The sequence below is a fragment of the Nansenia antarctica genome, assembly GCF_963989245.1.
Source record: "Nansenia antarctica genome assembly, contig: SCAFFOLD_182, whole genome shotgun sequence".
NCBI lineage: Eukaryota > Metazoa > Chordata > Actinopteri > Argentiniformes > Microstomatidae > Nansenia > Nansenia antarctica.
The window spans coordinates 18,963-91,051 of NW_027663421.1; the positions used below are offsets into that span (position 1 = coordinate 18,963).

General features: G+C 46.2%; 1 protein-coding gene across 4 annotated transcripts; it reads right to left on the reverse strand.

Moving 5' to 3' along the window:
• Nucleotides 1–21,521: 21,521 nt before the first annotated feature.
• LOC308175094 (uncharacterized protein) lies at nucleotides 21,522–28,251 on the reverse strand. Of its 4 annotated transcripts, XM_080550812.1 has the most exons (8): nucleotides 28,050–28,251; nucleotides 27,947–28,016; nucleotides 27,240–27,302; nucleotides 26,977–27,081; nucleotides 26,791–26,874; nucleotides 26,560–26,622; nucleotides 26,266–26,388; nucleotides 21,522–21,875 (listed from the first exon to the last, which is right to left on the reverse strand). In XM_080550812.1, the coding sequence occupies exons 1-8, from the start codon at nucleotides 28,200–28,202 to the stop codon at nucleotides 21,682–21,684; spliced, it is 855 nt and encodes a 284-aa protein (XP_080406938.1). In that variant the 5' UTR covers nucleotides 28,203–28,251; the 3' UTR covers nucleotides 21,522–21,681. The 4 variants fall into 4 exon arrangements, with proteins under 4 accessions (XP_080406938.1, XP_080406939.1, XP_080406940.1 ...); XM_080550813.1 differs by lacking the exon at nucleotides 27,240–27,302; XM_080550814.1 differs by lacking the exon at nucleotides 28,050–28,251 and having other exon boundaries at nucleotides 27,947–28,025.
• Nucleotides 28,252–72,089: the final 43,838 nt, after the last annotated feature.

Here is a 72,089-nt window from a genome sequence, read left to right on the forward strand (position 1 = left end):
ACTTTTAAACTGCACCAGATGAATGTAACTTATCTTGCCTATCATTTTATTTCCACTCTTGTTTTAATCAGGGCCGCCTTCTGTTTGTGTGCTAATATTCTGTATTGTCTGTTGCTCTTTGTTGCCCAATACAAATTTCCCAGTGATGGGACAATAAAGTGACTCTTGACTTTTGACTTGACTTTGACAACACTCTGTCTGTCAGGTTTTTTTCAAGTCTTCTCTGAGTGAGGAACCACTCTGATGCTCAACCACACAATGGACTAACCCTAACCCTGAATGTCACAAGTGACATGTGACATCCTGTCACTTCCTATGGGGCTGTTGTACAATCAACACTGACAGAGAGAGAGGGAGAAGAGGCTGTCTTTAACACACTCTTCTATCTTCACCTCAAAACAGGAAGTCAAAACAGGAAGTCAATTTCCCTGATCTAAAGTCCTATTTCCATGCAACTCAAATAGATACAATAATGAAATGGATGAATAACTCGGTTCAAACCAAATGGAAAGACATAGAAAAACAAGTAATATCAATATCAATAGGAACACTACCTTTTCTGAGTCTAAAGGATATTCAAAAATATAGTGGAAATAACAGATGCATAGAAAATACCCTCATAAATTGGAAAACTATTCGTAAAATGTATAAATGTGATGACAAATGTATTTATTTGAGAGAGATAGCCAGTGATCCAGACTTTTTACCTAATAAAACAGACAAAAAAGAATGGGCTAGGAAGGGACTACAGGTGTACTCACAGATGGTTACAAATGACATGATAGACTCATTTGAAACCTTAGTTAATACATTTAATATAAGTAATAGCCATTTCTTTAAGTACTTACAAATTAGAAGCTACCTTATAACACAGCAGAGGAGACAGGAACAAAGATCACATATACTGATGGAATATCTGATCAAAAATAGAAACAGCGAAAAGACAAACATCTCAAAACTTTACAAAATCATGCAAGAAATCAAGATACAAGAAGATAACACTAAAGAAAAATGGGAAAAATGAATTAGCAATAACAATTACGGATAAAGATTGGAAAGAAGCATGCAAAAGAATATTTAAGACAACACAATCAAAATTCTGGAAAGAATTTGCTTGGAAAATAAATATGAAGACCTTCCTAACACCGAAAATGTTGTCAAAATATAGGCCAACAGGCAATGCAGAATGCTGGAGGAAATGTACGGAACGAGAAGCCAATCACACACACATTTTTAATACATGCCCTAAATTGAAAAGGTTTTGGGAGGCAGTTCAAGTAAAAATAAAAAATACATTTAACTTACAAAATCCTATACATCCAGTCAATATTATACTCGGTCTTATTCCATTAGATATATACAGAGAGGGAGATAAATATTTGTACACCATACTACGTATTGCGGCTTTAAAGCAAATTACACGTAAATGGTTGGACTTAAACCCACCATCTGTTAATAATTGGAAAAAAACAGTTGAAGAGATAAAAGAAATGGAAAGAATTACTTATAAAGTGGGAAACCGTGAAGAGCAATTCACTATGAACTGGAGTAAATGGACCGAATGAATGAGTAGGAAGAACCCCCCCCCCTCACCGATCCCACCCCTCCCACCACCCTCCTTTTATCTCTTACTTTTCTATCTCTACCCCTATAATTTCTCTCTTCTTTTTCTGTATTTTCTCTCTATTCTTTATTCTTTATTTTTTTTTTTTTTGTTCTCTTTAAAAAAAAATAAAAAAAAGATGCAGGATGAACTTAGACAAGTGAAGACAACTTGTAAAGTGTATGAAATGAACTTGAAATGTACAACCCTGCAATAAAGTATAATAAAAAAAAAGGAAGTCAACAGGAAGACAGACTTCAACCCAGAGCGCTGATGAGCGACCACCACAGTCTCTCTGTCTGTGGGGCCAACTCTGTCTGAAGCACCTCATAACGGTGTTAGCCTGTTGAGCTTAAGCCTGAACATGACCGAGGGGGAGGTATCAAAAGTGCTGAGGGTGGTGGTGGAGGAGGTGGGGGTGGAGGTGGAGGTGGTGGAGGTGGGGGTGGAGGTGGTGGAGGTGGAGCTAGAGGCTGGTCTATTCTGGGTGGAGGTGGAGGTGGAGGTGGAGGTGGAGCTAGAGGCTGGTCTATTCTGGGTGGAGGGGGAGGTGGAGGTGGAGGTGGGGGTGGGGGTGGAGCTAGAGGCTGGTCTATTCTGGGTGGAGGGGGAGGTGGAGGTGGAGGTGGGGGTGGGGGTGGAGCTAGAGGCTGGTCTATTCTGGGTGGAGGGGGAGGTGGAGGTGGAGGTGGGGGTGGAGGTGGGGGTGGAGGTGGAGGAGGTGGAGGTGGAGCTAGAGGCTGGTCTATTCTGGGTGGAGGTGGAGGTCTTTTTTAAGGCAGGATTTTTGTAAACGTTCACTTTTTTACTGTCTCATAAACAAAATGTCTTTACATATCGTGTATTACCGAGAGGAGAGCGAATTTCGTCGTCGTTATCCCTGCTACTCGCCATGACTTGACCTGCACAGTGTGCAGCGCACTTTGACTTTGTAGTTTGCCGCTGCTAGTCGCGCACTGCACGGAAATGGTGACAGTCACGCAGAATGTGCCATTTAAAAATAAAGGTGTATCTTTAACACTAGAGCAGCCGTGAGGTGTTAAACAGCACCAGTGAGTACAAAAAAAAATCTACCTTTGCACTCGATCAAATTTCAGGACCCTCCTTTCATGACTTTTCCTAGATATGTGCGTTCTACCACCCAGCATCTTTACATTTTCAAAATCGAGTTAGTATAAAGCGATTTTGCAGTATTTCTGTGTGTGTCTGTGTATTTGCCTTGGGATTCGGCTGCCATCTTTTTCTCCAAGGCTGCAATTCTCTTTTATATCAGCAGAGGTAGCAAGGGGACACACACTGTGCTCAACCTTCAGGCTTCAGTGCTGAATTAGATACAGTATAAGACTGATAAGTATGTAACATAATGTGTTTATATATAAGCTATATATAGCAATAGTGATACATAAGATATGTATATGTACAGACAGTTATGAAAATGATAAACTGTACAGTATGTCTCCCAATCCCTTCAGATTTGTTGGAGCTGAGGGTTTTTTTTCACCCAAGTTCCATGCAAAAGTGATAATGTAGGAGTTGGAGCGTACAAATGAAACGGAGACTTGGAGCCAGTATAAAGCCGACTGTGTCTGCGTTTATTTAACTGAAGACATAGCGCCCCTAGCAACACCCAACACTTCCTTATATGTTACCTGTAACCCCATACGTCACACCCCAGTGACCGGCGTTAAAGTGCCCGCACACAATTCCCCATAACCAAACACACAGGTGAATTATGTACATCATACATCATAGCATTGTCCGCTACAGACCTCCCCCCAGAATTCACCATAATTGAGAACAGTCACCATTGCGGGGCCCGGATCACCCGTCCAAAACGGCTCCGTAAAACCGGAGCAGGGACTGAAAGCTCAACAGGGGTCTGCTTATGAGGGACAGCAGGTGTTTTTTTAGAGGCTTTGCGGTGGCGTGGGGGCATAGCTGGAGGGCCGAGCCAACCCCACAGGCTGGTCCAGATCCACGTGAGCTGGCTTAAGTCTGTCCACTGAGATGTAATCTGGCTTACCCCCGATGTCCACCAGAAAAGCCTTGTCTCCAGCCTCCAGAACCCGAAACGGTCCGTCATAGGGCGGTTGAAATGGCCCTCGGTGGGCGTCATGGCGGATGAACACGTACTCTGCCGTTCGCAGGCAGGGTGGCATATATGACTGGGGTAGCCCATGCTGTGAGGTGGGTACAGGTGCGAAAGCCTTGGCCTTATCCAAAAACTCGGCTCGCTGTTTGAGCGCCGACCAAGGGACCGTGGCGTTGGGGACGAAATCCCCAGGAACCCGTAGCGGCTGTCCGTAGACCAGCTCGGCAGATGACGACCGAAGGTCTTCTTTAGGGGCGGTCCTAAGGCCCAACATGACCCACGGGAGCCTGTCGACCCAATCACTGTCCTTGAGGCTAGCCCGAAGTGCAGCTTTCATAGAACGATGAAACCGCTCACACAACCCGTTGGCCTGTGGGTGATATGCGGTAGTGCGGTGTAGCTTCATCCCCAGGCCTCCGGCAACCGCACTCCAGAGCTCAGACGTGAACTGTGGCCCCCGGTCAGAGGAGACGTCAGATGGAGCACCGAACCGGGCGACCCAAGTGCCAACGAACGCCCGAGCCACCTCAGCAGCCGTGGTAGATGATAGTGGAACGGCCTCCGGCCACCGTGTGGTTCTGTCGACCATTGTGAGGAGGTAGGTGAACCCATAAGAAGGTGGCAAAGGCCCCACCAGGTCCACATTGACATGATCAAACCTCCTTTCCGGCACTGAAAAATGTGCCAGAGGGGCCTTCGTATGTCGATGCACCTTAGAACGCTGGCACATGACACAGGCATCTGCCCACTTCTGAATGTCCTTTCTAAGCCCGTGCCAGACAAACTTAGCTGCCACCAGTTTTTGAGAAGCCTTCCTCCCTGGGTGGGACAGGCCATGAATAGCGTCGAAAACCTGTCGTCTCCACTCAAGGGGCACGACGGGCCGTGGCTGCCCAGTGGACATGTCACATAGGAGTGTGGTCCCGGTGTCGTCGAAGACCACGTCCTCCAACTTAAGCCCTGTGACAGCAGTCCTGAGGGCCTGAGCCTCTTGGTCAGAGGCCTGATCGCCTGCCATGCGGGCGTAGTCGATGCCCAGGTGCACCGCACCGGCGACCGCCCGTGAGAGGCAGTCAGCAACCTGGTTGTCCTTCCCTGCAACATGTTGGATGTCGGTCGTAAACTCAGAGATGAAGGACAGTTGGCGCTGCTGACGGGCAGACCATGGCTCTGAAACCTTCGCCATCGCGAATGTCAACGGCTTGTGGTCCACGAAAGCTGTGAATGGCCTGGCCTCCAACAGAAAACGGAAGTGCCGAACGGCGAGGTAGAGGCCCAGGAGCTCCCGATCGAAGGTGCTGTATTTACGTTCGTTAGGGCGGAGCTGCCGGCTGAAAAAAGCGAGTGGCTGCCAAGCTCCCTTCACCCACTGTTCATGCACCGCCCCGACTGCATAGTCAGAAGCATCCGTGGTTACGGCAATCGGTGCATTTGGCGAGGGATGTGCCAGCATAGTTGCCCTAGCCAAAGCTCTCTTAGTCCCAGTGAAAGCATCGTCCATCTCCACCGACCAGCCGATGATGTGCTTGGCGGTCTTGCCTTTAAGAGCCTCATACAAGGGCCGCATGAACCAGGCTGCTCGGGGAACAAAGCGGTGGTAAAAGTTCACCATGCCTAAAAATTCCTGCAGGGCCTTGATTGTGAGTGGACGTGGAAAATCCACGATAGCGTTCACTTTTGAGGGCAGGGGCACTGCCCCGTCGTTAGTGATGCGGTGTCCAAGGAAATCAATTGACGTCAGTCCGAACTGGCATTTGGCTGGATTGATGATCAGGCCATGCTGGTTAAGCCTTTCAAAGAGAGTTCTTAAATGCGACACATGCTCTGCCATGGAAGCGCTGGCGATAAGAATGTCGTCCAGATAAACGAACAGGAATGGCAGGTCCCTAAGCACGGTGTCCATCAGCCGCTGAAAAGCCTGTGCCGCGTTTTTAAGACCGAACGGCATACGGAGGAACTCAAAAAGGCCGAATGGGGTGATCACTGCTGTTTTCGGGACGTCCTGTGAATGGACAGGAACCTGGTGATAGCCACGAACTAGGTCCACCTTAGAGAACACCAACCTCCCCGCCAGTCGGGCAGAAAAATCCTGAATGTGTGGGATTGGGTAACGGTCAGGGGTCGTAATGTCATTGAGACGGCGGTAATCGCCACATGGACGCCACCCACCACCAGGTTTTGGGACGATATGTAGTGGAGAAGCCCAGGGGCTGTTTGACCGGCGAATAATGCCAAGCCGCTCCATGGTGTCGAACTCCGCCTTAGCAACGTCGAGCTTAGCTGGATCCAGGCGCCGGGCACGAGCATAGACTGGTGGTCCAGTAGTGGCGATGTAATGCTCAACCCCATGCTTAGTGGAGGCTGATGAGAAAGTGGGCTCCGTAAGACTCGGGAACTCAGCTAAGAGGCGGGAAAACACATCAGCAGCAGAAAGAGCACTAGACAGTCTTGTCGTGCCCGTACCACTGAGTGCACATGCGAGGGAACTAAAAGTTTCTGCGTTGATGAGTCGTCGGTTCTTGACGTCCACCAAAAGGCCATTAGCGCAGAGGAAGTCGGCGCCAAGAAGGGGAGTAGACACAGTAGCCGTAATAAACTCCCAGTTAAAACGCTGTCCTCCGAAGCACAGTGGTATTTTCCTCATCCCAAACGTGCGGATGGGGCTGCCATTGGCAGCTTCTAGAATGGGGCCATGTTTATCGCTCTGGATCTCTATCCGTGATGCAGGCAGGACGCTCAGCTGAGCCCCTGTGTCACAGAGGAACCGCCGTCCCGAAACTGTGTCAGTAATGAACAACAAGCTACCTGAACGGCCGACACTCATGGCAGCTATCGAGCGCCGGTCCTGGCGTTTCCCGATGCCTCAAAGTTGCACGGGGGGCGGCACCTCCTAGCTTTGGAGCCATATTGTGCATGGTAGTAACACAGGCCTGTGTCCTGGTGCCGTCGGCCCACAGCGGCCACCTCCACTGTGTCTCCAGGCCACGATGGGTTAACACTGGCTGAACCTCGAATTGTCATGCTGCACCGTTGCACACCAACAGAAAAAAACGTATCTGCCTCTCTAGCCAAAGCACGGCTATCCTTAGTAATGGTATTAGCTAATGCAGCCCGAACCTGTAATGGTAGCTGTTGCAAGAATAGTTCATTAAAAAGAAAACACGGTCTATGATCCCCTAGAAGAGCTAGCATATAGTCCATCAACTCTGAGGGTTTAGCATTGCCGAGGCCGGGCAGAGAGAGTAGCTGGCGGGCACGTTCAGATTCAGTTAAAGTAAAAGTCTCTAGTAAGTACGCCTTTAATGCTCCATATTTATTGTGCTCAGGAGGCTGCTCGAAAATACTCACAACCCTGGCTGCTGTAGAACTCCCGAGAGCAGAGACGACATAGTAGTATTTCGTAATGTCCGTGGTAATTCCTTTAAGCACGAACTGTGCCTCCGTCTGAGCAAACCACACTGTTGGCTGTTTCTCCCAGAACTCAGGCAACTTCATAGCGACAGCGTTCATCGCAGCCGGTGCGTTATCCATAATTGAAAAAACAAAACAATATAATCCTTGGAAAGCGTCCCAAAGCGACGTCAGGGTCACCACTGTAGGAGTTGGAGCGTACAAATGAAATGGAGACTTGGAGCCAGTATAAAGCCGACTGTGTCGGCGTTTATTTAACTGAAGACATAGCGCCCCTAGCAACACCCAACACGTCCTTATATGTTACCTGTAACCCCATACGTCACACCCCAGTGACCGGCGTTAAAGTGCCCGCACACAATTCCCCATAACCAAACACACAGGTGAATTATGTACATCATACATCATAGCATTGTCCGCTACAATAAGATATTATGATATGTGTAGCCTATGTACAGTTATGAATGATACACTGCACAGTATGTACCTATCAAGCTGTGTGGTATTACATAGGTACCACAGCAAAGTAGTTCATCAACGAATATTATATAACAAACGGATATTTATAATATTGTATATAATGTATTTTTTGTATATCACTGTAGACCACGTTGTAGTAGTAGCCAATTGCAGAGTGTATTCATTATTTTGTTTGTTTGAATCCTCACTGTGTTCATGTTGTGCAGTGAACAAACAATTGTTGGGAGAATAAACTGTCTCTTGCCGTGAAATGTGTACATCAAATAAAATGATGTCGGCGATGACTATGCCTGTAATCATTAACGATATAACGAACGGATATTTCTGAGTGGGGCAGTTCCAGATATAGTGAAGACAGACAGGAAAGTAAGGAGAAGAAGGGAGAGAGTATATTGACAATTGATAATAAGATATTGATAATGTATTTCGCTGTCGACCAAAATCGTTTGAAATTACATGCTTGTGCATTGAATGACACTATGTACAGCGCTGTCAATTTTCAAATAATGCAATAGGCTATATATATGAATGTTCAGTTGTGATATGAAGTAGCCAACAATTCTCATGTCGACCATGATAATAATAGGCTACAACAAGGTTGTACATAGATATACGCAGATTCATATTTGGATAGTTGATTTTGGCACCATTGTATAGTAGCCAATTGCAGAGAGTATACATTATTTTGTTTGTTTACTGCACATTATAAATGAAATGATGTGTATTAATTATTTTGTTTGTTTGAATCCTCACTGTGTTCATGTTATAATGTTTAGTGAACGAACAATTGTTGGGTGTTTGCCACAAATCGGAATTCTCTTGCCGTGAAATGTGTACTCAATAAGACATGCGCTCTGCGCTGCGGGCTACATTTGATTATGTAATCATCAACGATTGATTAGTAGGCCATTGTTTATCAAAGATGAATCCTGACAATTGAATGCCATTTGAGATCGAGACTCGGTAGCCTAATAGTGATAATGAGTTCAATCTGTAAACAGTTATCATCTCAATAGGACGGCCAATGAAATGCGTTGTTTTTTTGATTTTGCATTCCTTGTTTCGTGGTAAACTAATCTCTTTCTGATCGTCCCGTTCACAAAAACCTAAGGTGCATAAGTCACGTAATATGGTGAAATAAATGTTCGTTCAGACAATACAACATATATTGAAAAATATGATGATGAATACATGTGGGATGGAGGTACGGGGATGATATGTGGCATGTCCGCTCGCCATCTAAAGCACTTGGTTATAAACATACTAGGCTCTGTTTCTAACAAGTAGGCACAAACAAAATCACTGTATGGGACAACTCGTTTCTAAGTTACAAACTTCTGAGTTACAATCACTTGATGTTGATGGGGGGAGGGTTGATGGCTCTCGATCGTTTCCGATCAATGAACAAAGACATCGGGTTTCCCCCACGGTGTGTTTCTGTTGCGTGTTCACGCTTCTTGCGTGACATCGCCATCCAGCGATTTTTGTGGGTCAGTACACACTCCCCCATTGTGAATAGTGGTCGTGTGATTCCACACCTCGTCGCGCTTTAGTAGGTAAAAAAACGGCGCGCCCCTAGTGTTAAGATGACGATATATATCGATGTTTTTACATTGCGTTGATGTAATCAGATCGTTAGTCAATGAATCGATGCATCGATGTGAATCGATGCATCGATGTGAATCGATGCATCGATGTGAATCGATGTATCGTTACACCCCTACTAACTACAACTAACTACTACTAACTACTACTAACTACTACTACTACTACTAACTACTAACTACTACTAACTACTACTACTGCTACCACTAACTACTACTACTCCTAACTACCACTAACTACAACTAACTACTACTAACTACTACTAACTACTACTACTAACTACTACTACTAACTACTACTACTACTACTACTAACTACTACTACTACTAACTACTACTAACTACTACTAACTACAACTAACTACTACTAACTACTACTAACTACTACTAACTAACTACTACTAACTACTACTAACTACTACTAACTACTACTAACTAACTACTACTAACTACTACTAACTACTACTAACTACAACTAACTACTACTAACTACTACAAAACTACTACTAACTACTACTAACTACTACTAACTAACTACTACTAACTACAACTAACTACTACTAACTACAACTAACTACTACTAAATACAACTAACTACAACTAACTACTACTAACTACAACTAACTACTACTAACTACTACTAACTACTACTAACTAACTACTACTAACTACTACTAACTACTACTACTAACTACTACTAACTACTACTAACTACAACTAACTACTACTAAATACAACTAACTACAACTAACTACTACTAACTACAACTAACTACTACTAACTACTACTAACTACTACTAACTACTACTAACTACTACTAACTAACTACTACTAACTACAACTAACTACTACTAACTACTACTAACTACTACTAACTAACTACTACTAACTACTACTAACTACTACTACTAACTACTACTAACTACTACTACTAACTACTACTAACTACTACTAACTACAACTAACTACTACTACTAACTACAACTAACTACTACTAACTACTAATAACTACAACTAACTACTACTAACTACTACTAACTACTACTAACTAACTACTACTAACTACTACTAACTACTACTAACTACTACTAACTACTACTAACTACTGCTAACTACAACTAACTACAACTAACTAACTACTAACTACTACTAACTACAACTAACTACTACTAACTACAACTAACTACAACTAACTACTACTAACTACTACTAACTACAACTAACTACTACTAACTACTACTAACTAACTACTAACTAAAACTAACTAATACTAACTACTGCTAACTACTACTAACTACTACTAACTAACTACTAACTACTACTAACTACTACTAACTACTACTAACTACTATTAACTACTACTAACTACTACTAACTACTACTAACTACTACTAACTACTACTAACTACAACTTACTACTACTAACTAACTACTAACTACAACTAACTACAAGTAACTACTACTAACTACTACTAACTACAACTTACTACTACTAACTAACTACTAACTACTACTAACTACAACTAACTACTACTAACTACAACTAACTACAACTAACTACTACTAACTACTACTAATTACAACTAACTACTACAAACTACTACTAACTACTACTAACTACAACTAACTACTACTAACTACTACTAACTACAACTAACTACTACTAACTACTACTAACTACAACTAACTACTACTAACTACAACTAACTACTACTAACTACTACTAACTACTACTAACTACAACTAACTACTACTAACTACAACTAATTACTACTAACTACTACTAACTACTACTAACTACAACGAACTACTACTAACTATAACTAACTACTACTAACTACTACTAACTACTACTAACTACAACTAACTACTACTAACTACTACTAACTACTACTAACTACTACTAACTACTACTAACTACTACTAACTACTACTACTACTAACTAACTACTACTAACTACAACTAACTACTACTAACTACTACTAACTACTACTAACTACTACTAACTTCTACTAACTACTACTAGTTAATGTATTATGCACATAGTTATACTATAGTTAATGCATTATGCACATAGTTATACTATAGTTAATGCATTATGCACACATAGTTATACTATAGTTAATGCATTATTCACACATAGTTATACTATAGTTAATGCATTATTCACACATAGTTATACTATAGTTAAAGCATTATGCACACATAGGTATACTATAGTTAATGCATTATGCACACATAGTTATACTATAGTTAATGCATTATGCACACATAGTTATACTATAGTTAATGCATTATGCACACATAGTTATACTATAGTTAATGCATTATGCACACATAGTTATACTATAGTTAATGCATTATGCACACATAGTTATACTATAGTTAATGCATTATGCACATAGTTATACTATAGTTAATGCATTATGCACACATAGTTATACTATAGTTAATGCATTATGCACACATAGTTATACTATAGTTAATGCATTATGCACATAGTTATACTATAGTTAATGCATTATGCACACATAGTTATACTATAGTTAATGCATTATGCACACATAGTTATACTATAGTTAATGCATTATGCACACATAGTTATACTATAGTTAATGCATTATGCACACATAGTTATACTATAGTTAATGCATTATGCACATAGTTATACTATAGTTAATGCATTATGCACATAGTTATACTATAGTTAATCTATTATGCACACATAGTTATACTATAGTTAATGCATTATGCACACATAGTTATACTATAGTTAATGCATTATGCACACATAGTTATACTATAGTTAATACATTATGTATATAGTTAATGCATTATGCACATAGTTATACTATAGTTAATGCATTATGCACACATAGTTATACTATAGTTAATGCATTATGCACATAGTTATACTATAGTTAATGCATTATGCACACATAGTTATACTATAGTTAATGCATTATGCACATAGTTATACTATAGTTAATGCATTATGCACATAGTTATACTATAGTTAATGCATTATGCACACATCGTTATACTATAGTTAATGCATTATGCACACATAGTTATACTATAGTTAATGCATTATGCACACATAGTTATACTATAGTTAATGCATTATGCACACATAGTTATACTATAGTTAATGCATTATGCACATAGTTATACTATAGTTAATGCATTATGCACACATAGTTATACTATAGTTAATGCATTATGCACACATAGTTATACTATAGTTAATGCATTATGCACATAGTTATACTATAGTTAATGCATTATGCACACATAGTTATACTATAGTTAATGCATTATGCACACATAGTTATACTATAGTTAATGCATTATGCACATAGTTATACTATAGTTAATGCATTATGCACACATAGTTGAATGAATGAATTAATGAATGGTCTTTATTGTCATTGATATAGTACAGGTACCAAACAACGAAATTTGGGAGGGAGGGCTCCCCTGGTGCTAGGAAAAAAATACTAAAAACAAGAAGGGAAAAGAGCTGGTTTACATAAATAAAGGCTATGTACACTATCCACTATACTATACTATACAAATAAAACACTGTGCTGTACTCTATGCTATGCTATACCTATTCTAACATTTCCTATCTCTGAACCTTATGTACCCGAGGGTTTTCATATTGCACTTAGCGTTATTGCACATTCATTTAAAGTGTCGCAGTTTGCAGGTTTGAAATGTTCACAGTTGTGTTTCAGTATTGCACTTGATTTCAATCTAGTAGCTGCCATCAAATTGTCTAGATTGTCCAGGGCCTAGAACCTAGGTCTTTGCTGTGTTCAGGGCCTGAATGGCCCTGGGGTAGAAGCTGAGCTTCAGTCTGTTTGTCCTTGCGAACATGGTCCTGAACCGCCTGTCCGAGGGCAGCCGAGCAAAGTGTTCGTACCCAGGGTGGGATGGGTCTCTGGAGATCTTGGAGGCCTTCCTGAGGCAGCGTGTGTTGTACAGCTCTTCCAGAGAGGGGAGGGGGGCGCCGGTGATCTTCTGGGCCGTTCTCACGACTCTCTGTAGCGCATTCCTCTCTGCGGCTGTGCAGCTGGAGAACCAGATGCAGATGCAGTAGGTGAGGATGCTCTCCACTGCGCAGCGGTAGAAGGTCACCAGCATCTCCTGTCCGATGTTGTCTTTCCTAAGGACTCTCAGGAAGTAGAGCCGCTGTTGTGCCTTCTTGATGATGGCTGCTGTGTTGATCTTCCAGGACAGGTCATCCCGCATGTGCATCCCCAGGAATCGGAGGGTTGAGACTCTCTCCACGCTCCCTCCATCGACGAGCAGGGGCTGGACCTCAGATTTTTTCCTCCTGAAGTCCACGATGATTTCCTGGGTCTTTGACTGGTTCAGCAGCAGGTTGTTAACCTTGCACAGCTTGCCCAGCTGCTCCACCTCATCCCTGTACGCCGCCTCGTCCCCCCCCGAGATGCAGCCCACCACGGTAGTTATACTATAGTTAATGCATTATGCACACATAGTTATACTATAGTTAATGCATTATGCTCACATAGTTATACTATAGTTAATGCATTATGCTCACATAGTTATACTATAGTTAATGCATTATGCACACATAGTTATACTATAGTTAATGCATTATGCACACATAGTTATACTATAGTTAATACATTATGCACATATAGTTATACTATAGGTAATACATTATGTATATAGTTAATGCATTATGCACATATTTATACTATAGTTAATGCATTATGCACACATAGTTATACTATAGTTAATGCATTATGCACACATAGTTATACTATAGTTAATGCATTATGCTCACATAGTTATACAATATAGGTCAAATTACTCTCTCACCATATACAATATAGGTCATATTACTCTCTCACCATATACAATATAGGTCATATTACTCTCTCACCATATACAATATAGGTCATATTACTCTCTCACCATATACAATATAGGTCATATTACTCTCTCACCATATACAATATAGGTCATATTACTCTCTCACCATATACAATATAGGTCATATTACAGCAGTTAGTCATTATCAAAAGCAGTGGTAAAGTATGATAACTTTCATTCACTGAAAATGCTTCAGAAACTGTAGTCCACCAAAACGATTATCATGTCTCATAATATGCTCATGTTCAGATTATCACACAGACATTGTAAACATAGAAACACAATAAAACAAGCAACTAAAATGTACTTCAGATAACATAAGATAACATAGTTATAACCTACCTCCAAAATGATCAACATCATCATAAACCTCTCCTTCTCTGTGGAGGAACACACACAACACAAACTACATGATCAACATCATCATAAACCTCTCCTTCTCTGTGGAGGAACACACACAACACAAACTACATGATCAACATCATCATAAACCTCTCCTTCTCTGTGGAGGAACACACACAACACAAACTACATGATCAACATCATCATAAACCTCTCCTTCTCTGTGGAGGAACACACACAACACAAACTACATGATCAACACCATCATAAACCTCTCCTTCTCTGTGGAGGAACACACACAACACAAACTACATGATCAACATCATCATAAACCTCTCCTTCTCTGTGGAGGAACACACACAACACAAACTACATGATCAACATCATCATAAACCTCTCCTTCTCTGTGGAGGAACACACACAACACAAACTACATGATCAACATCATCATAAACCTCTCCTTCTCTGTGGAGGAACACACACAACACAAACTACATGATCAACATCATCATAAACCTCTCCTTCTCTGTGGAGGAACACAAACAACACAAACTACATGATCAACATCATCATAAACCTCTCCTTCTCTGTGGAGGAACACACACAACACAAACTACATGATCAACATCATCATAAACCTCTCCTTCTCTGTGGAGGAACACACACAACACAAACTACATGATCAACATCATCATAAACCTCTCCTTCTCTGTGGAGGAACACACACAACACAAACTACATGATCAACATCATCATAAACCTCTCCTTCTCTGTGGAGGAACACACACAACACAAACTACATGATCAACATCATCATAAACCTCTCCTTCTCTGTGGAGGAACACACACAACACAAACTACATGATCAACATCATCATAAACCTCTCCTTCTCTGTGGAGGAACACACACAACACAAACTACATGATCAACATCATCATAAACCTCTCCTTCTCTGTGGAGGAACACACACACAACACAAACTACATGATCAACATCATCATAAACCTCTCCTTCTCTGTGGAGGAACACACACAACACAAACTACATGACATCATCATCATAAACCTCTCCTTCTCTGTGGAGGAACACACACAACACAAACTACATGATCAACATCATCATAAACCTCTCCTTCTCTGTGGAGGAACACACACAACACAAACTACATGATCAACATCATCATAAACCTCTCCTTCTCTGTGGAGGAACACACACAACACAAACTACATGATCAACATCATCATAAACCTCTCCTTCTCTGTGGAGGAACACACACAACACAAACTACATGATCAACATCATCATAAACCTCTCCTTCTCTGTGGAGGAACACACACAACACAAACTACATGATCAACATCATCATAAACCTCTCCTTCTCTGTGGAGGAACACACACAACACAAACTACATGATCAACATCATCATAAACCTCTCCTTCTCTGTGGAGGAACACACACAACACAAACTACATGATCAACATCATCATAAACCTCTCCTTCTCTGTGGAGGAACACACACAACACAAACTACATGATCAACATCATCATAAACCTCTCCTTCTCTGTGGAGGAACACACACAACACAAACTACATGATCAACATCATCATAAACCTCTCCTTCTCTGTGGAGGAACACACACAACACAAACTACATGATCAACATCATCATAAACCTCTCCTTCTCTGTGGAGGAACACACACAACACAAACTACATGATCAACATCATCATAAACCTCTCCTTCTCTGTGGAGGAACACAAACAACACAAACTACATGATCAACATCATCATAAACCTCTCCTTCTCTGTGGAGGAACACACACACAACACAAACTACATGATCAACATCATCATAAACCTCTCCTTCTCTGTGGAGGAACACACACAACACAAACTACATGAGCAGAACATGAAGCTGCGCCTGCAGCCCCTCACACACACACTCACACACACACACACACACACACTCACACACACACACACACACACACACACACACACACACACCTGCAGCCCCTCACATGAAGACTCACAATCCACCAGATTAGATTCTGTGTTACTGAATATGTTCTATATCATTCTGTGAACAACATAACATGTTACTCAATCTGACACCCATAGAACAGAGAACATAGAACATAGAACATAGAACATAGAACATAGAACATAGTGTGTTCTATCATACCAGTGACTGTGCCTATTCTATTCTGGAGCTACCTCAATATAGGGTTAGGACATCTCTGCTATAACTAACCATAATCACACATATACATATACATGGTGTGTCTGTGTCTCAGGAGGTAGAGGCTGTGTCTCAGGAGGTAGAGGCTGTGTCTCAGGAGGTAGAGGCTGTGTCTCAGGAGGTAGAGGCTGTGTCTCAGGAGGTAGAAGCTGTGTCTCAGGAGGTAGAGGCTGTGTCTCAGGAGGTAGAGGCTGTGTCTCAGGAGGTAGAGGCTGTGTCTCAGGAGGTATAGAGGCTGTGTCTCAGGAGGTAGAGGCTGTGTCTCACTCTCAGGAGGTAGAGGCTGTGTCTCAGGAGGTAGAGGCTGTGTCTCAGGAGGTAGAGGCTGTGTCTCAGGAGGTAGAGGCTGTGTCTCAGGAGGTAGAGGCTGTGTCTCAGGGGGTAGAGGCTGTGTCTCAGGGGGTAGAGGCTGTGTCTCAGGAGGTAGAGGCTGTGTCTCAGGAGGTAGAGGCTGTGTCTCAGGAGGTAGAGGCTGCGTCTCAGGAGGTAGAGTCTGTGTCTCAGGAGGTAGAGGCTGTGTCTCAGGAGGTAGAGGCTGTGTCTCAGGAGGTAGAGGCTGTGTCTCAGGAGGTAGAGGCTGTGTCTCAGGAGGTAGAGGCTGTGTCTCAGGGGGTAGAGGCTGTGTCTCAGGAGGTAGAGGCTGTGTCTCAGGAGGTAGAGGTAGTGTCTCAGGAGGTAGAGGCTGTGTCTCAGGAGGTAGAGGCTGTGTCTCAGGAGGTAGAGGCTGGTGGAGGTAGAGGCTGTGTCTTAGGAGGTAGAGGCTGTGTCTCAGGAGGTAGAGGCTGTGTCTCAGGAGGTAGAGGCTGTGTCTCAGGAGGTAGAGGCTGTGTCTCAGGAGGTAGAGGCTGGTGGAGGTAGAGTCTGTGTCTCAGGAGGTAGAGGCTGTGTCTCAGGAGGTAGAGGCTGTGTCTCAGGAGGTAGAGGCTGTGTCTCAGGAGGTAGAGGCTGTGTCTCAGGAGGTAGAGGCTGGTGGAGGTAGAGTCTGTGTCTCAGGAGGTAGAGGCTGTGGCTCAGGAGGTAGAGGCTGTGTCTCAGGAGGCAGAGGCTGTGTCTCAGGAGGTAGAGGCTGGTGGAGGTAGAGGCTGTGTCTCAGGAGGTAGAGGCTGTGGCTCAGGAGGTAGAGGCTGGTGGAGGTAGAGTCTGTGTCTCAGGAGGTAGAGGTTGTGTCTCAGGAGGTAGAGGCTGTGTCTCAGGAGGTAGAGGCTGTGTCTCAGGAGGTAGAGGCTGTGTCTCAGGAGGTAGAGGCTGTGGCTCAGGAGGTAGAGGCTGTGTCTCAGGAGGTAGAGGCTGTGTCTCAGGAGGTAGAGGCTGTGTCTCAGGAGGTAGAGGCTATGTCTCAGGAGGTAGAGGCTGTGTCTCAGGAGGTAGAGGCTGTGTCTCAGGAGGTAGAGGCTGTGTCTCAGGAGGTAGAGGCTGTGTCTCAGGAGGTAGAGGCTGTGTCTCAGGAGGTAGAGGCTGTGTCTCAGGAGGTAGAGGCTGTGGTGCAGGAGGTAGAGGCTGTGTCTCAGGAGGTAGAGCCTGTGTCTCAGGAGGTAGAGGCTGTGTCTCAGGAGGTAGAGGCTGTGTCTCAGGAGGCAGAGGCTGTGTCTCAGTAGGTAGAGGCTGTGTCTCAGGAGGTAGAGGCTGTGTCTCAGGAGGTAGAGGCTGTGTCTCAGGAGGTAGAGGCTGTGTCTCAGGAGGTAGAGGCTGTGTCTCAGGAGGTAGAGGCTGTGTCTCAGGAGGTAGAGGCTGTGTCTCAGGAGGTAGAGGCTGTGTCTCAGGTGGTAGAGGCTGTGTGTCAGGAGGTAGAGGCTGTGTCTCAGGAGGTAGAGCCGCAGATCGGCGGTTCAAGCCCCGGCTGGCCACATGTCGAGGTGTCCTTGGGCAAGACACTGAACCCCAAATTGCTCCCAGTGAGCGGGCCGGCGCTTTAAGACATCATCCGACCCTGTGTTGTACAGTGTTGTCATGGAGACCCCTGTGTTGTACAGTGTTGTCATGGAGACCCCTGTGTTGTACAGTGTTGTCATGGAGACCCCTGTGTTGTACAGTGTTGTCATGGAGACCCTGTGTTGTACAGTGTTCTCATGGAGACCCTGTGTTTTACAGTGTTGTCATGGAAACCCCTGTGTTGTACAGTGTTGTCATGGAGACCCCTGTGTTGTACAGTGTTGTCATGGAAACCCTGTGTTTTACAGTGTTGTCATGGAGACCCTGTGTTGTACAGTGTTGTCATGGAGACCCTGTGTTTTACAGTGTTGTACCAGAAGGAACTAGGACAGTGGAAGGTCAAAGGTCATTTTTCATTTTTGTTGTGTCAAAAAACACAATATTTTATAATTATCGTGCCATGGTAGAAATATCATTTTAAAAGAAGTAGAAGCCGCCACACTCAAGTTCCAGATGCGACACATTGTGGCTTAACAGTACAACGGTTTGGGCCGTAGCCTTTGTCAAGTCTTAAAACGTATCAAAACTTAATATCAAGAAATATCAAACACACATCTGAATGATAGAAGCTCAGTGCGTTGGTTCTAACCCTAACCCATCTGGTAACCCAGAGGTTATGGTGTTGGGCTCAGAGATGTGGTTCTGTCCAGCTGGCAGGGGTGAGTAAGGTGATAACAGGCAGGTGATGTCAGTGGTGACTTGCTGCAATGACAACACACCACCACCAGATGGCAGTGTTTGCTTGCACATAAGTGTCCTGTCCACACTGCATAGACAACAAAAGCATGCAGGCTCATCATACACTGTACTCTATCAAGTGAGAACATGAGAACACACCAGGGGGGAACACAGGCACTACTGCCTGAAACCATTCGTTGGAAATATGTCAAATATTCCAAATACCGAAAAAGTGGAATTCTTGAAAACCAAAGGAATGTGTGAGGAGAGTGGACACATGAGTGGAAGTTGCCAGAAGTGCATTAAACATGCAATGTGTGTAATAAAACATTAAACATGCAATGTGTGTAATAAAACTTTAAACATGCAATGTGTGTAATAAAACTTTAAACATGCAATGTGTGTAATAAAACATTAAACATGCAATGTGTGTAATGAAACTCATCCAACTATCCTACACATACACAGACTATGGAAAACCCAACACAAGCAACCAGCTCGGACACAGTTGTCACCATGGTAACCGGTAGCAGTTTCTAGTGTATTCTGGGATGTTTCCCTCCCAGCCTCATATCGTTCATTTAGGAACGCCATAAACATCTGTGCTCCCTGTCTGACGTTATATATATCTAACATGACATGTTCTAACGTTATCTAACATGACATGTTCTAACGTTATATATATCTAACCTGACATGTTCTAAGGCTGATCTGTCTAATGTTATATATATATCTAACCTGACATGTTCTAAGGCTGATCTGTCTAATGTTATATATATCTAACATGACATGTTCTAAGGCTGATCTGTCTAACGTTATATATATATCTAACATGACATGTTCTAAGTCAAGTTGAACAGATGTATATATATATATATATAAGTCAAGTTGAACAGATGTATATATATATATAAGTCAAGTTGAACAGATGTATATATATATATATATATATATATATATATAAGTCAAGTTGAACAGATGTATATATATATATATATATATATATATATATATATATATAAGTCAAGTTGAACAGATGTATATATATATAAGTCAAGTTGAACAGATGTATATAAATAAGTCAAGTTGAACAGATGTATATATATATATATAAGTCAATTTGAACAGATGTATATAAATATGTCAAGTTGAACAGATATATATATTTATATATATATATATAAGTCAAGTTGAACAGATGTATATATATATATATATATATATATATATATATATATATATAAGTCAAGTTGAACAGATGTATATATATATATATATATATATATATAAGTCAAGTTGAACAGATGTATATATATATATATATATATATATATATATATATATATATATATATATAAGTCAAGTTGAACAGATGTATATATATAAGTCAAGTTGAACAGATGTTTATATATATAAGTCAAGTTGAACAGATGTATATATATATATATATAGAAGTCAAGTTGAACAGATGTATATATATGTAAGTCAAGTTGAACAGATGTATATAGAAGTCAAGTTGAACAGATGTATATAAATATATATATATAAGTCAAGTTGAACAGATGTATATATATAAGTCAAGTTGAACAGATGTTTATATATATAAGTCAAGTTGAACATATGTATATATATATCTAGAAGTCAAGTTGAACAGATGTATATATATATAAGTCAAGTTGAACAGATGTATATATAGAAGTCAAGTTGAACAGATGTATATATATAGAAGTCAAGTTGAACAGATGTTTATATATTTAAGTCAAGTTGAACAGATGTATATATATATAGAAGTCAAGTTGAACAGATGTTTATATATTTAAGTCAAGTTGAACAGATGTATATATAAGTCAAGTTGAACAGATGTATATATATAGAAGTCAAGTTGAACAGATGTTGAACATGTTGAACATCGCCAGGCTTCACAAATCCCCTGCTGTCAGGCTACATAGCTAAGAGGTGGGTTTTGATTGGTCCGTCCGTGTTCATTCAGGGTTTTGATTGGATATTGAATCTACTGGAGACAGAACCTTATAACTCCAACTCGGTTTATGTTTTGTGAGATGGAACCTTTGTATTTTATTAATTACTAACAAAAAAAAATAAACATTTTAAAAATAACACCACACAGGCATTAATAAACACCTAATGGATCAGATTATGTAAAAAAAAAAAAAAAATGGAGATAGAACCTTATAATTCTAACGTAGCGACATCACAGGAAGTCACATGTCAATACATCACAGGAAGTCACATGTCAATACATCACAGGAAGTCAGTGGTGTTTGTCCTTTCATGGTGTTTAATGAGAAGTTGTCAGAGGAACATTAGAAGCTCTTGGAAACTCTTAACACTTTTCATCTGAATTCATCAGGACAGCTGATCTGTTCACACAGGGAAGAGCAGGAAGCCACTGAAGGTGTTGTAATTATTACTATTATCATAGAGGCTGTAGCCATACCATAGACGCATGTCGACCAAGTCTCCCTCCTCCAGCTGGAGAGTCAGGCCACTGGATACATACTGAGACACTGCATTAGTGTTCTGATGTACTAACGCCATCTGCTGGTCATTGAACTTTCCTGTATCAGAGGAAAGCAGAGAGAGATCAACACTGTCTGTGTCTCCTAGACACCAGAGCAACATGACTGTTAGTAATGGTGAACACAGTCCCTGTAGCTGACCCCCCCACTGGTCTTATAGAGACAGGGCTTAAAGTTCTCCGGCACGGAGCAATAAAATAAAATAAAATCACATTCTTTACATCGTAATTTAAAGAGTCATCTTCAGCAAAGAGACAGTTCCGCCTACCAATGGTATCACATTGCTCAAGCCAACCAACGACTTCTAGCCAATCGGAGGCAGAGTAGTGGGGCGGGCCTTAAGAAGTTTGAATGAGTGTAATGTTAGCTTGGAGAGACGTTCGCTTTTAGCAGCCCGCTATCTCGCTAACTTTAGTAAGAGTCTATTAAAATGGAAGCCCAGTTTCTTAAACCTTGCTCATACAACAACCTTGCCGGGAGCGACGGCTACAGGTAGCCTACCACTTCATCTTCAATGGCCGACCGTGTTTGCGAGCAAAAGATCCGAGTGTGCACGTTTATGGCTGAACATGATCTGTCTTTCACAATGGCTCAGCCACTGGTCGATTTGTGCAAGAAGCTATCAGAAGACAAACTTGCACTGACAAAGCTGTCCGTTTCCAATCAGCACGCCAGCTATTTAAACACACATGGCCTTTGTCCCGGAATTGAAAAAACGGCTGTGTGAAAAGCTTAAAAAAAGCAACGTTTTCAATGAATATCGACGAAGCTACTAATCTTAACATGGACAAAATCCTCAATGTCCTTGTTCGATTTTTTGATGATGATCTGGCCAAAGTAACAACACAACACCTAGCCAGCAGGAAAGTAAACATCGCCAACTCGTCAGCCCTCATGCATGACTGGTCACTAGTCATCAGTATTCTACTTGATGTAGATCTATTGATCTATTGATCTATTGATCTATTGTTATAGTGATAGTGGCTTAATAAGTGATGCAATCAGTTTGGCCTTAAGTGATTTAATCAGTTTGTTCTTTTAAAGACATTGTCGTATATTTTTACACATTAATAGCCTTCTTAATATAACGTATATCTTACACATATATTCACGTATATTTTACACATATTACACGTATATTTTTATTACTTCATAATATACTTTATTAAATACTTTATACTTCATTACAAACGATCTAGGGAAGATTTTCAATTGTCGCACATGCGCTGACACACACACACGAATTGTCGCACATGCGCAGTCACACACACACACGCATGCACGCCCCCGAGGGTCTAGGCCAATCAGAGGCCTAGAAGGAAGGATTATGATTGGCCAAGAACATACTGTGATGTGATTGGCTGAGGGCCGCTATAAAACCCTGTGCTCAAGGAGGAGCGGATTCTGATCTCTTGACTACCTCGAATCTCGTTGTGACTGTTTAGTGTGCCTGTAATCTGAGGACCCGACCTTTTTTGAATAAATACTCTTAAACTTTGGCCAGGAGTTTTCACCTCTTCTTTTATCACTGAAACAGAGAAATATTCGACATAAGTGGCGACCACGAAGGGACATTTCCATAGCTCTGGATGACCGGTCGTTTTGCAACTCTTCAGGGGAACAAAGGGTAAGTACAAGGCGAAGCTGTGCAAAATAGACTGTGTAAATCGAATGAGCTATATTTTAAACGGATCTTCTTTAATATATAACTGGGTAGAGGTTAGTCAGAGAGAGCCGGGTTGTAAAACCTGTATTGGGAAAGTGTTTTAATTGTACGATTTTTATCGTGTGTGTGGTATAGCAGAGAAGGAGCTGCTGTAGTCTTGTTTTGGGAACAAGATATTAGCACAAAGCTAGGGGGAGACGTTTTTCTAGCGGGCTAATAAATGTGGTTTGTATCAGGCAATAGTCTGGTGGAGTGTAAAAGCTTGGTTAATGTGGTTTGTAAGTGAGTGTTTGACAGGAGATAGCTCTATTCAAATGGTATGGAATCGGAATTCCTAGTTTGAAAGAGCAGAGTCCGTGCTAGTGAGCAGAAAATAGCGCTATTTTCTGCTCACTAGCACGGACTCTGCTCTTTCAAACTAGGAATTCCGATTCCATACCATTTGAATAGAGCTATCTCCTGTCAAACACTCACTTACAAACCACATTAACCAAGCTTTTACACTCCACCAGACTATTGCCTGATACAAACCACATTTATTAGCCCGCTAGAAAAACGTCTCCCCCTAGCTTTGTGCTAATATCTTGTTCCCAAAACAAGACTACAGCAGCTCCTTCTCTGCTATACCACACACACGATAAAAATCGTACAATTAAAACACTTTCCCAATACAGGTTTTACAACCCGGCTCTCTCTGACTAACCTCTACCCAGTTATATATTAAAGAAGATCCGTTTAAAATATAGCTCATTCGATTTACACAGTCTATTTTGCACAGCTTCGCCTTGTACTTACCCTTTGTTCCCCTGAAGAGTTGCAAAACGACCGGTCATCCAGAGCTATGGAAATGTCCCTTCGTGGTTGCCACTTATGTCGAATATTTCTCTGTTTCAGTGATAAAAGAAGAGGTGAAAACTCCTGGCCAAAGTTTAAGAGTATTTATTCAAAAAAGGTCGGGTCCTCAGATTACAGGCACACTAAACAGTCACAACGAGATTCGAGGTAGTCAAGAGATCAGAATCCGCTCCTCCTTGAGCACAGGGTTTTATAGCGGCCCTCAGCCAATCACATCACAGTATGTTCTTGGCCAATCATAATCCTTCCTTCTAGGCCTCTGATTGGCCTAGACCCTCGGGGGCGTGCATGCGTGTGTGTGTGTGACTGCGCATGTGCGACAATTCGTGTGTGTGTGTCAGCGCATGTGCGACAATTGAAAATCTTCCCTAGATCGTTTGTAATGAAGTATAAAGTATTTAATAAAGTATATTATGAAGTAATAAAAATATACGTGTAATATGTGTAAAATATACGTGAATATATGTGTAAGATATACGTTATATTAAGAAGGCTATTAATGTGTAAAAATATACGACAACATCAAAATATATTATTTTATTTTGTATTGAGTATAAAACAGTATTAATGCATTTTAACATTGAGACATATTTTGTATTGACTATAAAATAGTATTAATGCATTTAAACATTGAGACAAGAAGCTGTCTTCTGTACCCGCTCTCCCAATATCTCACACATATAACGTATAGGGTGTTCACACATATAACGTATAGGGTGTTCACACATATAACGTATAGGGTGTTCACACATAGTGTTTAGCTCATCACATAGAGAATTGTATGAGAAAAACAATGGTTCTAACCCCATGGTTCTATCATGTATGGTTCTACCCCCATGGTTCTATCATGTATGGTTCTAACCCCATGGTTCTATCATGTATGGTTCTATCATGTATGGTTCTAACCCCATGGTTCTATCATGTATGGTTCTAACCCCATGGTTCTATCATGTGTGGTTCTAACCCCATGGTTCTATCATGTATGGTTCTATCATGTATTGTTCTAACCCCATGGTTCTATCATGTATGGTTCAACAGTTATCAAGGTTTACCTCTTTACATACACATGCCAGTTACTGGAATTAATCTCAACAGACCTAACAAGTGGTCACTGCTATGCAGAAATGGAACGCAAAATTTGAAAATTCAACTTGATCTTTTAAACTATTCATTTTTATTACACAAACCTATATATCATTCTTTTCAGAATTGTAAGACCAATTTTAATAGCAAATAGGAAAATTGATCACGCAATTCATAGTGAGCCTGCTGACGTTACAAGTTAGCCAGACCATTCACACACACAGCGTCTAGCGGGCGAGAGTAGACGGGGCTCCGCTAGGAGTTACAACCGGTGCTTGAGGAGGAGACATTTTATAATCAAAATCCGCAGAATACAAGCCAAACATGTATCTATATGTATTTTTAGATAGAAAACAAGTTGAATTTAATAGAAAACCTAGCCCACAGACGATCAGATTTCAATAAAGATGCGTATCCTTCAAGTGTCTCCTTAAAATCGCCACAGGAAAAAACCCTCTGATGTGAGGAGAAGTGGGGGTAGACTGATATGAAGTCAAGATGCCTTACATACAGGTGACATGTCCATTAAATGGATTACTATTGGTACAATGGCATGAAAGAGAGCTTGTAAATAGTGTAAAACCACCGAAGATCAGGATTAGAACCCTGGCAAAACCCTGTTTACACACGTCCTCTGACCAGGGGCTGGACACCCGATAATGTGGGACTTTATTGTCTCCATCTGCCATAATTGTTGTCGTAATGTTGTCGTACTGTTTCCAACAGGGTAACCTTTGTATATCATTTTAGGATTCACTAGTTTTTAATTAATTAATTAATTAATTCCCTCATCCATATGTGTGTATTGGTGTGTGTCAGCAGTACCTGTGGTTGGGCTGTAGGCCTGGCCGATGTTGGTGATGATGTTTTTGTAGACCACAGTGGTCGTAACAGAGACAGGTCCCATCGAAGCACCTAACCCAGCAGAGAACGCCACCTTCGGTCTCTCTGTGAACACATGGGAATAACACATGCATATCTCCTTTAAAGCAGCGTACCATCTTACAGGGCCAAACTGTTCATTGTGATGATATTGTTTAAAAAGATATACTACTTTACATTAACCTCATTGCCAAGGGAAACATCACATGATTTTAATAAAGTCAGTGTTTGTCTCACCTGCATTCACTCTCTTCAGCTCCTCCACCTGACCCTCGCTGGTCGTCACTCTGGCTGTCAACGCTGCAAAAGAAGAAAATCACTGTTCATGAATTCCACACAGAAATGTGTATGTGAGGGAGACACAAACTGTCTTTAAAACAATACAATTAATGAACCACGTTGTAAAATCCTCTAAAACCATACATGTAGGTTATCATCTGGTTAATATGGCTAATATCTGTATATTACTTGTATTCTCTGTCTTCAGCTCCTCCATCTGACCCTGGCTGGCCTCCACTCTGGTCCCCAGGACTGACAGCTGTGCTGCTTGGGCTGGAGTTACAAACAGCAGTACTGACTGTACCGTAGCTTTTCACTGAATGTTCATGTTAAAACAATCTTTTACAAACATATTCCTCTCTACGTTATACATGCCTGCATTCTCTGTCTTCATCTCCTTCATGTCGTCTCTCAGTTCAGTCACCTGACCCTCGCTGGCTGTCACTCTGGCCCCCATGGCTGACAGCGCTGCTACTTGGTCTGGAATGAAAGGAAACATACAGTACCAGTCAAAAGTTTGGGCACTTTCCCATTCAGTTGCTGTTATTACAATAATATTCATGATTCATGAATCACACACACAGGCACACACACACACACCTACATTGCACACACACTGCAATACTGTAAGAACATACCTGCATTCTGTCTCTGCAGTTCCGTCACTCTGGCCCCCATGGCTGACAGCTCTGCTGCTTGAGCTGAATTAAAGGAAACATAATTGCAATCATACACTAAGCATGGGAGTGATTCATGTATACACACACACACAAACACAGACACACACACACACAGACACACACACACACAGACACGCACACGCACACAGACAGACACGCACACACACAGACACGCACACGCACACAGACAGAGGGGTGTGTGATGTGTTGTTGTTGTGACATGTGCAGACGTGTGTGTAAGCACTACTAAGTGGCGGAGTGCTAAACATATCACACACACACACACACATATCACACACACACACACACACATATCACACACACACACACACATATCACACACACACACACACACATATCACACACACACACACACACATATCACACACACATATCACACACACACACACATATCACACACACACACACACACATATCACACACACATATCACACACACACACACATCACACACACACACACACACATATCACACACACACACACACAGACACATCACACACACACACAGACACACAGACACACAGACATACACAAACACACACACACAGACACACACAAACACACACACACAGACACACACAAACACACACACACAGACACACACACACACACACACACACACACACACACAAACACGCATTACCTGCATTCTCTTTCTTCAGTTGGTCCACCTGACTCTCGCTGGCTGTCACTCTGGTCTCCATATGCCTCAACTCCACTCTCTGTTCCACTCTCTGTTCGATTACGATGTCTCTCAGTTTCCTTAACTCAGACCAGAGGTCAGGACCGTGACCCAGTTGAGGGTCTTTCTCTGTGACCCCCCCACCCTCTCCCTGAGCCTCTGACCCAGACAGACAGAACAGCACCAGCACCACCAACAGAGCTACAGCACGCCTCATTCTGGAACCACGTCTCTTCAGAATGTCACAGAAATCTAAGTTCACTAACTGGTCCTTGGTGAGACCAACACGGCAGAGAAGTACTGACTCTGTCTTAGAAACGTCCTTTTATTGACAAACTATTGACAGTTATTCAAACATCTATCAATCATCAACCTTCTGTGACCTTATATGGTCGTGTTATTCAGTAGAAACTTCCTTTTATCGACATGTTTTGACAGTGAGTCAATTGTGGACTTTTTGGATACTGGTATCAGACATTGCAAACATGTGGGATCAGTGACCAAGAGGTCACCAAGTCAAAGGTCAATCTAGGAAAGCAAACGTCTGTCAGGATCAGACCAATGAGACTCAGAGGAGTTGTTGGTACAACACTTAGATGAGGAGGAATGGTCTGCTCTTCTGATACAGCATGGGACATGTTTCTCTCTGAGAGAGAGAGCGAGAGAGAGAGAGGGAGGGCAGGGAGAGAGAGAGAGAGAGAGAGAGAGAGAGATAAGGGAGGGCAGGGAGAGAGAGAGAGAGAGAGAGAGAGAGAGAGAGGGAGAGAGGGAGGGGGAGGGAGATAGAGAGAGAGAGGGAGGGGGAGGGCAGGGAGAAAGAGAGAGAGAGGGAGGGGGAGGGCAGGGAGAAAGAGAGAGAGAGAGAGGGGGAGGGCAGGGAGAGAGAGAGAGGGAGGGGGAGGGCAGGGAGAAAGAGAGAGAGAGGGAGGGCAGGGAGATGAGAGGGAGAGAGAAAGAGAGGGGGAGGGCAGGGAGAAAGAGAGAGAGAGAGGGGGGGAGGGCAGGGAGAAAGAGAGAGAGAGAGGGAGGGCAGGGAGAGAGAGAGGGGGGAGGGCAGGGAGAAAGAGAGAGAGAGAGAGGGAGGGCAGGGAGAGAGAGAGAGAGGGGGAGGGCAGGGAGAAAGAGAGAGAGAGGGAGGGCAGGGAGATGAGAGGGAGAGAGAAAGAGAGGGAGGGCAGGGAGAGAGAGAGAAACATGTTTCTCTCTGAGAGGGAGAGAGAGAGAGAGAGGGAGGGCAGGGAGAGAGAGAGAGGGAGGGGGAGGGCAGGGAGAGAGGGAGAGAAAGAGAGAGAGAGGGAGGGGGAGGGCAGGGAGAGAGGGAGAGAAAGAGAGAGAGAGGGAGGGCAGGGAGAGAGAGAGAAACATGTTTCTCTCTGAGAGGGAGAGAGAGAGAGGGAGGGCAGGGAGAGAGAGAGAGAGGGAGGGGGAGGGCAGGGAGAGAGGGAGAGAAAGAGAGAGAGAGAGAGAGAGAGAGAGACATGTTTCTTGTGTGAACTTGACACAGTGGTGTTTTATGACGGGGAGACGCTGGTTATTCACCTGCTACTCAGCAGCACAGCCAAGCTGGGTCCAGGGATTGATCTGCCTGCTGCGTGTGTGTGTGTGTGTGCGTGTGTGTGTGTGTGTGTGTCACCAGTCAAGCCAGCAGAGAAGGCCACCTGTGTTCTGTCTCGCCACACAGGGGAGTCAACTCAGGTCAGAATCAAATCAAACTTAAGAAGTTCAGTGACATCTAAGTTCACTAACTGGTCCTTGGTGAGACCAACACGGCAGAGAAGTACTGACTCTGTCTTAGGAACGTCCTTTTATTGACAAACTATTGTCAATTATTGAAAAATCGATCAATCATCAACCACCGAAACAACCGAGAGCTGAAGCTGCAGCGGCCAAGGACAAGGCCAAGCGTGATTGGCTGCCCTTTGACCCCCCTTGAGGCCCTGTTTAAAAGTAGGGCTCTGGGGAGGGCCAGGGAGATCATGGCTGACCTCTGACCCCGCACACCCAGGACACGGTCTCTTCGCCCCGCTCCCCTCAGGCAGGAGGGTGCGGTCTCTAAAGACTGTGAAGGCCCGACACAGACCTTTTTCCCCACAGCCATCCGGCTCCTAAATGCTGCTGCTGTAACCTGAAAACACCTGTAACCTGAAAACACCTGTAACCTGAAAACACCTGTAACCTGAAAACACCTGTAACCTGAAAACACCTGTAGGAGGTGTGTGACGCAGTCATGTCATCACGGACCAGAATGTCAAAGGAAAGTTTCCCACATCTTCAACCATGAAGAATCCAGGCTGTTTAGAGAGCAAAGGGAAGCCCTCCCCAGTCCCCAGTATTAGCTTTGTGTTTCTAAAGTGCTCAGTGAGTGTATATATATATAGAATAGACTTTATTGTCGTTGTACAGTTGCCTATACAATGACATTGTAGTGGTTCTTCTGAAGGTGCAAAAAACAGAAAACATATTCACATATTCACAAACATATACACATATAACATATTACAAATATTACACACTAGACAATTAAAAAGCGAAAATGCTATAAAACAAGCTAAGAGACAATGAGGTCCGTGGTGTCAAGTGCAAATAAAGACAACAATCTTAAGAAAATAAAAACAACTATAAAAGCAAGCTAAAAGACATGAGGTCAGTGGCGTTATAATACTATAATAATACTGTAAAAAGATATAAATGTATAAATAGGCACTTAGAATAGAGTTATTGCACATTTCTTTTAGGGTTAGGATTTGGTGCTAGGGTGCTACGGTTAGGGTTAGGGGTAGGGTTAGGGTTAGACATGCCAGCATGTACCAAGTCGACGTAGCACCTAACCCTAACCCTAGTTTTCCCACATGTACCGTATTCCCACATGTACCGTAACATATACTGTACATTTATATATGTATTATATAAGTATAAGAGACATCCAGTCACCTTGATGCGGTCCACGGCCTCCTGGGCCTGCGTCATGCGGGCGTTGGTGGAGAGGTTCTTGTCGGAGCGCAGCTGCGTGGCGCCCAGGTACTTGGCCCCGAATATCACCCCGTCCAACAGGTCCTCTGGGTCACACGGGCCCGGCACTGCAGACACGCGCACACACGCACACGCACACACGCACGCGCACGCACACGCACACGCACACACACACACACACTGAAAAATATAGACAGACTTGACTGGTGGATAGTTCAAATCACTGTGGGTAGTCCGGTTAGAACTATGATGTCCTTATATGCATGGAGATAATAACCAGACCAGGTTACTATTAAAGGCTTTAATGAAAACCGTGAACTTGTGGTTCTGTAAAGGTAAACAGAATACAACTGTAAGAACAGTATACAGATAATACTGAACATATATCTATACACATATACACATGCCACCTGCTATATCTACCCTATAACACATATATATATACACATATATATATACATACACACAGATACATATCAAATATACACCTAGCGTGCGTACAGCATATAGACAGTAGTGCGCATGCGCCGATCCTAACATCACGCAATCTTACCAATCCGACAAACATTCGACATCTAATACACATCCATATACCCTTAATTACCATAACACAATTCTAATTATCTTAACTATAATATTTACTCTACTCACTTTATCATGGACGCACAACTCACAATTCGTAACAATCTTAACTGAACAATCTTAACTGAACTAACTTTCTCCGTCGTAATTCTCCCTCAACCTGCCAGTACTCCTCTCTCGCTCGTCATTCCTAGAGCCCGCCTCTGCTGGCCAGTGATTGGCCGCTTTGACCACTCAGTCCTCCAAAGCCTTTTTAACAGCCGCCCCCAAATTCACAGAGCGAATTTGAACATCCGAAAAGGCCAGAGGGTCCAGATAAGCAGCGACGATCACTCTTCTTCAGGAAGGGCAGGGAGGCTGATGATTTCCATTTCTGACGGGCCTGGAGTCCTGGAAGGTAGTGCCTGAGAAAGTGTTTCCAAAAGTGGTCAGCCAATGTCTGGCTATATCGCCATCTTCTGCGACCTAGGGTCTTGGGACCCTCATAAACGACCTGAGGTAGGGATGCATCCCGCCGCCCCATGCGGAGACAGTTGGGGGTGATGGGATCAGGGTCCGCCACGTCTGATGCGAGGTCGCTGCTGCGGCAGAGACGTCTACCCACTCTGATGAGTACTGTAGCCTCGTCAAGCTCTGGGGCAAGTGCCATGAGGCGGCTGGATTTTGCCACCGGTTTACTGGCCTTCAGCTGGGCTACCTCATCCGCAAAGGAGTCTCTCTGTGCCTGTTGCAGGGCTTCCAGTTCGGCAACAGCGTAGGTGTCAGCTGTCAGGGAAGTTGACGGGTCCGCCGCCCCATGAAGCTGGCGGGCAATGACTTCCAGGTAGTCACGCAGGGTCTGTTGTTGCTGTAGATCTGGCAGCGATGAAACTGAGATTGTCAGCACAGCAACAGCAGGTCTCATCTCGTGGTCGAGCTCGTTGCCGGGTGAACCCGGCTTCTCAGGCCACGCTGTTGGTGGCAGTTTCAGGAATGCTGGGCCATGGGTCCACCTGTAGCCATCACTCAGGTCTTTGAGGGCGAGTCTTCGCGTGAGGTTGTCAGCTGGGTTGACTCTTGATGGCACGTATCGCCATGTGGCAGACCCTGTTAGTCCTTGAATCTCCGCCACTCGAGTGTCCACAAAAACTTTGTAGCGACACGATTCTGACAGCACAGCCAGAAGTGAGTGGCCTAAGGCAGGGCCTGGAAGTAGGAGCTCGTTGAGGTTGTGGCCTTGGTATGGAAAGGAGCAATTATACACCACCCGGTTCTTTCCATTGTGTTGGACTATATGGTGTGGTATATACCATGCCTCTTCTGTCTTCTCCACCTGACGTGGCTCCAATTTCACAGCGTAGCCTGCTTCTTCTAGTTTGTGAATCTCTGCCGGGTAAGTAGCGGTTTGTTCCGGATCCTTAGCCAACTGTTTCTCAATTCCCCTCAGCTGCGGGAGCACAGCTTCCGGTGAGGCATGTAGCTGTGACATGGTTTTGACTCGAAGTAGGGGTGTGGCGTGGCGCTCAATGCCATTGACGTTCACTCTCACCGTCTGCTCTTGAAGGAGGGGCACGGCCTCCTGGTCTTGACGCGATCTCTCGGCCAACTTCTCACTACGATATGGCAGCACGTCCATCTGCCGCAACTTCTCCACGTGAGGGGACGGGTCTGTCAGGGCTGCTGTGGATGTGAAGAGACACTGTGGCTGGTCACGATCAAGCTTGATGTCTTGAGCTGGGCCTTGCAGAGTCCATCCCAGCCGTGTTTTCACCGCAGCTGGTCCACCAGGCGGGCCCAATCTAACAGGCGCTATGGGGGTGATGAGGTGTGTGTAGTCAGAGCCGATCAGCAACACTGGATGAACTTTATTCAGTGGCTGGAGAGGTAACCATGGTAACCAGGCTAGATGTTTGTACTTCTGCTGTAGTGCACCGACAGGATGGGTGTGCTCTGCCAGACCCAGCTGCTCGGCGGAGAATGCACTCTGGATCTTGTACCTCTTCTTTGGCTCAGCAACGGGGGATATGGTGAAGGATACGGCCGCCCCGTGAAGCACCTGCAGCTCCTGCAGTCTGACTGTGCGGAGGACCAAATCTTCTGGCTTGCCTTTCAGGCCTAACTTCTGTGCTGCGGCCTGGAGAAGGATGGTCCTCTCTGATCCGTCGTCTAAGATAGCATATGCTTCCAATGACCTGTTTCCATTTCTTATGATGACCTTACTGATCTTCATTTGATTTGATTTGATTTGATAGATACTTTATTTATCCCCGTGGGGAAATTCATTTTGCCGCGCCACTCCACTAAAAACCACACATAACAACACAACACAACATAAAGGACAGACAACAACACTGGGCCAGCCATGTACAGTATATAAAAAACAGTGAGATCTGATATAAAAGTGGATTAAAAGGATGGCTATAGTTATTTATATTAAAATACTAAAAAAGTGATGATGATGATTAAAATAAATAATAAATACAAATTCAGGAGCCTTGACCCCGACTGCTACTTTAGTTGCCATTGAACAGTCTTAGTGCAGCCGGGATAAATGATTTTTTATATCGCTCCGTCCGGGAGCGGATCGTAATGAACCGCCCTCTGCGGCGGCTGCTGGTTTGCCCAGCGAGGACATGATGGAGGGGGTGGTTGGGGTTGTCCCTGATGGACAGCAGCACTTTACAGTTGGATACTGGGCGGTCGACATACAGGACTTGGCTAGGTGTGTTCACGAGACAGATATCCGTTGCTGGCACTTCATCCTCTGCTCTCTCGTTCACTTCATGCAGTACAATCAGGTGTCTTCTGTTGCAAGTCTTGCATGGGGCCTTCAGTGTGCACTTAGCTGCGTGATGACCGCGGCCACAGCGCCAGCATCGGTTGTTACCTTTGATCCATGCCACCTTCTGCTCTTTGTTCAGCTGCTTGAAGTTGGTACAATTGTTCAGAAAGTGGCTGGTGTTGTCGCAGTATGGACAATAGGCTTTCCCTTCCTCCACTTTGCTTTGGTGGCTGGCTGAAGGCTCCGATGCAGGCGCTGTGGGGGGACTTGTCGCTGCAGTCTCATTTGTACCCAGGAGAATGGTGGTGGTCTTGCTGTATTGTGTTGAGTCCCTCTGGTTCTCCCTCCTCCGGTTGGATGACTCGTCCCTCTTGTAGCTGACACACTGAACGATTTCTTCCTGCACTTCGAGTTCATACTCTAGCCACTCAGCAAAGTCAATGAGCGTGGGGATGGTTACTCTCAGGGGGTGGATGAACCTCTTGAAGCTGGCAGTGAGGTCATGAGGTAGCTTACCCAGCAATCTGTGGACGTGGGAACCACAATGCAGCTCTACAAGTCCTCTCTCCCCCAGCTGTTCTAACATGCCCACCAGTGAGCGTACACGGAGGGCAAACAGGCGAAAGGCTTTCGCATCTCCACTGCGGACATCTGGACCATCCATCACCTCTGCGATGCGTTGCACAGCCAGCTTGTGAGGCTGCCCATACATCTTGGTGAGGGCTAACATGGTGTCTGTGTAAGGCTGTCTGGAGTAACTATAAGAATCTGCCACGAGCAAGGCCTCCTCACATCTCAGGTGGTCTGTGAGGATCTGGAACTTATACCGCTCCGTGGCATCATCTGGGAGGATGTTCTCCAGTGCAATCCTCATCCTTGAGAACTCTCTTGGATCTGGCGACGTCAGTTGTGGAATTGATGGCTTGGGTCCTCTATAGTGTTGTTCCGATACCATTTTTTGATCCCGATACCGATACCGATACCTGACCGTGCAGTACTTGCCGATACCGAGTACCGACCCGATACCACAGCGTTTGAAAAAACAAAACCAAAAAACATGTTTTTTGAGCCGCATACTCACCTCGATGTAAAATTATTGCTAACACTTAGTCTGGCACTGCTCAAAACCTTTGTAAAACAGGAAAAAATACCAACAGAGAGTGAATGCTATAGAACTTTTTTTTATTGTCTACCTGGTATGGTGACAAGAAAATCAACCCCTTATAAAACCTGAAATGTGGCTCTCACAGATGCCAATCAGTGCAATAGCCATTTAAGATATATGGACTGCACTTATATAGCGCCTTTATCCAAAGCGCTTTACAACGGCCTCTCATTCACCCATTCACACACACATTCACACACCAATGGCGGCAAGCTACCATGCAAGGCGCCAGCCTGCTCACTGGGAGCAATTTGGGGTTCAGTGTCTTGCCCAAGGACACTTCGACATGTGGCCAGCCGGGGCTCGAACCGCCGATCTGCCAACCTTGCGATCATTAGACGGCGGCTCTACCTCCTGCGCCACAGCCACATAGATATAAAACAGTCGTAGTAGTAGTGCAACAGCAAGTGAACATTTACAAACAAAATAACTTTAAGATATAAAACAGTCGTAGTAGTAGTGCAACAGCAAGTGAACATTTACAAACAAAATAACTTTAAGATATAAAACAGATGTAGTAGTAGTGCAACAGCAAGTGAACATTTACAAACAAAATAACTTTAAGATATAAAACAGTCGTAGTAGTAGTGGGGCTCCTCCTCGACGGTCTGGAACCTTTTGTCGACAGCCGCTAGTAGGGTTGCTTTCATTGTTTTTATCCCGCTGTCCTCCTCGGTCTCTCGGGTCAACAGTCGCTTCAGTACCACCACCGTGGGGACGACTTCAGACGCGATGGAGGTGCTAAAGCTGATTTGTTTCGTAATCTCCTCGAATGGAGCCAGGACGATGTTTACTTTTTCAAGTAAAGCCCACTGGTTGGTACTCAGGGCGTGTTTGTTTTTCAGCATGCGTGTTTGTTTTTCCGCGATAGTGAAAAGCTGCCACGCCATTGGTTGAGAGCAGCTGCTCTGGGCCAATAGCGTTCCAGCAGAGGAGCATGCCTGGGCATTTCTGGGCATGTCTGTGTTAGGAAGGCTGTGTCAGGCTACTATAGCAGACAAGCTAAGAAAAACGCAACGTGCTGCGTTTGAACAAGAGTTTGGTATCGGGTGTTATTATTTGTTAGTACTCGCCGATACCGATACCAGCATTTTTGTGCGTATCGGTGGCCATGCCGATACTAGTATCGGTATCGGAACAATACTAGTCCTCTATATGTACGCTCTCTGGGGGGTGGTGGTTCTGCATAGTAAGGATGACGCAGGGTGTACCCTCTCTCTGTTCCATCTGGATACCTATCCCATGGGCCACGTGGTGTGTAGCCTGACCGTGACTGTGTTCTCTGGCCATACTGGTCTGCACAGGGGTAGCTTGTGTGAGGAGAGGCAGAATAGTATGGTGTGTGAGAGGGGTCTTCTTTCACCTGGTGTGAAACTCTAAGGTGGGAGAGATCCTCTGCTAGCTCTTCAACATGGTTAGGAGGGGGGAAGTACTCCTCTCCATGGCCAGCAGGATACCCAGTTGGTTGCATCCGGGCTGGTGTTGGGTGCCACCTCTCTTGCCGATCGCATGGGCTTGGTGGCAGGCGGGAACGTGGAGGTATCTGTGGGGTTGCAGACCTGGATGGGGCTCTCATTTGACACCAGGCTCTGGTACTGTTGCTGGAGCTCTTTGTTCTGTTGCTTAATTTCTTTCAGAATCAGAATCAGAAGACTTTTATTGCCATGACATGTAAACATGTTAGGAATTTGGTTTGGTACCATGGAGCACGGTTTACAGAAGGACAGGTGCAAGACAGGACAAGACAGTGCAAACCAACATCAAAGTGCAAGAGTCATAATTAATATAAATATAAAGTGCAGAGATCAAGTGTTCAAGTGTTCAAGTGTTCATATCCAGACAGTGCAAAGCTCTCTGGGTGGGGGTGGAGGGAGGGTAGATAGATAGGGGTCAGGTCAGGGGGGGGGGGGGGGGGGGCAGCGGCATTTAGGAGCCGGATGGCTGTGGGTAAAAAGCTGTTTGTATGTCGGACCTTCACAGTATTTAGGGACCGCACCGCTGCCTGAGGGGAGCGGGGCGAAGAGACCGTGCCCTGGGTGTGCGGGGTCAGCCATGATCTTCCTGGCCCTCCCCAAAGCCCTACTTTTAAACAGGGCCTCAAGGGGGGGCAAAGGGCAGCCAATCACCCTCTCCGCCGAGCGTATCACCCGCTGCAGCTTGGCCTTGTCCTTGGCCACTGCAGCGGGGAACCAGATGATGATGGCGGAGGTGACGATGGACTCAATGATGGCCGTGTAGAAGTTCACCAGCGTGGTCTTAGGAAGGTGGAATTTCCTGAGCTGCCTCAGGAAAAACAGTCTCTTCTGGGCCTTTTTTGTGAGGGCGTCGATGTGGGGCCCCCACTTCAAGTCCCGAGAGACTGTCACCCCAAGGAAGCGGCTTGACTCCACTGTGGTGACTGGAGTGCCTCCCAGTATGATTGGAGAGGGAGGGGGTGGGTTCCTCCTGAAGTCCACTATCAGCTCCACTGTCTTAAGAGCATTTAGCTCTAGGTTGTTCCGGGTGCACCAGGAGACCACCAAGTCAATCTCGCTCCTGTAAGCAGATTCATCCCCCTTGGAGATGAGCCCTACCAGGGTGGTATCGTCCGCGAACTTGAGGAGCTTGACCGACTGGTGGCTGGAGGTACAGCAGTTGGTGTAGAGGGAAAACAGGAGGGGAGACAGGACGCAGCCCTGCGGGGAACCGGTGCTGATGGTCCTCAGCTCAGAGATGGACTTCCCGAGCTTCACCCGCTGGGTCCTGTTGGACAGAAAGTTCGTGATCCACCTGCAGGTGTAGTCAGGCACCTGCTGTGCAGAGAGCCCACACTCCAGTATGGGTGGCAAGATGGTGTTGAATGCCGAACTGAAGTCAACGAACAGGATTCTGGCGTAGGTCCCGGCCGTGTCCAGATGTTTTAGGACATGGTGTAGGGCCATGTTGACTGCGTCCTCCACGGACCTGTTGGCTCTATACGCGAACTGCATGGGGTCTAGGAGAGGGTCTGTGATGGACTTTAGGTGGGCAAGGACGAGGCGTTCAAAGACCTTCATGACTACAGAGGTCAGGGCAACGGGTCTGTAGTCATTCAGGCCTGTGATCCTCGACTTTTTGGGGACAGGGATAATGGTGGAGGTCTTGAAGCAGGCTGGTACCTGACAGCACTCCAGGGAGGAGTTGAAGATGTTGCTGAACACAGGGGACAGCTGGTCAGTGCAGAACTTCAACATGGAGGGTGAGACAGCATCCGGACCGGCCGCCTTCCGGGGGTTCTGTCTCTTGAACAGGCGGTTCACCTCTCTCTCTGAGACAGAGAGGTGTGAGCGGGCAGAGGGGGTGGGGCTCAGGGGAGAGAAGGGAGGAGGAGGGGAGGTTGGGGAGAGGGGGGGGGGGGGCAGTAGTAGAGGGGGCAGACTGTGGGCGGGCAGAGGGGGTGGGGCTCAGGGGAGAGAAGGGAGGAGGAGGGGAGGTTGGGGAGAGGGGGGGTGAGGGGAGGGGGGGCAGTAGTAGAGGGGGCAGACTGTAGTTCGAATCTGCAGTAAAACTTGTTCAGTTCATTTGCAAGGAGAGTGCTTTCTGTGGTCTGAGGGGGTTTTGGTTTATAGTTTGTAATTTGTTTTAGACCCTTCCAGACAGAGGCAGCGTTGCCATCTGAGAATTGTTGTTGCAGTTTCTCAGAGTAGCGATGTTTTGCTTGCTTAACAGCTGCCTTGAACTTGTACCTGGCGTCTCTAAACCTGTTCTTGTCACCCCTCTGCCAGGCATCCTCCTTCTCCAACCTCAGCCTTCTGAGCTGGGCTGTGAACCAGGGTTTGTCATTATTATAACTGACCCTGGTCCGAGTTGGAACACACACCTCCTCGCAGTAGCTGACGAATGACGTCACAGTGTCAGTGTACGCAAGTCGTTACCGGCCTCAGCCCCCGCCCACTCCACATAGCCCTCGTCACAGCCAGCCCGCTCTAACCAGGCGCTGGTTTCAGTGCAGTAACAAGTCCCAATACCTGTATAGTCTGGTCCCACTCCTTTGTCAGCTGGTCCCACTCCTTTGACATTTCTCTCTGGTCTGGTGCACCGCCTTGGCTGATCGGCGATGCGGCCCTGGAGTGGAGGGGCCCTACCTCTATAGTATGGAGCCGCCTCTGGGACCCTTGTCCGCTTAGGGCGTAGTCCGACAGGTGGGAGGGAACTATTCCCCGTCTTCTGGGTCGGGTGACCATCTCATCTGGTTTGGGGTGTTGCATCTTTCACAGCAATTTGCCTATCCGGCTCGAAGGACCATTGAAAAATATAGACAGACTTGACTGGTGGATAGTTCAAATCACTGTGGGTAGTCCGGTTAGAACTATGATGTCCTTATATGCATGGAGATAATAACCAGATTACCAATCCGACAAACATTCGACATATAATACACATCCATATACCCTTAATTACCATAACACAATTCTAATTATCTTAACTATAATATTTACTCTACTCACTTTATCATGGACGCACAACTCACAATTCGTAACAATCTTAACTGAACAATCTTAACTGAACTAACTTTCTCCGTCGTAATTCTCCCTCAACCTGCCAGTACTCCTCTCTCGCTCGTCATTCCTAGAGCCCGCCTCTGCTGGCCAGTGATTGGCCGCTTTGACCACTCAGTCCTCCAAAGCCTTTTTAACACACACATCAGCATTACACAACTACTTACCTGTCGAAAATACTATAGAGTCATTTTTCTCATCTTCTTCATTTACATTTACGTTTTTGGCATTTAGCAGACGCCTTATTCCAAAGCGACTTACAATCAATACATTTGAATACTAAGCATGTGAATCAGTAGTCCACCATTCGTTGCAGGAAGAGTACTCTAGCTCGGGCCCGGGGCCACTGATAGAAGGAAAAACCTTCTCCCTATTATCGCCTTCTACTAAAACCTTTTTTTCTTTTTCTTTTTTTTACTGGAGAAACTGAGAAACAGTACAAGGGGGGCAATAGAAGTTCTTAGGGACACAGTAGAGGGGAAAGCGGGTGTCTTTAGGAGACGTAGTGGTGAGGGTCAGAAGATGTCTCAGGAGGAGCAGTTAAGATGTAACCTGAAGAGATGGGTCTTCAGTCTATGACGGAAGATGGGTAGTGACTCTGCCGTTCTGACAGCCGTGGGGAGCTCATTCCACCAGCGGGGAGCCAGTGTTGTGAAGAGACGTGATCGGGCAGCCCGACTGCTGTGTAGAGGAGGTGGGGCCAGTCGGCCAGCCGAGGTGGAGGAGCGGAGTGAGCGGGCAGGGGTTTGGGGGGTTACCATTTCCTTCAGGTAGGCAGGGGCTGTCCCTTTAGCTGCCTGGTATGCAAGCACCAGGGTCTTGAATCTGATGCGAGCTGCTATCGGGAGCCAGTGCAGGGTGCGAAGGAGAGGGGTGACATGCGAGTATTTGGGGAGGTTGAATACCAGCCGGGCAGCAGCATTCTGGATGAGCTGCAGAGGTCTAATGGCTGAAGCGGGGAGCCCAGCCAGGAGTGCATTGCAGTAATCCAGGCGGGAGATGACCAGTGCCTGGATCAAGAGTTGCGCTGCCTCTCTGGTAAGGAATGGTCGTATCCTTCTGATGTTGTAGAGGAGGAATCTGCAGGATGTTCTCCGCACAGGATAGTCGGTTATCCAGGATCACTCCAAGGTTCTTGGCTGTCAGGGAGGGGGTTACAGTAGAGTTCTCCACTGTGATGGAGAAGTCTTGGAGAGGGCAGGCTTTCCCGGGGATGAAGAGGAGCTCAGTCTTGTTAAGATTGAGCTTGAGATGGTGGTCAGCCATCCAAGTTGAAATGTCAGCGAGACATGCTGAGATACGGGTTGCCACGTGTACATCAGACGGGGGGAAGGACAGGAAGAGTTGAGTGTCGTCTGCGTAGCTGTGGTAGGAGAGCCCATGTGAAGAGATTACCGAGCCAAGAGACTTGGTGTAGAGGGAGAAGAGTAGGGGCCCTAGGACGGAACCCTGGGGAACTCCAGTGGAGAGGGTTCGTGGAGAAGATAGCGATTCTCTCCAGGTCACCTGGTAGGAGCGGTCCGCCAGGTAGGAAGAAAACCAGGAGTGTGCGGTGCCAGAGATGCCCAGGTCTGAGAGGATGGAGAGAAGGATCTGGGTCTTCAAAGACGCTACTCTCCATTTTCCTTGTCATATCATTGTAACAAGGTACGACACTAAGGTGAATGTAACAGGTAACTGGTACATAGGTGTATAGGTACTCTATCTTTACAAACTCATCACAAACACCCCAACCCTATAAAGAACACTAAGAGAACATAGAAACACAGAACTCATCTGGATTGTGTTCTCTGTGTATATGGTATATAACTGTGTTCTCTCTGTGTATATGGTATATAACTGTGTTCTCTGTGTATACGGTATATAACTGTGTTCTCTCTGTGTATATGGTATATAACTGTGTTCTCTCTGTGTATATGGTATATAACTGTGTTCTCTGTGTATATGGTATATAACTGTGTTCTCTGTGTATATGGTATATAACTGTGTTCTCTGTGTATATGGTATATAACTGTGTTCTCTGTGTATATGGTATATAACTGTGTTCTCTGTGTATATGGTATATAACTGTGTTCTCTGTGTATATGGTATATAACTGTGTTCTCTCTGTGTATATGGTATATAACTGTGTTCTCTCTGTGTATATGGTATATAACTGTGTTCTCTGTGTATATGGTATATAACTGTGTTCTCTCTGTGTATATGGTATATAACTGTGTTCTCTGTGTATATGGTATATAACTGTGTTCTCTCTCTGTGTATATGGTATATAACTGTGTTCTCTCTGTGTATATGGTATATAACTGTGTTCTCTGTGTATATGGTATATAACTGTGTTCTCTGTGTATATGGTATATAACTGTGTTCTCTCTGTGTATATGGTATATAACTGTGTTCTCTCTGTGTATATGGTATATAACTGTGTTCTCTGTGTATATGGTATATAACTGTGTTCTCTGTGTATATGGTATATAACTGTGTTCTCTCTCTGTGTATATGGTATATAACTGTGTTCTCTCTGTGTATATGGTATATAACTGTGTTCTCTCTGTGTATATGGTATATAACTGTGTTCTCTGTGTATATGGTATATAACTGTGTTCTCTGTGTATATGGTATATAACTGTGTTCTCTCTCTGTATATGGTATATAACTGTGTTCTCTCTCTGTGTATATGGTATATAACTGTGTTCTCTCTGTGTATATGGTATATAACTATGTTCTCTGTGTATATGGTATATAACTATGTTCTCTGTGTATATGGTATATAACTGTGTTCTCTGTGTATATGGTATATAACTGTGTTCTCTGTGTATACGGTATATAACTGTGTTCTCTGTGTATATGGTATATAACTGTGTTCTCTCTCTGTGTATATGATATATAACTGTGTTCTCTGTGTATATGGTATATAACTGTGTTCTCTGTGTATATGGTATATAACTGTGTTCTCTGTGTATATGGTATATAACTGTGTTCTCTGTGTATATGGTATATAACTGTGTTCTCTGTGTATATGGTATATAACTGTGTTCTCTGTGTATATGGTATATAACTGTGTTCTCTCTGTGTATATGGTATATAACTGTGTTCTTTGTGTATATGGTATATAACTGTGTTCTCTGTGTATATGGTATATAACTGTGTTCTCTGTGTATATGGTATATAACTGTGTTCTCTGTGTATATGGTATATAACTGTGTTCTCTCTCTGTGTATATGGTATATAACTGTGTTCTCTCTGTGTATATGGTATATAACTGTGTTCTCTGTGTATATGGTATATAACTGTTCTCTGTGTATATGGTATATAACTGTGTTCTCTCTGTGTATATGGTATATAACTGTGTTCTCTGTGTATATGGTATATAACTGTGTTCTCTGTGTATATGGTATATAACTGTGTTCTCTGTGTATACGGTATATAACTGTGTTCTCTGTGTATATGGTATATAACTGTGTTCTCTGTGTATATGGTATATAACTGTGTTCTCTGTGTATATGGTATATAACTGTGTTCTCTGTGTATATGGTATATAACTGTGTTCTCTGTGTATATGGTATATAACTGTGTTCTCTGTGTATATGGTATATAACTGTGTTCTCTCTGTGTATATGGTATATAACTGTGTTCTCTGTGTATATGGTATATAACTGTGTTCTCTGTGTATATGGTATATAACTGTGTTCTCTGTGTATATGGTATATAACTGTGTTCTCTGTGTATATGGTATATAACTGTGTTCTCTCTGTGTATATGGTATATAACTGTGTTCTCTGTGTATATGGTATATAACTGTGTTCTCTGTGTATATGGTATATAACTGTGTTCTCTGTGTATATGGTATATAACTGTGTTCTCTGTGTATATGGTATATAACTGTGTTCTCTGTGTATATGGTATATAACTGTGTTCTCTGTGTATATGGTATATAACTGTGTTCTCTGTGTATATGGTATATAACTGTGTTCTCTCTCTGTGTATATGGTATATAACTGTGTTCTCTGTGTATATGGTATATAACTGTGTTCTCTGTGTATATGGTATATAACTGTGTTCTCTCTGTGTATACGGTATATAACTGTGTTCTCTCTGTGTATATGGTATATAACTGTGTTCTCTGTGTATATGGTATATAACTGTGTTCTCTGTGTAAGGCAAGGCAAGGCAAGGCAAGTTTATTTGTATAGCACATTTCATACAACAGGGGCAATTCAAAGTGCTTTACATGCATTATTTAAAAATACAGCAAGAGGAGCATAAGAAAATAAAAATTACAATGAATAAAAGCAAATATAAGAAGTAAATAGATAAAACATTTAAAAAGACAATAGTTAATGGAAAAAAGACATTGATAGAAGTGTTTGTGTTTAATCATAACTGGTGCAAAACATGAAGGTTTTTAGCTTAGATTTAAATATTTTAAGGGTTTGGGCCTGTTTGATTTCTTCAGGGAGTTTGTTCCAGGAGCATGCAGCAGCGTGACTGAAAGCTGCTGCACCGTGTTTTGTTTTTACTCTTGGAATTATTAGCTGATTTGTCTCAGCTGACCTTAGGGACCTTGCGGGAATATAGGGTGGGAGGAGATCTGATATGTATTTTGGTCCAAGACCATTTTGTGATTTGTATGTAATTAGGAGGAATTCAATTCTCTGAGAGACTGGTAGCCAGTGCAGGGATCTCAGGATTGGTGTAATGTGTTCAAATGTCTTTGTTTTTGTTAGGACCCTAGCAGAGGCGTTTTGGATGAGCTGCAATTTACGAACAGCTCCTTTAGATAGGCCTGTTAGTAGACCATTACAATAATCAAGTCTACTCGAAACAAATGCATGGATGAGTTTTTCAAGGTCTTGCTTGGACATGAAACCTCTCATTCTTGTTATGTTTTTCAGGTGATAGTAGGCTGATTTAGTTATCGAGTTTATGTGGCTGTTGAAGTTTAGATCAGAGTCTAGAATTACACCAAGATTTCTGACCAGTTTTTTAGTGTGAAGAGAGAGAGAATCAAGTTTTGCACTGACTTTCGATCTTTTGTCAGGTGCACCGAATACAATTATCTCTGTTTTGTCCTCGTTTAGTTGGAGGAAGTTTTGTGTCATCCAGGCGTTTATTTGCTCAATGCAATTACAGAGATTGTCAATGGGACTATAGTCGTTCGGTGAGAGGGCTTTGTAGATTTGAGTGTCATCCGCATAGTTGTGGTAGGCAATTTTGTTCTTTTTTATGATGTGTCCCAATAGAAGCATGTAGAGATTGAATAGAAGGGGGCCAAGGATTGACCCTTGGGGAACCCCACATGTCATTTTAATTTGGTCAGATACAAAGTTGCCAATGGAGACATAGTAGCTTCTGTCCTGTAGGTAGGATCTAAACCAGTTTAGGGCAGTGCCCGAAAGTCCTACCCAGGTTTTTAGTCTATCTATTAGAATGTCATGGTCTACAGTGTCAAAGGCAACACTAAGATCTAGTAGTATCAAAACTGAGATTTTTCCGGAGTCTGTGTTTACGCGAATGTCATTAAGGACCTTAATAAGGGCCGTTTCAGTGCTATGTAGGGGGCGAAAGCCTGATTGAAAGTCATCGAAGAGATCATTTAGGGTCAAATAATTGCTAAGTTGTTCGTGGGCAACCATTTCAATAATTTTTCCTGTACAGGGAAGGTTTGATATGGGTCTGTAGTTGTTTAGTACAAATGGGTCTAGGCCGTTCTATTTTAGTAGAGGCTTAACACTAGAGGCGCGACGTTTTTTTACCTACTAAAGCGCGACGAGGTGTGGAACCACACAACCACTATTCACAATGGGGGAGTGTGTACTGACCCACAAAAATCGCTGGATGGCGATGTCACGCAAGAAGCGTGAACACGCAACAGAAACACACCGCGGGGGAAACCCGATGTCTTTGTTCATGAGAGCCATCAACCCTCCCCCCACTGCCCGCAGCGCAGAGCGCATGTCTTATTGAGTCAACACGAGTTGACTCGCTGGAACGAGACAGACTGATACACACCACACCTCTGCCATATCATACATCGGTCCCACATGTATTTATTTACCATCATATTTTTCAATATAAAACGGTATGATATGGCAGATATATATGGTAGCCTACATTGCAGTCGTCCCGCAGTTCTAGTAGATCGCCGACATCATGTTATTTGATGTAGGCTACACATTTCACGGCAAGAGAATTCCAATTTGTGGCAAACACCCAACAATTGTTCGTTCACTAAACATTATAACATGAACACAGTTATAGCACCAGTTCCTAGCACCTAGTTTCCTAGCACCAGGGGAGCCCCCCCTCCCAAATGTCGTTGTTTGGTACCTGTACTACAGTGGAGGCTCCTCCATAGAGGTGGAGGAGGCCTGGCCTCCCCAATAATTTGAGAGAAGAGAGAGAGAGATTTAAAAAAGCAATAATTATCATTTTTATCAGACACACAACATACAATTCAGAACAATACTTCATCCATTTCTAATATTTATCCTGCAGAACAGCACTCATACACGCGTGTGGCGGAAAAAGGTACTACACGGAGGCCAGGCCTCCTGTCGGAAAGTGGTTTCTCATAGAAGTCAATGTAATGCAATTTTTTTCATGGCAATATGTGATTGGCCAAATCACTGAAAATGGGTGGGCACAGGAGGCCTGGCCTCCGTGTAGTACCTTTTTCCGCCACACGCGTATGAGTGCTGTTCTGCAGGATAAATATTAGAAATGGATGAAGTATTGTTCTGAATTGTATGTTGTGTGTCTGATTGACATAGTGTTTGAGTGCTTTTGACATGTCATTGATTGTATGTAGTATGTTGTGGTGAATGTTGTGAGCCTGAGCAGAAGGGACAATAGCTGCTGCAGGCGGACCAGAGATTCATGCCAATTGTTTGGTTTATTTGATGACCCATTGTGCAGGCAATAAAAGCTGCTTCATCCACCATCCTGAGAGTGTCCCAATCCCTTCAGTACCGCCAAACACAAATTAATAATTTTTAACAAAGACAGATAAGAAGAACAGGGAACATTCCATCGCGAGTGAAGAGAGCAAGCGGAAAAAAAATTGGCCTCCTCAATTCTGGAAGTCACCAGCCTCCACTGCTGTACTATATCAATGACAAATAAAGACCATTCATTCATTCATTCATTCAAACAATGACAGTTACAGTCTCGCTCAAACTGTAGCGAGATTAGGAGACTACTAATTGAGAAAAAGAAAAGAAAATACATGAAAGAAAGGAGAGAAAGAGTACAGAATGATAAATCATTCAGAATGTTATTGGTTTTAATATTTCACAATCTGCCAGAATAAGCACGCTCCCTCGCACGCCCAGCCCATCATTTTTGATGCCGCTAATGTGTGTAATGAAAAGTGTGACAATGTTGAAAGACATGATGTCATAATCAAAATATAAAACCTGGTTGGATAAAATAAGATTCTGTTGTGATTGTGTTGACATTGTTGTGATGTCAAAAGAGATCTTGGTTATGTAATGTGTAAAGTGGAGAGGAGATTGATCGGAACTGCGGGAGTTTTCATTACTAACGAATGATGGTTGATTATTATTATACAAAAATAATAGTAATAAATATTGCAATATTGTGTTATCATAGTTATGAGCTTCACAGTGATAAAGTCTGTTTATTTGTCGTGAACTTCACGCCGGCCGTAACATCAGCAGACAATCGACTGCTGTAAGCTTGTAAGCTTTGAAACCCGCTTGGCTCCCTCATGAATTGGCAGCTATTGTTTGCTGATGGGAAACGATCAAGAAACAGTTAGAGAATAAGATTACCCTCAATATCTTATTATCAATTATCAATATACTGGTGGCCTAACATGGTCCAGTGGTCTAGCACCGTGGTCGTGCACACATATGTCGGCCCTTCTTCTCCTTACTTTCCTGTCTGTCTTCACTATATCAGTCCAATAACATGAAAACTATGAGTGGGACTGCCCCACTCAGAAAAAAACATTATACAATAACATTATATACAAAAAAAACATTATATACAATATTATAAATATCCGTTCGTTATATAATATTCGTTGATGAGTACAGGCATAATCAAACGTAGGTTACTCCAATTACTTTGCTGCAGTAGCTATGCATGCACCACACAACTTGATAGGTACATACTGTGCAGTGTATCATTCATAACTGTACATAGGCTACACATATCATAATATCTTATCACTATTGCATGGAACTTGGGTAAACCCGCTGTGAAAAAAAAACCTCAGCTCCAACAAATCTGAAGGGATTGGGAGACATACTGTACAGTTTATCATTTTCATAACTGTCTGTACATATACATATCTTATGTATCACTATTGCTATATATAGCCTATATATAAACACATTATGTTACAAATATCAGTCTTATCCACTGTATCTAATTCAGCACTGAAGCCTGAAGGTTGAGCACAGTGTGTGCCCCCTTGCTACCTCTGCTGATATAAAAGAGAATTGCAGCCTTGGAGAAAAAGATGGCAGCCGAATCCCAAGGCAAATACACAGGCACACACAGAAATACTGCAAAATCGCTTTATACTAACTCGATTTTGAAAATGTAAAGATGCTGGATGGTAGAACGCACATATCTAGGAAAAGTCATGAAAGGAGGGTCCTGACATTTGATCGAGTGCAATGGTAGATTTTTTTTTTTACTCACTGGTGCCCGATGACACCTCACGGCTTTCCTAGTGTTAATAACTGCAGTTTTCAGGGCTTCAGGGAAGATTCCTGATGAAAGGGAGGTGTTAATTATTTGTATTACTTCGCCTGCCATGCAGCTAAATATGTTTTTTTAAAAGCTTGTTGGCAGGACATCAAGGGCACAGGTGGATGGTTTAAGACGTGACATGATTTTATCTAGGGTCTTGTAATCAATGGTGTTAAATTGGGACATGGTTGTTATGTCCGCCCTATTTGGGGTTGTTAATGGGGACATGTTTTTCATGCCTGACACAGAAGACCTAATGCCTTGTCTAATGGTTTCTATGTTATTGTTAAAAAAGGATGCAAGTTCATTGCATTTACTAGTTGAGTGAAATTCCTGAGCAATGGGTGTTGGGGGATTTGTTAGTCTGTCAACAGTTCTGAAAAGGATGCGGGCATTATTGATGTTATTGTTTATGATCTTAGAGAAAAATGATTGCCTGGCACTTCTTATTTCTAAGTTATAGTTTTGAAGATTCTCTTTATAGATATCATAGTGGACTTGAAGGTTTGTTTTTCTCCATCTGCGCTCTGCTTTACGACATTCTCTTTTTTGGGTCTTTACGGATGGGGCAGTTCTATATCGTGGAGCTCCGCCCCATAGGGGAGCTCTGCTCCTATTGGTTTACCCGCTACCTAAAGTAGCCAATGACTGAATTTTTCAATGCCTGCGCCCGCCTGGGGTGCTATATAAAGGGGCGTACTTCGCTCCATCATTCTCCCAAAAAGTTCAGCACGGGTTTATATCTGAAGACTGAGAAGGACGACTACTAAGACTGGAGAACCCGCCAGACTTTTCCCTTCAAGATGGATCGTCCGCCGCCTATGGAGAAGTTCCTCCGGGACGCCTGCCGCTGCGACTTCCAAGCTGCGGAGGACACTTTTCAGCGGAGGACACTTTTCCCTTCAGCGATGGATCGTCCGCCGCCGACCACGAAGAAGTTCCTCCGGGACACCTGCCGCTGCGATTTCCTAGCAGCGGAGGAGAAGCACGACTTCTGCCACGTCTGCCTCGGCCCCGAACATGCCGAGGCGGCGTTGGTCGCCTCCCCCAGCTGCCTCCCCTTCCACCTCCTTTCCGTCGCGGAAAGGCGAAAGGGGATGGCCTGGTTCAAGGAGAGCGTTCCCCTGAAACGGGCGCTATCTCGGGGATGCTATCCGACTCTAATAGCTCTGCCGATGATGCGTCCGGACAGGCCCCAGAGCGGCGTTCTGGGCAGGCACCTCCCCAAGTAGGGATGGTCCCGCCCGCTCAGCCGGCCCTGACACCACGCCGCCCTCACCCAGCTGAGTGGTCGGTGCCGGTGTCAGAATCAGAAAGCTCTGATGAGCTCGGTGCGCAGGCGGCGGCGGCGGCGAATAACATCGCCGTGTTTAACGCCGCCATTGCGAAAATCACCACAGACCGACCCAACGGTCTATCTGCAGCGGAGGCGGAGTTTCTGAGCAAGCTCAGTGCCGCGACGATGTACCTGGTACACCTCTTCTTCTTCCGCCGTGGTGACGACTAGGCCGTCAACGGCTGCGAAACGGAGTTTTCGGCGTGATGCGACACTGGCTCCACCTCTACCGACGGAGCCATGCCCCACTCGGCATCTCCAGCCCCCGCCGCTGACCACTGGGAGGGCCCGCTACGGCCCTCCACGGCAGCGTGACCCGGTTTCACTGGCGGAGGGGTCGGTAATGACCCCACCACCGTTTTCCTCTTCATGACTGCTACCTCATAAAGAGGCAAAGGAAGGAAAATCCCCACCTTACTTTTTCAGTAAAGGTGCTTTTCCAATGTTATCTATCAGAGCGGAGACCCGCCTGCCTTGTCAGGGTGTGGTCCAATCGCTACCGGTTAGAAACAAAGCGGAGACTGGCCCCGCTTACCGGCGTGTGGCCAGCTCTCTGCCTAGCGGACTTACCCCTATCACGACACGAGGCGGGTTAAACACCCCTGTCTGTAGCCGTATGGAGGGACCGTTATTTACATCAAAAACTCCTCCATGTCTATCAAGACCTGGCCCAGCTCATGAGCGTGCGGCCGGTTTTTTGGTTATCAGGCATAATAAACCTACGTCGATAAAGGGCATTGTTACTCAAAACAAACACTCTTTACAGACGGCAAACCATCCCTAAGGAGGATTTTCCATGGTATCTACCAGAGCGGAGACCCACCTGCCTTGTCAGAGTGTGGTCGAATCGCTACCGGTTAGAAACAAGGCGGAGACTGGCCCAGCTTACCGGCGTGTGGCCAGCTCTCTGCCTAGCGGACTTACCCCTATCACGACACGAGGCGGGTTAAACACCCCTGTCTGTAGCCGTATAGAGGGACCCAGTGGCGGGCGGTGCATTTCACACCTAGGCCTTCAGTGATGTCCGACACATTCCTACCTGAATTATTCTACCTCTTAATACCATCGTTATGACGCCATGGCTCTAGAAACTAGACAGAAACACAGTATAACCGGGCGTTGCATCACCTTAACATAGTCAGACAAGTACAACAGAGTTATATTAATATTTCCGAAGCATTTTTAATCAATAAATCCGCATTTACAATGAAGAGTGTTAAACTAACATCTTTAAGATCGCTACATTACCCACGTCTGTCGTCTCGTCCACCATAATAGCGACAAAGGGTGCCTTTTTAATCTCCATTTTGATCTCTTCTTCCATCACTTCAGCAATAGCAAAAATCAGGTCGTTTTGTATTTTGCCTGACGTCCCAGTAAACACTTTGTTTGTGGACAGGTGGTAATGTAAATCTGGGTTGTTTTCAGCCAGAAAAGAAAGAAGCTCAACGTAGTTTCCTCTGTTTGTGGACTTGGCGCTTTCATTGTGTCCCCTAAATGAAAGTTATTGTTTACCCAAAAACAGGACACAATCGATCAGTATTATCGATCAGTCAACGAAAGTTTTCGTTGTGAGGCTACGTTTCCCTGCGCACTTTCAACAGTTTCACATCTACCGGCATAGTTCCGCATCTCAATAGTGAATATCAATAGTGCGTATCAATAGTGCGTAGCAATAGTGCGTATCCAATCAAAAGACGTGCTGGGTGCTGACATCATTGAGCCTTACAGCAGGCGCCGTTGTTGCTTTTGCTCGCATCTACGTAGGTTTACTAGGTACGCCACAGGTTTTCTCGTTCCAATGTTAAGTTACAGGTCGAATCCGCAGCACCGTTAAACGTGAAGGCAGGCAGATTTTAGAGCCCCCTAGCAACACATTTTGATTGGATAAAAGCTCTAACATAAAGGCCAGCCCTCCAAATCTCAATCGGAGACTGGAAGCAGCGCAACCAAGAGGAAAGCTATGAAATGAAGAGAATAGACTATGGGGAATCATTAATACATATTTGTGGAAAATATATATTAAAATAAAATGTATATTCTGATGATGTTTAGGCCAGCAGAGAAGGCCTTGCTGGCCCTGACGGCACACCACTGGAGGGACCGTTATCTACCAGAGCGGAGATCGACCTGCCTTGTCAGAGTGTGGTCGACTCGCTACCGGTTAGAAACAAACCGGAGACTGGCCCAGCTTACCGGCGTGTGGCCAGCTCTCTGCCTAACGGACTTACCCCTATCACGACACGTAGCGGGTTAAACACCCCTGTATGTAGCCGTATAGAGGGACCTTTATTTACATCAAAAACCCCTCCATGTCTATCAAGACCTGGCCCAGCTCATGAGCGTGCGGCCGGTTCTTTGATTATCAGGCATAATAAACCTGCGTCAATAAAGAGCATTGTTACACATAACAAACACTCTTTACAGACGGCTGCCCATCCCTTTCGAAATGACCCCACCTTGGGCTGTGCCACCTCCTCGGTGTGCAGCGGCGGCTGGGATCATACAGAAATTCAAGTTTTTTCTGTCGACTGCACCACAACAGACGGTCCAGCCGCTGTCGTTGCGTTATGCAGAATGACTAGAAGGGACAGGTATTCTGTCGGGCTGACTAGACAGGACATTGAGGAGGGGATATGCACTACAGTTCATTCAGCCTCCTCCGCCCTTCAGGGGCGTGAGAGAGACTGTTTTTTGTCCTGCCCGATAAAGACACGTGCGCTCCAGGAGGAGATTACGAATCTCCTAACAAAGGGCGCAGTGACATTGGTTCCGAGGGACCAGTGGGACATGAGATGGTACTCCCCGTATTTCCTTGTCCCAAAGAATTCGGGAGACATGAGACCCATACTAGATTTCAGGGTCCTCAACGAGAGAGTGGCGAAACGCCCCTTTCGTAGATACCTGAGGGTCGCGTATTTCGTGTGCCAATCACAGAGTGGCACAGGAAATTCCTACGTTTTGCTTTCCAAGGGAAGGTTTACGAGTACACGCGCCTGCCCTTCGGGTACGCGCTTGCTCCTCGTTTTTTCTCCAAATGCGTGCAGACAGCACTCGAACCACTGAGGCGAAACGAGATACGCATATTAGCATATCTCGACGACCTACTGGTCTTGGCCCAATGCCCAAATCGAGCCATTCGGGACGCAACCTCACTGGTGCAGCACCTCACTCAGCTGGGGTTAGCTGTAAACTGGACAGAGAGTGCTCCGTGGCCGGCTCAACAGTTTTCCTATCTAGGCATTCAGTTGGATACTGCCGAGATGAGGGCCAGTTTATCGGCACCACGGAGAGCGACACTGACGTCAGTTCTCCGGGTGTGTCGAGTGACAAATACAATCACCGCTCTGTCAAGGATGTCCTTACTAGGACTGATGTCTGCAGCCCATGTAGTGGTCCCCTTAGGCCTGTTACACATGCGCAGACTGCAGAGGCGGTTCGCACGACTGCGACTGGTTCCAGTGAGACGCCGTTGCAAGTTGATTGTAATACAGAGATCGGTCAAAACCGACCTGAGCTACTGGAGAGACCCGCGCGTCATCGCGCGCGGAGTCGCCTGAGTTCGCTGAAAGCTCTCCACATTCCAGGTCTGCTCAATGAAGGAGCAGATCTGTTATCACGGGGAGGCCCGAGGGACGACGACTGGAGGTTAGCACCCTCCATTGTGTCGCTGATTTGGGCACGGTTCGGGCAAGCAGAAGTGGTTCTGTTTGCGTCACGGACGAATGCGCAGTGTCACCTTTGGTTCTCCCTGCGCGAACAGGACAACCCGCCATTGGGAGTCGATACATTCGCACACCACCCATGGCCGAGGGTCCTGTTATACGCGTTCCCACCCCTGACATCTATCCTCCCACTGTTGGCACGAGTGAGGTCAGAGAGGCTAGAGTTAATTCTTGTAGCCCCGGACCGTCCCGGAGCCCCGTGGTTTCCGGAACTGATGGAGATGTTGATAGAGGGCCCATGGCCCATACCTCATCGACAAGATGCACTCTCTCAAGCCGGAGGCTTGGTGAAGGGGCCGCCTATGAGGGGGGGCCCCTCATGGCCTGGTTACTGAGAGGGATTGTTAGAACGCAGGGGTCTGACGGACGCGGTCATTCAGACCATTCAGAGTGCGCGCGCGCAATCCACTGCAAAGGGATATGCGGCACGCTGGCGAGTTTTACACAGTGGTGTGAGGGACAGGACGTTGACCCTGTCTGTTGTCGGGTCGAAACGTTCTTGTGCTTCTTACAGTCGCTGTTGACAAGGGATTGGCGGCGGGAACTATTAAAGTTTACGCGGCTGCCATCTCAGCTTGTCATGAGGGTTTTGCGACAACGACACTGGTTTTTTCAGTCATTCGCTGGTTAAGCGTTTTTTGACTGGAGTGTGTAGGCTTAGACGCCCTCATAGGACTCTAATGCCAAAATGGGACCTGTCGATTGTGCTAGAGGCTCTGTGCGTGCCCCCATTCGAACCCATTGTCACTGTGTCGTTGCGTTTTATTGTCTCTCAAGACGAGTCTACTCCTCGCCTTGACTACGGCTGAGCGAGTGAGTGATTTGTGCGCTCTCTCGTCACGGGCAGATTGTTTGATCATATCTGATGACGAAACAAAAGCTGTATTACGCCCTAACCCGGCTTTATCCCTACGGTTAATCGTGGGTTTAGGGTTCAGAGCTGTGCTCTGAGCGCCTTTTTTTCCTCCTCCTCACGACGGAGAGAGGGAGAGGCGTTTTACATTGTATTGTCCGGTGCGCGCGTTGGCACAACATGTGAAGCGCACGGCAGGACTGAGATCTTCTCCCTGGCTTCTGATCTGCTATGGCGGACAGAAAGCCGGGACACCACTCTCGAAGCAGAGGCTGTCCCTTTGGATTTGCGAGGCTATTAGCCTCGCATACGAATCAAAGGGGCAGCCCGTGCCGACTGGCATTCGGGCTCATTCCACCAGGGGCATGGCCACATCAGTGGCCATTCTCAGGGGAGTAAGAGTGGAGGAGATATGTGTGGCGGCGTCTTGGTCGTCGCCATCACTTTTTATACGGTATTACTTGAAAGATATTTCTTCCTCATCCTTTTCTCATTCTGTCCTCAGTTTTGCTGATGACTGATGTAGTGGGGAAGGCACTTGGATTGCCCTGGTCATGGGGATTCTATTCAAGTGCTGTCAGGATGAATACGGATGTGCCTGGGGAAGGGACCCTCCTCCAGGACATGTTCCGTTAGATCAACAACCTTACGTGCTCACGTAAGGGTTAGGTCAGTGATATTCTTCCTCAATCCTTTCTCATTCTGTCCTCAGTTTTGCTGATGACTGATGTTGTGGGAAGGGCACTTGGATTACCCTGATCATGGGGATTCTATTCAAGTGCTGTCAGGATGAATACGGATGTGCCTGGGGAGGGGACCCTCCTCCAGGACATGTTCCGTTAGATCTACAACCCTGCGTGCTCACGTAAGGGCTAGATCAGTGGAGCAGACTCGGTGTGGGTTGGGCCAACTTTTTAAGGTTGTCTTGAACCAACATCAGTGGTCAGCTCCGGGTGCTGCTGAGATTGTTTTCGGATTAATAGTCTCAGTGGGGGTACATTTGGCCTCGCTCGCTCCGCCTAAACCAATAGGAGCAGAGCTCCCCTATGGGGCGGAGCTCCACGATATAGAACGATAGTTATGGAGATAGACTCCAGTTCTATGAGTGGAGCGGAGCCCCATAGGGCTGCTGGCCCACTTCGACTCGTTCAAACCCGGCTGTTTTGTATGTTTGGGAGAATGATGGAGCGAAGTACGCCCCTTTATATAGCACCCCAGGCGGGCGCAGGCATTGAAAAATTCAGTCATTGGCTACTTTAGGTAGCGGGTAAACCAATAGGAGCAGAGCTCCCCTATGGGGCTCCGCTCCACTCATAGAACTGGAGTCTATCTCCATAACTATCGTTCTCCAGGGAGCTTTTTGCTTACCAGAGATGCATTTGGATCTAATGGGTGCAATATCATCAATGGTTTTTGTGATTTTTAAGTTGAAATCGTGTAGAAGGTCATTTACTGAGGTTGGAATAGAAGTTTGGGGGGGGGGCTAGGGAAAAGGCCTGTGTGAACAGTGCACTGGTCTTTTCATTGATATATCGTTTGGAAATAGTTTTAGACATAGTTTGAATAACAGGAAAGATAGATACGTCAAAGAATATGCAACAGTGGTCAGACAGGGCAATGTCAGTTACAACAACATTTGAAATATCTAGGCCTTTGGTGATGATAAGGTCCAGAGTGTGACCTCGATTATGAGTAGGGAGGTTCAAAAACATCTAACAGAACAGAGAGTTCTTTGGCTTTGTTGTCCTCTGAGTTATCTACATGAATATTGAAATCACCAGCAATGATCAGACCATTAAATTCAGTAGTAATGATGGAGAGAAGCTCTGTAAGTTCATTAAAGAAGCTAGTAGAGTATTGGGGTGGTCTGTATAAAATTATAAAAAGAATTCGAGTGGAACATTTAAAAACAACTGAAAGATATTCGAATGATAAAAATTCTCCGAAGGATTTCTGTTTGCAGTTAAAACTGTCTCGGAAGAAAGAGGCGATTCCACCACCTTTTTTGTGGGATCTAACGACATCTAAGGTTCTAAAATTGGGGGGTGCTGACTCAATAAGAATTGTGTATACGGTATATAACTGTGTTCTCTGTGTATATGGTATATAACTGTGTTCTCTGTGTATATGGTATATAACTGTGTTCTCTGTGTATATGGTATATAACTGTGTTCTCTCTCTGTGTATATGGTATATAACTGTGTTCTCTGTGTATATGGTATATAACTGTGTTCTCTGTGTATATGGTATATAACTGTGTTCTCTGTGTATATGGTATATAACTGTGTTCTCTCTCTGTGTATATGGTATATAACTGTGTTCTCTGTGTATATGGTATATAACTGTGTTCTCTGTGTATATGGTATATAACTGTGTTCTCTGTGTATATGGTATATAACTGTGTTCTCTGTGTATATGGTATATAACTGTGTTCTCTGTGTATATGGTATATAACTGTGTTCTCTGTGTATATGGTATATAACTGTGTTCTCTCTCTGTGTATATGGTATATAACTGTGTTCTCTGTGTATATGGTATATAACTGTGTTCTCTCTCTGTGTATATGGTATATAACTGTGTTCTCTCTCTGTGTATATGGTATCAAAGGATGCAAAGTTCTAATGTAGCTACTGGAGACGTGACAGGCGCCTGAGACTGCCATATATCTGCCATATATCATACCTCAGTTTTATATGTATTCATCATCATATTTTTCGGGCATTTAGCTCATTAAACGGCGAAAATCACTGGCGGACCTGGGTTGCGATTCCATTTAATTTACAGGGAACTATGTGTGAAAGGGGCTAACAGCTTGCAAAATAGGCTGACAACGCTAACGTTAGTAGTTATCTGTACTGTATCTGTACTGCACTTAGTAATGTTAGTACCAAATGTTAGTACCAAAGTTAGCCATCTATTGTTAGCTAGCAATTTGTGTTTTGTTAACGTTACATTCTTATCTCAGTATTTGCGACTTCAGAAGTAGGCCTACTACCAGAATCCTCCCTGTTAAGCACCTATTGTATTGTTAGTTTGCTATTCTTCATTTTGCCTTAAAAAAGCAGTACACTCCTACGTTAAATGCAATTATTGTAAGTCGCTTTGAATAAAAGCGTCGGCTAAATGACTGTAATGTAATGTAGGCTAATACACTTGTAACAGGTTCGGGCACAGAGGGAGACAGACAATAGGATTTGGCAGTTTAAGGAATGGGTTTTATTTGTGCAGCTGGTCTGGAGTCCGGTTTGGCTGAGCCTCGCTCCGTGGCCGGCTCAACAGTTTTCCTATCTAGGCATTCAGTTGGATACTGCCGAGATGAGGGCCAGTTTATCGGCACCACGGAGAGCGACACTGACGTCAGTTCTCCGGGTGTGTCGAGTGACAAATACAATCACCGCTCTGTCAAGGATGTCCTTACTAGGACTGATGTCTGCAGCCCATGTAGTGGTCCCCTTAGGCCTGTTACACATGCGCAGACTGCAGAGGCGGTTCGCACGACTGCGACTGGTTCCAGTGAGACGCCGTTGCAAGTTGATTGTAATACAGAGATCGGTCAAAACCGACCTGAGCTACTGGAGAGACCCGCGCGTCATCGCGCGCGGAGTCGCCTGAGTTCGCTGAAAGCTCTCCACATTCCAGGTCTGCTCAATGAAGGAGCAGATCTGTTATCACGGGGAGGCCCGAGGGACGACGACTGGAGGTTAGCACCCTCCATTGTGTCGCTGATTTGGGCACGGTTCGGGCAAGCAGAAGTGGTTCTGTTTGCGTCACGGACGAATGCGCAGTGTCACCTTTGGTTCTCCCTGCGCGAACAGGACAACCCGCCATTGGGAGTCGATACATTCGCACACCACCCATGGCCGAGGGTCCTGTTATACGCGTTCCCACCCCTGACATCTATCCTCCCACTGTTGGCACGAGTGAGGTCAGAGAGGCTAGAGTTAATTCTTGTAGCCCCGGACCGTCCCGGAGCCCCGTGGTTTCCGGAACTGATGGAGATGTTGATAGAGGGCCCATGGCCCATACCTCATCGACAAGATGCACTCTCTCAAGCCGGAGGCTTGGTGAAGGGGCCGCCTATGAGGGGGGGCCTCTCATGGCCTGGTTACTGAGAGGGATTGTTAGAACGCAGGGGTCTGACGGACGTGGTCATTCAGACCATTCAGAGTGCGCGCGCGCAATCCACTGCAAAGGGATATGCGGCACGCTGGCGAGTTTTACACAGTGGTGTGAGGGACAGGACGTTGACCCTGTCTGTTGTCGGGTCGAAACGTTCTTGTGCTTCTTACAGTCGCTGTTGACAAGGGATTGGCGGCGGGAACTATTAAAGTTTACGCGGCTGCCATCTCAGCTTGTCATGAGGGTTTTGCGACAACGACACTGGTTTTTTCAGTCATTCGCTGGTTAAGCGTTTTTTGACTGGAGTGTGTAGGCTTAGACGCCCTCATAGGACTCTAATGCCAAAATGGGACCTGTCGATTGTGCTAGAGGCTCTGTGCGTGCCCCCATTCGAACCCATTGTCACTGTGTCGTTGCGTTTTATTGTCTCTCAAGACGAGTCTACTCCTCGCCTTGACTACGGCTGAGCGAGTGAGTGATTTGTGCGCTCTCTCGTCACGGGCAGATTGTTTGATCATATCTGATGACGAAACAAAAGCTGTATTACGCCCTAACCCGGCTTTATCCCTACGGTTAATCGTGGGTTTAGGGTTCAGAGCTGTGCTCTGAGCGCCTTTTTTTCCTCCTCCTCACGACGGAGAGAGGGAGAGGCGTTTTACATTGTATTGTCCGGTGCGCGCGTTGGCACAACATGTGAAGCGCACGGCAGGACTGAGATCTTCTCCCTGGCTTCTGATCTGCTATGGCGGACAGAAAGCCGGGACACCACTCTCGAAGCAGAGGCTGTCCCTTTGGATTTGCGAGGCTATTAGCATTCGCATACGAATCAAAGGGGCAGCCCGTGCCGACTGGCATTCGGGCTCATTCCACCAGGGGCATGGCCACATCAGTGGCCATTCTCAGGGGAGTAAGAGTGGAGGAGATATGTGTGGCGGCGTCTTGGTCGTCGCCATCACTTTTTATACGGTATTACTTGAAAGATATTTCTTCCTCATCCTTTTCTCATTCTGTCCTCAGTTTTGCTGATGACTGATGTAGTGGGGAAGGCACTTGGATTGCCCTGGTCATGGGGATTCTATTCAAGTGCTGTCAGGATGAATACGGATGTGCCTGGGGAAGGGACCCTCCTCCAGGACATGTTCCGTTAGATCAACAACCTTACGTGCTCACGTAAGGGTTAGGTCAGTGATATTCTTCCTCAATCCTTTCTCATTCTGTCCTCAGTTTTGCTGATGACTGATGTTGTGGGAAGGGCACTTGGATTACCCTGATCATGGGGATTCTATTCAAGTGCTGTCAGGATGAATACGGATGTGCCTGGGGAGGGGACCGGAGGGGACCAGCGGAGAACTGGCCTCGAGTCCGGTTTGGCTGAGCCTCGCTCAGGTGAGAACGTCCCCGCTCGCTTCCTGCCCGACCCTTCCGGTCGCGGCTCTCCTGTAGCGCTCTCTGACGTCTCTCTGCAACCGACTCTCCGCTGCTTCTCCCCGCTTCCTCCGTTCTCCGCTTACTGCGTCCTACTCTGCGTCCCGGGGGAGAACAAAGCAACACATTAAGAGCGCGCGTTGATGAGGACCCAATTGGCATCAGTCATCGGTGCCAATTGCGCCCCCATCCCTTCACCAACTGTCCTGTGGCTCCCTCTGCAGGTCGGAACGCGTCATGTTCCCCACACACCCCCACCACCAGATCAAGGCCGGGCGCGCCCGGCCGCCAGCCTACTCCCCCCCCCCCCCCATCACGGGAGAGGAAGTCGGCCACGACCATCTGCGCCCCCGGCCTATGCACCACCGTAAAATTGAAGGGCTGCAGCGCGAGGTACCAGCGTGTGATCCTCGCGTTAGAGTCCTTCATACGGTGGAGCCACTGGAGGGGAGCATGGTAGAGGGTGAACGCGCGCCCCAGCAGGTAGTACCGAAGGGCGCCGACCGCCCACCGGATGGCCAGGCACTCCTTCTCCACCGTGCTGTACCTGCCCTCTCGCTCCGATAACTTGCGGCTCAGGTACAGCACCGGACGGTCGGCTCCCTCCACCTGCTGGGTCAGCACCGCTCCCAGCCCCCTATCCGATGCGTCGGTCTGCAGGGAAAAAGGGATGTTAAAATCCGGAGCATACAGGACAGTTTTACCACAGAGAGCCGCTTTAATACCTTCAAACGCCACCTGGCACGGCTCCGACCACTGGGCCGGGTCTGGGGCACCCTTCCGGGTGAGGTCGGTCAGGGGGCTGGCCAGCTCCGCAAACCCCGGCACGAACTGCCGGTAATAGCCCGCCAGTCCCAGGAACCGCCTCACTTCCTTCCGGGTCCTGGGCCGCGGGGCGGCGGCGACCGCAGCGGTCTTATCTATCTGCGGTCGCACCTCCCCACCGCCCAGGACGTACCCCAGAAAGCGGATCTCCCCCCGCCCGATCACGCACTTCGCTGGGTTGGCCGTGAGCCCCGCCCGCCCCAGCGACTGCAGCACGGCCGCTACCCGCTGCATATGCTGCAAGCACGTATCGCTGTAAATCACATATGCAGAGTGCGGCCGTAGGATACGATCCATGAGCCGCTGGAACGTAGCCGGGGCCCCGAACAACCCGAACGGCAGCGCGGTGAACTGGTATAGACCGTGCGGGGTGGAGAACGCCGTTTTCTCGCGGGACCCTGGCGACAGCGGAATCTGCCAGTATCCCTTCGTACAGTCCAGGGTCGTATAGAATTTAGCCGCGCCAAGCCGGTCCAAGAGCTCGTCGACCCTGGGCATTGGATAGGCATCGAATTTAGACACCGCGTTCACCCGTCGGTAGTCCACACAGAACCGTACAGCCCCATCTCGCTTGGTCACCAGCACGATAGGGCTGCACCAATTACTGTGGGACTCTTCTACCACGCCCAGTTCCAGCATTGCCTCTAATTCCCGGCTCACCACGTCGCGTTTGTGAGCCGGCAGCCTATACGGCCGTGTACGCACCGTAACGCCCGGTGGCGTCTCTATGTGGTGTTCTATCAGCGTGGTGCGCCCGGGTAGGGGGGAAAAAACATCAGCGAACCTCTGTTGCAACTCGGCCACGTCCGCTCGCTGGGCCGCCAAAAGATGGTCTCCTAAGTGGGCCGGGGTACTAATTTTAGACTTTGGGACCTCCGGTCCGAACTCATCCCTCTCGGGAAGTAGCGTAGCCAGCGCGACAGGGATCACCTTGGTCCATTTTTTAAGGAGGTTCACGTGATATATCTGCATGCTATCCCCCCGATCTGAACGCACCACCTCATAGTCCACCTCCCCCACCCGCCGTGTGACCGCGAACGGCCCTTGCCACTTGGCGAGTAATTTAGAGCTGGAAGTGGGCAGTAGTACAAGGACCCTGTCTCCCGGTGCGAAGATGCGCAGCTTAGACCCCCTGTCATACAGGCGCTTCTGTCGTTCCTGGGCCTGGTGCAAATGCTCCCGTGATATAACCCCTAACGTGTGGAGCTTTGCCCACAGGTCCAGGACGTATTGAATCTCATTTTTACTGTCGCTGGACCCCTCCTCCCAGCTTTCTTTAATGAGGTCCAGGACGCCGCGAGGCTTGCGCCCATATAAGAGCTCGAATGGGGAAAACCCAGTGGAAGCCTGGGGGACTTCCCGCACCGCGAATAACAGGGGGGCTAGCCATTGGTGCCAATTTTGACTATCCTCGTGAACGAACTTACGGATCATTGATTTTAGCGTCCGGTTGAACCGCTCGCACAGACCATCGCTGGCCGGGTGGTACACGCTCGTCCGGACCGCTTTAATATTCAATAATCCGTACAGCTCTGAGGGTGCGTGACATAAAATTGGTACCTTGGTCAGTGAGGATCTCTTTCGGGATCCCCACCCGGGAGATGACCTGAAACAACGCCTGCGCCACACTCTTCGCGGAGATGGAGCGCAGGGGAATTGCCTCGGGGTATCGGGTTGCGTAATCTATCAAAACTAACACAAACCGATAGCCTTGTGCACATCGCTCTAATGGGCCGATAATGTCCATTCCAATACGGTCAAACGGGGCCTCAACCAGGGGGAGAGGGTATAACAGCGCCCGCGGGACGGCCGGGGGGTTGGCTAGCTGGCATTCGCGGCAGGCGGCGCACCACCGGCGCACCTCCGCCCGTATCCCCGGCCAGTAGAATCGGTCCATTATGCGACTAAGTGTTTTATCATATCCTAGGTGGCCCGCCATGGGGTTATAATGTGCCGCCTGGAATATCGATTCCCGGCGGCCCCGGGGAACCAGCAACTGGGTGACGTCCTCTTCCCTGCGAGTGTCACGACTCACTCTATATAGTCTGTCCCTAACCAACGTAAAGTATGGGGGAGCGAGCACCGCGTCTGGCCATACCCGTGCACCATCAATCACCATCACCTGGTCGTAGGCTGAGCGTAGGGTAGCGTCACGAGACTGTTCGAGGGGAAAATCTCCCACCGGAGGAAACACCGGCAGCGGCACCTCGGGTGGCGGTGCCTCTGCCCCTGCCTCCTCCTGCCCCTCGTCAGCGTCGGCCGCCCCCGCATCAGCGCAGAGCACGGCGCCCGCCCCACGCGTCCCTGCCCGTCGTGCATGCACCCCTGAGGCTCGGACTAACCGCCGCCTTGACTCTATATTTTCTCCCATTATATTTCATCTCGATGGGGACCACCGGGTATACGTGAACATCCCCATGCACACACAGTATTGACACCCTCGATGCCCCCACCAATGCCCCTGGTCGCACCAGGCGCTGGTGGATCATAGACTGTAGGCAGCCCGAATCCAGCAGCGCCTCGTGCGTACCCCGCTGCATCCTTACCCGGATGCGGTACACCTCGCTCGGGTCCGGGGGAGGGGTGACCTCGTCGGCGGTGGGGACAGCCCGGCCGACCTCCATAGCTGGGCAGTCCCGGCGGAGGTGGCCAGGCTGGCCGCACCGCCAGCACCCCTCCTCTGCCGCCTGTGGGGTGAAGGCCGCGCCCCCCTGCGTTGCCTCCGGCCACCCGCCCCGGGGAGCGGCCATCGGCCTCTCACGCCGTGTCCCCGCCATGGGTCCGGTCCGGGCAGCCCCCCCCCCCTGGCGGCGGGGAGCTGGGACCGGGACCGCGGCGGGTCCTGCCACCCCCGCGTCTGGAGAGGGCAGGTGGTTCTCGGCCAGCCCGATGGCGGTGGTGAGGTTGGCGGGCCGGTGGTAGGCTACCCAGGCAGCGGTCCGCGCCGGTAGGCCCCCCACGAACCTCTCCAGGGCGACCTGCTCCACCACCTCCACCGCCGATCTCTCCTCGGGCTGCAGCCACCGCCGCGCCATGTCCATCACCTGCTGGCCGTACAGGAACGGCCTCCCGCCGGCCTCCAGGGTCAGAGCACGGAGCCGGCGCCGGTGCTCTTCCGGGCTCAGCCCGAGCCGGTCCCGGATGGCCCTGACCACTGTCGGGTAGTCGGCCTGGCTGGCCGCCGGGAGACCCGCCAGCGCGAGCTGCGCCTCCCCGATCAGCAGGGGCCGGAGCTGGTGGGCCCACTCGTCCTCTGGCCACCGTTGTCTCCGGGCCACCTGTTCGAACGTCTCAATGTACGCCTCCGGGTCGTCCCCCTCCGTCATCCGCAACATCTGGACTCGGGTCCCACCTGCCACGCCGTAGTCCCCGTACCCCTCCCGGTCGCGGATGATGGCCCGGAGGTCCGCCAGGTCCTCGGCCTGGGCGCGGGCCATGTCCATCAGGGCGTCGTGGCTGGCCCGCGCCATCGCCGCCTGCTGCTCTTGCAGCTGTGCCAGGTGGGCGAGTACGTGTCCCAGGGGCGACTCCATGCCCCCGCCTGTCTGTTATTTGGGTGTTTTGGGTCCGCCTCTCCTCTGTGCCTCACGTCGGGTGCCACTGTAACAGGTTCGGGCACAGAGGGAGACAGACAATAGGATTTGGCAGTTTAAGGAATGGGTTTTATTTGTGCAGCTGGTCTGGAGTCCGGTTTGGCTGAGCCTCGCTCAGGCGAGAACGTCCCCGCTCGCTTCCTGCCCGACTCTTCCGGTCGCGGCTCTCCTGTAGCGCTCTCCGACGTCTCTCTGCAACCGACTCTCCGCTGCTTCTCCCCGCTTCCTCCGTTCTCCGCTTACTGCGTCCTACTCTGTGTCCCGGGGGAGAACAAAGCAACACATTAAGAGCGCTCGTTGATGAGGACCCAATTGGCATCAGCCGGTGCCAATTGCGCCCCCATCCCTTCACCAACTGTCCTGTGGCTCCCTCTGCAGGTCGGAACGCGTCATGTTCCCCACAACACTATACTATAAAGTCAATCACATAGCCCATATATACTATACTATCAAATAGCTGGTCAAAAATGTCTTGTATTGTTATCTCATAACTACACATAGCGTAGCGCAACAGCCTGTATGGCATTGCCTACATTCACCTGCATCTCAACAGGATTTACAGCAGCACGCAAAACAGCTCAATGATATTATAAATTCACCTGCATCAACAACACAGGATTTACAGCATTTGAACCGGCACGCAATAGCCTACATTATCTTAAGCATATGTAACATGCGTAGGCAAATGTGCGGCTAATTTCTCATCCTTTTCTGCCATCAAATGTAAAAGTTCAACATAATTCCCACGATTGATGGAGCTACTGCTCTCGTCGTTCCCCCGAAATGCTCATTCTTGTTTAGCAAGGTAGCATGTTGCATCAATTAGGCTTTTCAAGATTTCCCTGTTCTCCTTTACCTTTGCGTTGTGTGCAGTGACATGCAGCCGGTGCTGCTCATCCAGGGCCATGTCTATGCGACTTTTGCCAAAGGTTTCCAAGGCAATCTGAGAGTGGATGTGGGCTATGGATTTTTCATGCTTCTCTAAAGCTCTTGGAACATTGTTCAGGTCACAGTAGCCCCCTTTCACCCACACGCTGTCGCTAGACGAGAACAGTAGGCAAGGGAAGCAGAACAGCTTGTTAGCCTAGCTACATCCACACAGCCAGTCCTTTTTTTTGTACCATTCCGTTTGAAATGTTCGTACAATCTTCTGTCCCTTCCTTTGGGTTAATTGAGATAGGTCAGGTGTTGCCCTCCCATTTTCAATCACATTTAGTTTTTTGCTCAAAACTGAAGGTTGAAAATCTTTTTAACTGTTGGATATCCATGATGCTGTTCGCAAGTTAGCTGGGGAATTTTAGAACCGCGGCGCAAACAGCAGAGGAATGCCGCTACGGCAAGCCAAACGCAAACTGTCAATCATGCTGTCAGAGGCAGCCTGCACGGTGCCTCAACGTCCATCAATGAAGACAATGTGAGAACAGACTACGCATGCGCAAACCTACGAAACCGTTGGTCTATCACTTCGCATAGCACAAAGGCACAAGCACAGTCTGCCTCAGCCTCTCGCCAGCAATCAGCTAGCTTTGGGAGCAAACTCTCCTGGTGCCAGGGCATGCATTATATTTTTAAAACAACACATTTTACATCATTTATTTTTATTTTAACAACATTTTAACACATTAACGTTAAGAATAATGAGTAAAATAAATTTAAAAAATGTTTGTTTTTTTTAGATAAAAAAATAATAAACAAATATTTTAAAAAGACTGATATTCTTTTTCTTTCTTAAATGCCTGGGTGAGGCACTGCCTACCCTGCCTCACCTGACTGCACGCCACTGCTGGTAGGGCCATCAACGTTCTGTAGCCCTGGTCAACGGCCCATCAAAATGTTATCGTTCAACGTGCGCTCCAGACTAATGGGCCGCTCCGCCCCCCCCCCCCAACAAAACTCATCGGATCTATATGATTCAGGGAAGTCACCTATTTTGGATTCAAAAAGGCTAATTTCGACGAAAGGTGAGCGATTATCATGCCTGAAAATGATCAACATCATCATAAACCTCTCCTTCTCTGTGGAGGAACACACACAACACAAACTACATGAGCAGAACATGAAGCTGCACCTGCAGCCCCTCACATGAAGACTCACAATCCACCAGATTAGATTCTGTGTTACTGAATATGTTCTATATCATTCTGTGAACAACATAACATGTTACTCAATCTGACACCCATAGAACATAGAACATATAACATAGAACATAGAACCTATCATACCAGTGACTGTGCCTATTCTATTCTGGAGCGACCTCAATATAGGGTTAGGACATCTCTGCTATAACTAACCATAATCACATATATACATAATCACATATATACAATCACATATATACATAATCACATACTGTATATATACATATACATATGGGGTGGCTGTGGTGCAGGAGGTAGAGGCTGTGTCTCAGGAGGTAGAGGCTGTGTCTCAGGAGGTAGAGGCTGGTGGAGGTAGAGGCTGTGTCTCAGGAGGTAGAGGCTGTGTCTCAGGAGGTAGAGGCTGTGTCTCAGGAGGTAGAGGCTGTGTCTCAGGAGGTAGAGGCTGTGTCTCAGGAGGTAGAGGCTGTGTCTCAGGAGGTAGAGGCTGTGTCTCAGGAGGTAGAGGTTGTGTCTCAGGAGGTAGAGGGAGGCTGTGTCTCAGGAGGTAGAGGCTGTGTCTCAGGAGGTAGAGGCTGTGTCTCAGGAGGTAGAGGCTGTGTCTCAGGAGGTAGAGGCTGTGTCTCAGGAGGTAGATGCTGTGTCTCAGGAGGTAGAGGCTGTGTCTCAGGAGGTAGAGGCTGTGTCTCAGGAGGTAGATGCTGTGTCTCAGGAGGTAGAGGCTGTGTCTCAGGAGGTAGAGGTTGTGTCTCAGGAGGTAGAGGCTGTGTCTCAGGAGGTAGAGGCTGTGTCTCAGGAGGTAGAGGCTGTGTCTCAGGAGGTAGAGACTGTGTCTCAGGAGGTAGAGGCTGTGTCTCAGGAGATAGAGGCTGTGTCTCAGGAGGTAGAGGCTGGTGGAGGTAGAGGCTGTGTCTCAGGAGGTAGAGGCTGTGTCTCAGGAGGTAGAGGTTGTGTCTCAGGAGGTAGACGCTGTGTCTCAGGAGGTAGAGGCTGTGGCTCTAGAGGTAGAGGCTGTGTCTCAGGAGGTAGAGGTTGTGTCTCAGGAGGTAGAGGCTGTGTCTCAGGAGATAGAGGCTGTGTCTCAGGAGGTAGAGGCTGTGTCTCAGGAGGTAGAGGTTGTGTCTCAGGAGGTAAACGCTGTGTCTCAGGAGGTAGAGGCTGTCTCAGGAGGTAGAGGCTGTGTCTCAGGAGGTAGAGGCTGTGTCTCAGGAGGTAGAGGCTGTGTCTCAGGAGGTAGAGGCTGTGTCTCAGGAGGTAGAGGCTGTGTCTCAGGAGGTAGAGGCTGTGTCTCAGGAGGTAGAAGCTGTGTCTCAGGAGGTAGAGGCTGTGTCTCAGGAGGTAGAGGTTGTGTCTCAGGAGGTAGAGGCTGTGTCTCAGGAGGTAGAGGCTGTATCTCAGGAGGTAGAGGCTGTGTCTCAGGAGGTAGAGGCTGTGTCTCAGGAGGTAGAGGCTGTGTCTCAGGAGGTAGAGGCTGTGTCTCAGGAGGTAGAGGTTGTGTATCAGGAGGTAGAGGCTGTGTCTCAGGAGGTAGAGGCTGTGTCTCAGGAGGTAGAGGCTGTGTATCAGGAGGTAGAGGTTGTGTCTCAGGAGGTAGAGGCTGTGTCTCAGGAGGTAGAGGTTGTGTCTCAGGAGGTAGAGGCTGGTGGAGGTAGAGGCTGTGTCTCAGGAGGTAGAGGCTGGTGGAGGTAGAGGTTGTGTCTCAGGAGGTAGAGGCTGTGTCTCAGGAGGTAGAGGCTGGTGGAGGTAGAGGCTGTGTCTCAGGAGGTAGAGGCTGTGTCTCAGGAGGTAGAGGCTGTGTCTCAGGAGGTAGAGGCTGTGTCTCAGGAGGTAGAGGCTGTGTCTCAGGAGGTAGAGGCTGTGTCTCAGGAGATAGAGGCTGTGTCTCAGGAGGTAGAGGCTGTGTCTCAGGAGGTAGAGGTTGTGTCTCAGGAGGTAGAGGCTGTGGCTCTAGAGGTAGAGGCTGTGTCTCAGGAGGTAGAGGTTGTGTCTCAGGAGGTAGAGGCTGTGTCTCAGGAGATAGAGGCTGTGTCTCAGGAGGTAGAGGCTGTGTCTCAGGAGGTAGAGGTTGTGTCTCAGGAGGTAAACGCTGTGTCTCAGGAGGTAGAGGCTGTCTCAGGAGGTAGAGGCTGTGTCTCAGGAGGTAGAGGTTGTGTCTCAGGAGGTAGAGGCTGTGTCTCAGGAGGTAGAGGCTGTGTCTCAGGAGGTAGAGGCTGTGTCTCAGGAGGTAGAGGTTGTGTCTCAGGAGGTAGAGGCTGTGTCTCAGGAGGTAGAGGCTGTGTCTCAGGAGGTAGAGGCTGTGTCTCAGGAGGTAGAGGCTGTGTCTCAGGAGGTAGAGGCTGTGTCTCAGGAGGTAGAGGCTGTGTCTCAGGAGGTAGAGGTTGTGTCTCAGGAGGTAGAGGCTGTGTCTCAGGAGGTAGAGGCTGTGTCTCAGGAGGTAGAGGCTGTGTCTCAGGAGGTAGAGGCTGTGTCTCAGGAGGTAGAGGCCGTGTCTCAGGAGGTAGAGGCTGTGTCTCAGGAGGTAGAGGCTGTGTCTCAGGAGGTAGAGGCTGTGTCTCAGGAGGTAGAGGCTGTGTCTCAGGAGGTAGAGGCTGTGTCTCAGGAGGTAGAGGCTGTGTCTCAGGAGGTAGAGGTTGTGTCTCAGGAGGTAGAGGCTGTGTATCAGGAGGTAGAGGTTGTGTCTCAGGAGGTCGAGGCTGTGTCTCAGGAGGTAGAGGCTGTGTCTCAGGAGGTAGAGGCTGTGTCTCAGGAGGTAGAGGCTGTGTCTCAGGAGGTAGAGGTTGTGTCTCAGGAGGTAGAGGCTGTGTCTCAGGAGGTAGAGGCTGGTGGAGGTAGAGGCTGTGTCTCAGGAGGTAGAGGCTGGTGGAGGTAGAGGTTGTGTCTCAGGAGGTAGAGGCTGGTGGAGGTCTCAGGAGGTAGAGGTCTCAGGAGGTAGAGGTTGTGTCTCAGGAGGTAGAGGCTGTGTCTCAGGAAGTAGAGTCTGTGTCTCAGGAGGTAGAGCCGCAGATCGGCGGTTCAAGCCCCGGCTGGCCACATGTCGAGGTGTCCTTGGGCAAGACACTGAACCCCAAATTGCTCCCAGTGAGCGGGCCGGCGCTTTAAGACATCATCCGACCCTGTGTTGTACAGTGTTGTCATGGAGACCCTGTGTTGTACAGTGTCGTCATGGAGACCCCTGTGTTGTACAGTGTTGTCATGGAGACCCTGTGTTTTACAGTGTTGTACCAGATGGAACTAGAACAGTGGAAGGTCAAAGGTCATTTTTCATTTTTGTTGTGTCAAAAAACACAATATTTTATAATTATCGTGCCATGGTAGAAATATCATTTTAAAAGAAGTAGAAGCCGCCACACTCAAGTTCCAGATGCGACACGTTGTGGTTTAACAGGACAACGGTTTGGGCCGTAGCCTTTGTCAAGTCTTAAAACGTATCAAAAAGTTATCAGGAAATATCAAATATACATCTGAATGATAACAGCTCAGTGCGTTGGTTCTAACCCTAACCCATCTGGTAATCAGAGTTCATGGTGTTGGGCTCAGAGATGTGGTTCTGTCCAGCTGGCAGGGGTGAGTAAGGTGATAACAGGCAGGTGATGTCAGTGGTGACTTGCTGCAATGACAACACACCACCACCAGATGGCAGTGTATACTTGCACATAAGTGTCCTGTCCACACTGCATAGACAACAAAAGCATGCAGGCTTATCATACACTGTACTCTATCAAGTGAGAACATGAGAACACACCAGGGGGGAACACAGGCACTACTGCCTGAAACCATTCGTTGGAAATATGTCAAATATTCCAAATACCGAAAAAGTGGAATTCTTGAAAACCAAAGGAATGTGTGAGGAGAGTGGACACATGAGTGGAAGTTGCCAGAAGCTTTAAACATGCAATGTGTGTAATAAAACATTAAACATGCAATGTGTGTAATAAAACATTAAACATGCAATGTGTGTAATAAAACATTAAACATGCAATGTGTGTAATAAAACATTAAACATGCAATGTGTGTAATAAAACATTAAACATGCAATGTGTGTAATAAAACATTAAACATGCAATGTGTGTAATGAAACTCATCCAACTATCCTACACATACACAGACTATGGAAAACCCAACACAAGCAACCAGCTCGGACACAGTTGTCACCATGGTAACCGGTAGCAGTTTCTAGTGTATTCTGGGATGTTTCCCTCCCAGCCTCATATCGTTCATTTAGGAACGCCATAAACATCTGTGCTCCCTGTCTGACGTTATATATCTAACATGACATGTTCTAACGTTATATATATATAACATGACATGTTCTAAGGCTGATCTGTCTAATGTTATATATATCTAACCTGACATGTTCTAAGGCTGATCTGTCTAACGTTATATATATCTAACATGACATGTTCTAAGGCTGATCTGTCTAACGTTATATATATCTAACATGACATGTTCTAAGGCTGATCTGTCTAACGTTATATATATCTAACATGACATGTTCTAAGGCTGATCTGTCTAATGTTATATATATCTAACATGACATGTTCTAACGTTATATATATCTAACATGACATGTTCTAAGGCTGATCTGTCTAATGTTATATATATCTAACCTGACATGTTCTAAGGCTGATCTGTCTAATGTTATATATATCTAACCTGACATGTTCTAAGGCTGATCTGTCTAATGTTATATATATATATATCTAACCTGACATGTTCTAAGGCTGATCTGTCTAATGTTATATATATCTAACCTGACATGTTCTAAGGCTGATCTGTCTAATGTTATATATATATATATATATCTAACATGACATGTTCTAAGGCTGATCTGTCTAACGTTATATATATCTAACATGACATGTTCTAAGGCTGATCTGTCTAACGTTATATATATCTAACATGACATGTTCTAAGGCTGATCTGTCTAACGTTATATATATCTAACATGACATGTTCTAAGGCTGATCTGTCTAACGTTATATATATCTAACATGACATGTTCTAAGGCTGATCTGTCTAACGTTATATATATCTAACATGACATGTTCTAAGGCTGATCTGTGCATGATAGTGCTGCATTCTGACATATTTCATGTCGCCTCTCCCCCCGTTAATGGTATATGAGCTATAGTCAGTCCCAATGGTCCAGAAGTCAAGTTGAACAGATGTATATATATACAAGTCAAGTTGAACAGATGTATATATATATAAGTCAAGTTGAACAGATGTATATATATAAGTCAAGTTGAACAGATGTATATAAATAAGTCAAGTTGAACAGATGTATATAAATAAGTCAAGTTGAACAGATGTATATATATAAGTCAAGTTGAACAGATGTATATATATATAAGCAGGGGTGCACATAACTGGTGCGCCAGTGCGCATGCGTCGCAAAAATGCATGCTGCGCG

Coding starts and splice junctions, on each gene's coding strand:
- LOC308175094 (XM_080550812.1), bottom strand. CDS start 28,202: ATGAGGCGTGCTGTAGCTCTGTTGGTGGTGCTGGTGCTGTTCTGTCTG. Junction 27,303..27,946: donor ACTGAAGAAAGAGAATGCAG/GTAATGCGTGTT, acceptor CCTTTAATTCAG/CTCAAGCAGCAGAGCTGTCA. Junction 26,623..26,790: donor GCTGAAGACAGAGAATACAA/GTAATATACAGA, acceptor CTTCTTTTGCAG/CGTTGACAGCCAGAGTGACG.